At 40.5% G+C, this 72089-nt stretch overlaps 2 protein-coding genes across 3 annotated transcripts; both read right to left on the bottom strand.

The window, feature by feature from the left end:
* Nucleotides 1-31099: 31099 nt before the first annotated feature.
* LOC132482456 (cornifin-like) lies at nt 31100-31441 on the bottom strand. 2 transcript variants are annotated; one of them, XM_060087778.1, is made up of 2 exons: nt 31343-31441; nt 31100-31276 (listed from the first exon to the last, which is right to left on the bottom strand). In XM_060087778.1, the coding sequence occupies exons 1-2, from the start codon at nt 31439-31441 to the stop codon at nt 31100-31102; spliced, it is 276 nt and encodes a 91-aa protein (XP_059943761.1). The 2 variants fall into 2 exon arrangements, with proteins under 2 accessions (XP_059943761.1, XP_059943756.1); XM_060087773.1 differs by having other exon boundaries at nt 31100-31441.
* A 17753-nt stretch (nt 31442-49194) lies between these two features.
* On the bottom strand, nt 49195-49443 carry SPRR4 (small proline rich protein 4). The gene has a single exon (XM_060087788.1). It carries the CDS (start codon nt 49441-49443, stop codon nt 49195-49197), a length of 249 nt encoding a protein of 82 aa, XP_059943771.1.
* Nucleotides 49444-72089: the final 22646 nt, after the last annotated feature.

The raw sequence follows: 72089 nt of genomic DNA, 5'->3' as shown, positions 1-72089 counted from the left end.
AGAGAAGCCAACCAGAATTATGATATGATACTGCTAAAAGCAGGTTTTAAAAGACAGAAAAAAATTTTTCCCATCACACGAAAGAATTGTATTTTATTCAGGAAGTGGAAGATAAGTAGCAATTGCTCAGCTGGTAGCAACTCCTGCCCAGGTGACAGACAGACACAGAAGACAGTGAGAGAATCCTCAGAGGTTGTCAGGAGGAGAGCTGCTGCTCTTCCTTCTGAGGCTCTGTGATGCTTTCTCGGGCACTTCCCAGAGGGAATCAGTATAGCAGCCTCAGATAGGAAACTTCTGGCTGTCCGGAATCACCACACACATACTGCAGGCTGAAAAGTGGAGAAGCTTCTTCTGTATCCATAATAGGCTTTGAAGCGAAGATGAAGGTGGAGCTCTGGAACTAGTTGAGCCAATTGCCCTTATCCTTTCCTGATTCAGATAAAAGCTCAAGCTCTTACATGCTCTTGGGTGGACACTTCTTCTAGCAATGATGGGGAGGTGGCACAGGAAGGCATTTCTGCTGGCACTGCTGAGGCAAGCATGGCTCAGGGCACTTTATAAGTGGGCAAGGTTCTGGACACTTGGGAGGTGGGCAAGGCTCATGACATTTAGATGGGCAAGGCTCAGGGCACTTATGTGGGCACACTGGTAGTGGATGTCAAGGTTGCTTGCACTGCTGCGGTTGAGAAGACATCTTTCTGGAGTCTTAATATCTGAAAGAAAGTATATGACAGTTTTCACAAGAAGGAATTCCTACAGAGAGAAGAGCAAAAGCTTGTGTGATACCAACTGACGGTATCTCTCCAATCTGTGCTTTAATCTTTTTAATACCTTTTAATGAATTTCTGACTTCTCTCTTACTCTTTTGAAAATTGTTTCATCAGCCCAGAGAAAACCTTCTCTTTTCTCATAACTTTTCCAATGAAAATATCTTTTTTGAAGTGATGATTTTTGTTTTTGCTCTTTTTATTTATGAAAACAACATTTTCAAAAAGTTCTAAAATCCTAGGCAAGCTCACAAGCAATTCCTATCTTCATTTTCTCTCATGAGTTCCCAACAGGATGACTTATGTACAGAGCATAGGGCAATCAGGAAGAATGCAAGGGCCTCACACCTTCTAAGACAAATACCTGTGACATCACAGTAGAGGGACATCAAAAAGGTATAGAAAAAAATAATACTTTTTTCTTTATCTCTTCATGTCAAAATTTCCTGTTAATTTCTTTTTCAGTAGAGGAATTCAAACTAGGTATCATAAGTCTAATAAATCCGTATACCAGTTTGCTCAAATGCCATGTGCTCATACATTAAGTAGCATTAAACCCATGATCATGACTTTGGACCCATAAAATTTGCTGTCCCCAACATAAATTCAACATTTTGGGCACAAAGAATAAAGCTGAACTGAAGAAGCAGAGTCACCAGCTTCTCCAAAGTCAATTGGGACTCAAGCATCAGGATGATGGCAGTCATGCAGCAGAGGACCTTTATATTGGGGATTCTTGCCCCACTCAGGGGGAAGTGAAGCTGCCAAAACTGGCATGGCCCAATCATTTCCCAACCAAAATTCAAATCCATTCATAACTGGCTTGGCAGGGACTCTGAAAACAGGAAATGTCCTGTTCCAGTTTCTCCTCACTGGATTATGTTCTCATGACTCACAGTCCATGCCTTAGCTCTCAGTTTTGGTGGTTTATGACAGTGGGAGGATTTGTGGGGTTCTCTTACTTATAGTCAAAGGCTCCCTTTTTTTATTGGGAAGATGACCATTTTCTCTCTTTCACCTTCCTTGAATTCTAAAACAGCCTGCCTAGTTGCAATTGAACTGTTGGCCATTTTGTTGTACATATTGGTTTGAAAAAATCGTGACTACCTGGTGACACCTTTCTCTTTACCTCAAGTCCTTCTCATAATGCATTTCCCCTTGATCCATGGCTTGCTACTCTAAGTCTCCTTTATTCTTCTAAACTGGATCGAGGGCATGTTGCAGCTCAGCTTAGCTGCCTTCCCATCATGTAACTTAGATACCTTCAGAAAAGTGGTGGTCTCTAAGGTCCTTATATCATTTATTTGCTCCTTCAAATGAAGGACATCAAGCAGATTCCTATTACTCTCATAAACCTGTTTCTCTTCCAGCCACAGAGATTAACTAGTAGTGTAGCATCGCCTACAATAATTCGATATTCTGGCAGCTCAGACCCTAGACCTACAACCGAAAGCAAGCTTTTTCTCATAACTCCCTAACTTGACATATCACCTGCTCTTACATAATTTCTCCCGACTGACCTCTTTCTACTTCTTCACCTTTGAAGAAAGCTCAGAGGATTATTCAAATTTTCTGTCTTCCTGCTCCTGTGAAATCATTGGAAAACCCATTTAATAAGCAATGCCATTCAAACAACTATTTTTATATGAAAGTTGGAATCACTTTATTAACAATTCAGTCACTGAAGTTAAGTGCCATTCATACACAACCTCTTAATCATTAATCATAATTTTATTACTATTTTAACACATTTTTTAGATTTTCCATATTGGTCACATGGAACATAAGTCAAGTAAACCTCTTTCCTTCTCTGCTTGCTTCATACAATTTGTCAGTGTGCTGGAAGGAAGGTTTGATGGTTAATTTATGGCTCAACTTGACTGGAACTGGATACCGAGATATCTGGTCAAACGTTATTCTGGATGAATTTCTAAGGATCTTTTCAGATCAGATTAATATTTAAATCAGTGGCATGAGTAAAGGAAGTTGCCCTCGATATGGTGGGTTGTCCTCATCCAACCCTCTGAAGGCCTGAATGGAACAAAATTCTGACCGTCCCCTGGTTAAGAGATAACTCCCCTGCCTGATTGCCTTCCAGCAGGGTTTTGGCTTTGCAGATTTTGTATTTGCCAGACTTTATAATCTCTCTCTCTCTGTCTCTGTCTAATATACATATATATATATATATATATATATATATATATATATATATATATACTTATATATGTATTGTAATATATAATTTGAATATTTCATCTACTATTTCATGTACATGATTGCCTATGTCTAATTAAGTTAAAAATTAAGTTAAAAATTAAGTTAGTATAAAATGAAGGTAAAAAAATAATAATAATAAATGATACATGTGATGTGTAATTATGACAAATATAGTGAGCCTTTAGGGAAGAACTAAAGTTCTGGAAACAATGCCCTATTATGTTCTCCCACCCTGTCGAAAGATTTCTCTTCTGCCTTTTCAGAGATTTGGCTCTCAACAGTTCTTCATAGTTCCTCTGTTCTTTCCTTTTCAGTTCTTATCCTTGGGTGCTGAAGCTTTTTGTGATGGACCATGGCTGGTGGGAGGTTATGCCTTGTTTAGGAATAAAGTTACAACTCTCGCTTTATGTTACTCTAGGATGTGGGAACACACTTTTAATGGGATCAGGATGTCCATCTCACCTGACCCCAACACTTCTCTAGACTGCTGTCATGTGGTTAAAATTCTTTTATCAAGAAATAGATCCCTTTAATTCCATAAGTAAATATCAGGTTTAAATTGTATGAAACCAAAAATAAATATAAGATACAACTTAAGATTCACATCATCACATACAAGTGATCAAGGGTAAGTTTGGGAGGGGGAAAGGATCAGAGCACTAAATGTCTGAAATTTAGATGAAATATGAACTTAGGGCTGATATGGTATGTTTTCTTCTACATTATCCCAACATGTTTTAGGTCTTTAAAAGATAGTAATTTAAAAATTTTATTTCAATGTTTATTCTCTGTCTTCTCCTTCAAACCTCCAGAACCCTCAACCTTCCATGTAACATTCACTCCCAGTGTATGCCTCTTAACTGTTCAATTTGGTACATTGACATGCTGTCAATGCATTTAGTAATAGTCCTTTCATATCTTTTTTAATTCTTCCTGCAGTCTGGAGGAAGAATTGGCCTAGTAACTTGTCTTGACCAAATAATCAGGAAGCTTTTCAGGAATGTGGTTTTATAATGGGAAAGGAGGAAGAAGAGGAGAATGAAGAGGAGAGGAAGAGAAATAGGAGACACTTGAAACTGTGAAACAGTCACCAGCTAGGCATTTGCCAGAAGTCCAGGACATAATCTTTCCCTGCAGCTCAGCCACATCTTCACTGACTACTATACATTTTTTAAAATATTATAGGGCCTCCCTGGTGGCGCGGTGGTTAAGAGTCCGCCTGCCGATGCAGGGGATGCGGGTTCGTGCCCCGGTCTGGGAGGATCCCACATGCCGCGGAGCGGCTGGGCCCGTGAGCCATGGCCGCTGGGCCTGCGCGTCCGGAGCCTGTGCTCTGCAACGGGAGAGGCCACAACAGTGAGAGGCCCGCATACCGCAAAAAGAAAAAAAAAATAAATAATAAAAATAAATAAAATAAAATATTATAATAAATAGTTATAAAAATGAAATTATATTACATATAATAGGGAACATAAAGCTCTTAAAAAATGAGCATCAATATTAAACTGCCGGAAATAATCACTGTTCATATTTTGCTGTATTTAGTGTTATGATTTTTAAATTTTTTTAATAAATCCACATGCATGCATGCATGTGTATCAGGTTACTTATTAGAGATATTTCATCATTTGTAATATAGATGTCTCCAGAAGTAAATTTCTCTCTAAACGCTGCATTACATGTATTACTAAAGTTCTTGTATGTTGTTTTCGTTTTCATTCCTCCCAAAGTATTTTCTAATTTTATTTGTTATTTCTTGTTTGAGCCATCGGTTATTTAGGAAAGTATTGCTGAACTCACAGATATCACAGAAACAAAGAATAGAATGGCGGTCAGCAGGGGCTGAGGGGTGGGGCAAAAGTGGAGATGTTGGGCAAAGGTTACAAGCCTTCAGTCATAAGATGACTAAGCTCTAGGAGACAATGTACAGCATAATGACTATAGGTAACAAAACTGTGTTGTTTGCTTGAAACTTACTAAGAGATTAGACCTTAAGCAGTCTCACCACATGCACACACACACACACACACAAACACACAATTAAAGGGTTACTATTGAGGTGATTAATGTGCTAAGTAACCCGATGGTGGTAATCATTGCGCAAAATATACATATATCAAGTCATCACATTATACACTGTAAATATATACAACTTAATTTGTCAATTATACCTCAATAAAGCTGGAGGGGAAAAGATGAAAGTATAACCATGATACAAAAGAGTAACAATGTTTGAGAATCTCTGTGTTCCTTCTCCTCCTTGCCTTCCTTAGGCTATGATAATATTCTCTGACAGAGCTTCCCTCATCCATTATTCCCTGTGGGCCTTGTATCCATCTCACAGTTGTTATTCCCTTTTAGTCACCTGTACTGACCACATATGAAGGAGGTTGTATGGAAAGTGGGGAAATGAGGGATAGAAAGTCATTTCTATTATTGAAAAATCAAGGTCTTTTTAGTATTGGCACACAGTTTATTTTGTCATCAATTCTCTCAAAAACTTATTAGGCACCTGATATATTTCATTCCTCCAATCATTTGTATGTTCTAGGATCCCCACTTAGGTCCTTTCCTAGAAGTGATTTTCTGGCCTGATTTATTTTGCTGCCTTTATCCCTGAACATAAGAGAGCTCACTGGCACACAGGTGGAAAGACTACAACTTCTGTCTCTTTTCTCTGCTGCTACATACAATTGAAAGTGGACATAAAGTTCAAAACTACTTCTAATCTCATCTCTTCCTCTTTGGGGCTTACAAGTGGTGAGTTTTCTAGTTTAACAAGGTTTTGAATTTCTGGACTACATTTTTTTTCTTTCATTTCTGGCTTGAAAATCAGACAGTAATTTCCTGAACATATGTTTATAGCCTGGTGAACACAACAAATAACCAATATTTGGTCTGCCTCCCAAGTTATATGGACAATGATTATATGAAACGTTTTGCCATTGAATAACATGTATCACAACACTTTTGGTTTCCAATATCAGTTTCCTTGCAAACTATCTCCAGACTCCTAAGACAAGGCCACAGTTTTCAGATTTGTTACAATAGCAACCCACCTTGATGAACTAATTTCTGTGTTAAGTCAAATAACACTAGTTACAGTAGAGACAGCTCCCAAATGCCTGTGTTTATTTCTCACTCATGTTATAGTCTGATGAAAGTTGAGCAGTAATCTGGGAATCTTTTTCCTTTTGCAGTTCTATCATCTTATATTCCTTTATTTCTAGCATTGTGAGTAAATAATGTAGTTAGAGAAACATCCTCTAAATCCTGTGTATGTTTATGTATAGTATGATTTAATATGAAGACTTTGTTACTTTTAAAAATAATGCTATTTTAGTGTGTGTGTGTGTGTGTGTGGTTTGAATTAACTATTCTGTTTGTGGACACTTAGGACCTCAAGAAGAGGTATGCTTAATGATAAAAGAAATTACCTCAAGATGATGCAATAGAAGGATGTTCTCTCACCCTTTCTTACGAGAACACTGGAATGACAACTAACTGCTGAACAACCATTGACAAAAAAGTGCTGGAGCCTACCAAAAAAGATACCCTACATCCAAAGACAAAAAGAAGCCACAACAAGGTGGTAGGAAAGGTGCAATCACAATAAAATAAAATTCCATACCTACGACATGGGTGACCCACAAACTGGAAAACAATTATATCACAGAAGTTCTCCCACTGGAGTGAAAGTTCTGAGCCCCACATTAGGTTTCCCACCCTGGGAGTCCAGCAATGGGAGAAGGAGTCCCCAGTGAATCTGGCTTTGAAGACCAGGAAGATTTGATTGCAGCACTTCCACAGGACTGGGGTAAAACAGAGTCTCCACTCTTGGAGGACATGCACAGAGACCTGTGTGCATCAGGACTCAGGGGTAAAAATCAGTGAACCAATAAGAGACTGGGCCAGACCTACCTGCTAGTATTGGAGCATCTCCTGCAGATGCGGGTGGTGGCTGTGGCTCACTCTAGGGACAAAGACACTGGTGGCAACAGTTCTAGGAAGTCCTCCTTGGTGTGAACCCTCTTGGAGGCCACCATTAGCCCCACCAAACAGCATGTAGACTCTAGTGCTGGGTATCCTCAACCCAAAGAATGAATGGGGAGTGGAACACAGCCCCACCCATCAGCAGACAAGTGGATTAAAGTCTTACTGAGCAGAACTCTGCCCACCAGAGGGACAAGATTCAGCTCTACTCACCACCAGTCCCTCCCATCAGGAAGCTTGTACAAGCCTCTTAAATAGACTCATCCACCAGAGGACAGACAGCAGAAGAAAGAAGAACTACAGTACTGCAGCCTGCAAGATGGAAACCACATCACAAAAAATTAGACAAAATGAAATGTCAGAGGAATATATCCCAGATAAAGAAACAAGATAAAATCCCAGAAAAACAACGACGTTGAGTGCATATAGACAACTTTCTGGAAAAGGAAATTGGAATAATGGTAGTGAAGATGATCCAGGATCTCAGAAAATGAATGGAGGCAAAGATCAAGAAGAGGCAAGAAATGTTTAACAAAGACCTAGAAGAACTAAAAAACAGACAAACAGAGATGAATAATACAATAACTGAGATGAAAAATACACTAGAAGTAATCATAGCAGAATAACTGAGGCAGAAGAATGGATAAGTGACCTGGAAGTCAGAATGATGGGAAATCTCTGCTGTGGAACAAAATAAAGAAAAAAGAATGAAAAGAAATGAAGATAGTCGGAGAGACCTCTGGGACAACATTAAACGCACCAACATTCACATTATAGGGGTCCCAGAAGGAGAAGAGAGAGAGAAAGGACCTGAGAAAATATTTGAAGAGATAATAGCTGAAAACTTTCCTAACATGGGAAAGGAAACAGTCACCCAAGTCCAGGAAGTGCAGAGAGTCCCAGGCAGGATAAACCCAAGGAGGAACATGTCAAGGCACATAAAAATCAAATTGACAAAAATTAAAGACAAAGAAAAAATATTAAAAGCAACAGGGAAAAGCGACAAATAACATACAAGGGAACTCCCATAAGGTTATCAGCTGACTGCTCACCAGAAACTCTGCAGGTCAGAAGGAAGAGGCATGGTATATTTAACGTGTTGAAAGGGAAGAACCTACAACCAAGAATAATCTACCCAGCAAGGCTCTCATTCAGATTTGACAGAGAAGTCAAAAGCTTTACAGTCAATCAAAAGCTAAGAGAAGTCAGCACCACCAGACCAGCATTAAAACAAATGCTAAAGAACTTCTCTAGGCGGAAAAAAGAACAGGAAAGTAAAACAACCTTGTACATATATACACTGCTATGTCAAAACCTCATGAGAACAGCAAACCCAAAACTGCAATAGATACACACATAAAAGATAAAGCAATGCAAAAACAACACTAAAGATGATCATCAGGGAAGGGTTGAGGAAGATGGCGGAAGAGTAAGACACGGAGATCACCTTCCTCCCCACAGATACATCAGAAATACATTTACACGTGGAACTGCTCCTATAGAACACCCACTGAATGCTGGCAGAAGACCTCACACCTCCAAAAAGGCAAGAAAATCCCCCATGTACCTCGGTAGGGCAAAAGAAAAAAGAAAAAACAGAGACAAAACAATAGGGACGGGACCTGCACAAGTGGGAGGGAGCTGTGAAGGAGGAAAAGTTTCCACATACTAGGAAGGCCCATCGCAGGCAGACACTGTGGGTGGCGGAGGGGGGAAGCTTCAGAGCCACAAAGAAGAGCGCAGCAACAGAGGTGTAGAGGGCAAACCGGAGAGATTCCCGCACAGAGGATTGGTGCCGACCTGCACTCACCAGCCCGAGGGGCTTGTCTGCTCACATGCTGGGGTGGGCGGGGGCTGGGAGCTGAGGCTTGGGTTTCGGTTGGAGCACAGGGAGAGGACTGGGGTTGGCAGTGTGAACACAGCCTGAAGGGGTTAGTGCACCACGGCTGGCCAGGAGGGAGTCCGGGGAACAAGTCTGGACTTGCCGAAGATGCAAGAGAATTTTTCTTCCCTCTTTGTTTCCTGGTGCGCAAGGAGAGGGGATTAAGAGCGCTGCTAAAAGGAGCTCCAGAGACAGGCGTGAGCCACGGCTAACAGCGAGGACCCAGAGACAGACATGAGATGATAAAACTGCTGCTGCCACCACCAAGAAGCCTGAGTGCGAGCACAGGTCACTATCCACACCTCCCCTCCTGGGAGCCTGTGCAGCCCACCACTGCCAGGGTCCCAGGATCCAGGGCCAAATTCCCAAGGAGAACGCATGGTGCACCTCAGGCTGGTGGAACGGCACACTGACCTCTGCCTCTGCAGGCTCGCCCTGCATCCGTATCCCTCCCACACCCTAGCCTGAGTGAGCCAGAGCAGGAGAATCAGCTGCTCCTTTAACCCCGACCTGTCTGAGCAAAGAACAGACGCCCTCAAGCGACATACATGCAGAGGCGGGGCCACATCCAAGCTGAAACCCGGGAGCTGTGCAAACAAAGAAAAGGGGAAATTTCTCACAGCAGCCTCAGGAGCAGCAGATTAAATATCCACAGTCAACCTGATGTACCCTGCAACTGTGGAATACCTGAATAGACAACGAATCAACCCAAATTGAGGAAGTGGACTTTGAGAGCAAGATATATTCGTTTTTCCCCTTTTCCTCTTTTTGTGAGTGTGTATGTGTATGCTTCTGTGTGAGATTTGGTCTGTAAAGCTTTGCTTTCACCATTTGTCCTAAGGTTCTTTCCGTCGTTTTTTTTTTTTTAACTTAAAAACTTTTTTTCTTAATAATTATTTTTATTTTAATAACTTTATTTTACCTTTATTTTATTTTATCCTCTTTCTTTCATTCTTTCTATTGTTTGGCCCTTTTATTCTGAGCCATGTGGATGAAAGGCTCTTGGTGCTCCAGCCAGGAGTAACTGCTGTGCCTCTGAGGTGGGAGAGCCAACTTCAGGACACTGGTCCACAAGAAACCTCACAGCTCCATGTAATATCAAATGGCGAAAATCTCCCAGAGATCTCCATATCAACGCCGACGCAGCTTTACTCAAGGACCAGCAAGCTACAGTGCTAGACACCCTATGCCAAACAACTAGCAAGACAGGAACACAACCCCACCCATTAGCAGAGAGGCTGTCTAAAATCATAAGAAGGCCACAGACACCCCAAAACACACCACCAGACGTAGACCTGCTCACCAGAAAGACAAGATCCAGCCTCATCCACCAGAACACAGGCACTAGTCCCCCCACTAGGAACACTACACAACCCACTGAACCAAATTTAGCCACTGAGGACAGACACCAAAAACAACGGGAAAAACGAACCTGCTGCCTGCAAAAAGGAGACCCCAAACACAGTAAGATAAGCAAAATGAGAAGACACAGAAACACACAGCAGATGAAGGAGGAAGGTAAAAACCCACCAGACCTAACAAATGAAGAGGCAGTCTACCTGAAAAACAAATCCGAATAATGATAGTAAAAATGACCAAAAATCTTGGAAATAGAATAGAGAAAATGCAAGAAACATTTAACAAGGACCTTGAAGAACTAAAGAGGAAACAAGCAACAATGAATAACACAATAAATGAAATTAAAAATACTCTAGAAGGGATCAGTAGCAGAATAACTGAGGCAGAAGAACGGATAAGTGAACTGGAAGATAAAATAGTGGAAATAAATACTGCAGAGCAGAATAAAGAAAAAAAGAATGAAAAGAACAGAGGACAGTCTCAGAGACAACTGGGAAAACATTAAAAGCACCAACATTCGAATTATTGGGGTCCCAGAAGAAGAAGAGGAAAAGAAAGGGACTGAGAAAATATTGGAAGAGATAACAGTGGAAAACGTCCATAATATGGGAAAGGAAATAGTTAATCAAGTCCAGGAAGCACAGAGAGTCCCATACAAGATAAATCCAAGGAGAAACACACAAGACACATATCAATCAAACTATCAAAAATTAAATACAATGAAAACATACTAAAAGCAACAAGGGAAATACAACAAATAACACACAAGGGAATCCCCATAAGGTTAATAGCTGATCTATCAGCAGAAACTCTGCAAGCCAGAAAGGACTGACAGGACATATTTCAAGTGATGAAGGAGAAGAAGCTACAACCATCATTATTGTACCCAGCAAGGAACTCATTCAGATTTGATGGGGAAATTAAAACCTTTAGAAACAAGGAAAAGCTGAGAGAGTTCAGCACCACAAAACCAGCTTTACAACAAATGCTAAAGGAACTTCTCTAGGCAAGAAACACAAGAGAAGGGAAAGACCTGCAATAACGAACCCAAAACAACTAATAAAATGGGAATAGTAACATAAATATAAATAATTACCTTCAATTTAAATGGATTAAATGCTTCCACCAAAAGACACAGACTGGCTGAATGGATACAAAGACAAGACCCATGTATATGCTGTCTACAAGAGACCCACTTCAGACCTAGGGACACATACAGCCTGAAAGTGGGGGGATGGAAAAAGCTTTTCTATGCAAATGGAAATCAAAAGAAAGCTGGAATATCAATTCTCATATCAGACAAAATAGACTTTAAAATAAAGATGATTACAAGAGACAAAGAAGGACACTACATAATGATCAAGGGATTGATCCAAGAAGAAGATATAATAATTGTAAATATTTATGCACCCAACATAGGAGCATCTCAATACATAAGGCAAATACTAACAGCCATAAAAGGGGAAATCGAAAGTAACACAATCATATTAGGGGACTTTAAAACTGCACTTTCACCAATGGACACATCATTCAAAATGAAAATAAATAAGGAAGCACAAGCTTTAAATGATACATTAAACAAGATGGACTTAATTGATATTTATAGGACATTCCATCCCAAAACAACAGAACACACATTTTTCTCAAGTGCTCATAGAACATTCTCCAGGATAGATCCTATCTTGGGTCACAATTCAAGCCTCGGTAAACTTAAGAAAATTGAAATTGTATCAATTATCTTTTTTAACCACAACACTATGAGACTAGCATACAATTAGAGGAAAAGATCTGTAAAAAATACAAACACATAGAGGCTGAACAATACAGTACTTATTAACGAAGTGATCACTGAAGAAATCAAAGAGGAAATCAAACTATACCTAGAAACAAGGACAATGGGAATAAGATGACCCAAAACCTATGGGATGCAGGAAAAGCAGTTCCATGAGGGAAGTTTATACAAATACAATCCTACCTTAAAACAGGAAACCTCTCAAATAAACAACCTAACCTTGCACCTAGAGCAATTAGAGAAAGAAGAGCAAAGAAACCCCAAAGTTAGCAGAAGGAAAGAAATCATAAAAATCAGATCAGGAATAAATGAAAAAGAAATGAAGGAAATTATAGCAAAGATCAATAAAACTAAAAGCTGGTTCTTTGAGAAGATAAACAAAATTGATAAACCATTAGCCAGGCTCATCAAGAAAAAAAGGGAGAAAACTCATATCAATAGAATTAGAAATGAAAAAGGAGAAATAATAAATGATACTGCAGAAATACAAAGGATCATGAGATTATTACAAGCAACTCTATGCCAATAAAATGGAGAACCTGGAAGAAATGGACAAATTCTTAGAATTGAACAACGTGCTGGGGCTGAACCAGGAAAAAGTAGAAAATATGAACAGACCAATGACGAGCACTGAATTTGAAACTGTGAGTAAAAATCTTCCAACAAATAAAAGCCCAGGATCAGATGGCTTCACGGCTGAATTCTATCAAACATTTAGGGAAGAGCTAATACCTATCCTTCTCAAACTCCTCCAAAATATAGCAGAGGGAAGAATACTCCAAAACTCATTCTATGAAGCGACCATCACCCTGATACCAAAACCAGACAAAGATGTCACAAAGAAAGAAAACTATAGGCCAATATCACTGATGAACATAAATGCAAATATCCTCAACAAAATACTAGCAAACAGAATCCAGCAGCACATTAAAAGGATCATACACCATGATCAAGTGGGGTTTATTCCAGGAATGCAAGGATTCTTCAATATATGCAAATCAATCAGTGTGATACACCATATAGACAAGTTGAAGGAAAAAAAATATGATCATCTCAATCGTTTCAGAGAAGGATTTTAACAAAATTCAACACCAATTTATGATACAAATAATGCAGGGCTTCCCTGATGGCGCAGTGGTTGAGAGTCCGCCTGCCGATGCAGGGGATATGGGTTCGTGCCCTGGTCCAGGAAGATCCCATGTGCCGCAGAGCGGCTGGGCCCGTGAGCCATGGCCGCTGAGCCTGCACTTCCGTAGCCTGTGCTCTGCAACGGGAGAGGCCACAACAGTGAGAGGCCCGAGTACCGTAAAAAAAAAAAAAAAAAGAAAGAAAGAAAAGAAAAGAAAAAGAAAAAAATGCAGAGTAGGCATAGAGGGAACTTTCCACAACACAAGAAAGGCCATACATGACAAAGCCAACATCAGGCTCAATGGTGAAAAACTGAAACCATTTCCACTAAGATCAGGAGCAAGGCAAGGTTGCTCACACTCACTACTATTATTCAACACAGTTTTGGAAGTTTTATCCACAGCAATCACAGAAGAAAAAGAAATAAAACGAATCCAAATTGGAAAAGAAGTAAAGCTGTCACTGTTTGCAGATGACATGATACTATACATAGAGAATCCTAAAGATGCTACCACAAAACTGCTACAGCTAATCAATGAATTTGGTAAAGTAGCAGGATACAAAATTAATGCACAGAAATCTCTGGCATTCCTATACACTAATGATGAAAAATCTGAAAGTGAAATTAAGAAAACACTCCCATTTACCATTGCAACAAAAAGAATAAAATATCTAGGAATAAACCTACCTGAGGAGACAAAACACCTTTATGCAGAAAATTATAAGACACTGATGAAAGAAATTACAGATGATACAAATAGATGGAGAAATATATCATGTTCTTGGATTGGAAAAATCAACATTGTGAAAATGACTCTATTACCCAAAGCAATCTACAGATTCAATGCAATCCCTCTCAAACTACCACTGGCATTTTTCACAGAACTAGAACAAAATATTTCACAATTTGTATGGAAACACAAAAGACCCTGAAGAGCCAAAGCAATATTGATAACATAAAACGGAGCTAGAAGAATCATGCTCCCTGACTTCAGACTATACTACAAAGCTACAATAATCAAGAGAGTATGGTACTGGCACAGAAACAGAAATATAGATCAATGGAACAGGATAGAAATCCAAGAGATAAACCCATACACATAGGGTCACCTTATCTTTGATAAAGGAGGCAAAAATATACAGTGGAGAAAAGACAGCCTCTTCAATAAGTGGTGCTGGGAAAACTGGACAGGTACATATAAAAGTATGAAATTAGAACACTCCCTAACACCATATACAAAAATAAACTCAAAATGGATTAAAGACCTAAATGTAAGGCCAGACACTATCAAACTCTTAGAGGAAAACTTAGGCAGAACATTCTGTGACATAAATCACAGCAAAATTCTTTTTGACCCACCTCCTATAGAAATGAAAATAAAAACAAAAATAAACAAATGGGACCTAATGAAACTTAAAAGCTTTTGTATAGCAAAGGAAGCCATAAATAAGACCAAAGGACAACTGTCAGAATGGGAGAAAATATTTGCAAATGAAGCAACTGACAAAGAATTAATCTCCAAGATTTACAAGCAGTTCATGCAGCTCAATAACAAAAAAACAAACAACCCAATCCAAAAATGGGCAAAGACCTAAATAGACATTTCTCCAAAGATGATATACAGATTGCCAACAAACACATGAAAGGATGCTCAACATCACTAATCATTAGAGAAATGCAAATCAAAACTACAATGAGGTATCATCTCAGAGTGGTCAGAATGGACATCACCAAAAAATCTAGAAACAATAAATGCTGGAGAGTGGGTGGAGAAAAGGGAAACCTCTTGCAATGTTGGTGGGAATGTAAATTGATACAGTCACTATGGAGAACAGTATGGAGGTTCCTTAAAAAACTGCAAATAGAACTCCCATATAACCCAGCAATACCACAACTGGGCATATACCCTGAGAAAACCATAATTCAAAAAGAGTCATGTACAAAAATGTTCATTGCGGCTCTAGTTACAATAGCCAGGAGATGGAAGCAGCCTAAGTGTCCATCATTGGATGAATGGATAAAGAAGATGTGGCACATATATACAATGGAATATTACTCAACCATAGAAAGAAACGAAATTGAGATATTTGTAATAAGTTGGATGGACCTAGAGTCTCTCATACAGAGTGAAGTATGTCAGAAAGAAAAACAAATACTGTATGCTGACACATATATATGGAATCTAAGGGGGAAAAAAAGGTCATGAAGAACCTAGGGGTAAGACACGAATAAAGACACAGACCTACTCTGGACTTGAGGATATGGGGAGGGGGAAGGGTAAGCTGTGACAAAGTGAGGGAGTGGCATGGACATATATACACTACTCAATGTAAAAGAGATAGCTAGTGGGAAGGAGCCACATAGCACTGGGAGATCAGCTCGGTGGTTTGTGACCACCTAGAGGGGTGGGATAGGGAGGATGGGAGGGAGGGAGACACTAGAGGGAAGAGATATGGGAACATATGTATATGTAAAAGTGATTAACTTTGTTATAAAGCAGAAACTAACACACCATTATAAAGCAATTATACTCCAATAAAGATGTTTTAAAAAAAAAAGAATCTTTCTGACCACAATGCTATGAGATTAGAAATAAACTACAAGAAAAAAAGAATTGTAAACAACACTAACATGTGGAGGCTAAACCATATGTACTAAACAGCCAATGGATCACTGAAGAAATCAAGAAGAAATCAAAAAATACCTGGAGACAAAACAAAATGAAAGCACAATGATCCAAACCTATGAAATGCAGCAGAAGCAGTTCTAAGTACAAAGTTTATAGTAATACAATCCTAACTCAGGAAACAAGAAAAATCTCAAAAATAAAACCTAACCTTACACCTAAAGCAACTAGAGAAAGAAGAAGAAACAAAACCTAAAGTTAGTAGAAGGAAAGAAATAATAAAGATCAGAGCAGAAATGAATGAAATAGAGACAAAGAAAACAATAGCAAAGATAAATGAAACTAAAAGTTTGTTCTTTGAAACGATAAACAAAATTGGTAGACCTTTATCCAGATTCATCAAGAAAAAAATAGAGTGGACTCAAATTAATAAAATTAGAAGTGAGAAAGGAGAAAATACAAATGACACCACAGAAATACAAACTATCATAAGACACTACTACAAGCAACTCTATGATAAAAAAAATGAGCAACCTGGAAGAAATGGACAAATTCTTGGAAACGTACAATCTTCCAAGATGGAACGAGGAAGAAATAGAAAATGTGAACAGAAAAACCACAAGTACTGTAATTGAATCTGTGATTTTAAAAAGACTCCCAACAAACAGGAGTCCAGGACCTGATGGCTTCACAGGCAAATTCTATCAAATATTTAGAGAAGAGCTAACTCTCATCCTTCAGAAACTGTTCCAAAAAAATTGTAGAAGAGGGGGACGGAGGAAGATGGCAGAAGAGTAAGATGCAGAGATCACCTTCTTCCCCACAGATACATCAGAAATTCATCTACACGTGGAACAACTCCTACAGAACACCTACTGAACACTGACAGAAGACCTCAGACCCCTCAAAAGGCAAGAAACTCCCCACATACCAGGGTAGGGCAAAAGAAAAAAGAATAAACAGACACAAAAGGATAGGGACGGGACCTGCACCAGTGGGAGGGAGCTGTGAAGGAGGAAAGGTTTCCACACACTAGAAGCCCCTTTGCAGGCGGAGACTGTGGGTGCTGGAGGGGGAAAGCTTCAGAGTAGCGGAGGAGAGCACAGCAACAGGGGTGTGGAGGGCAAAGCGGAGAGATTCCAGCACAGAGGATCAGTGCCCTCAGGCAAACACCAGCCCGAGAGGCTTGTCTGCTCGGCCGCCGGGGTGGGCGGGGCTGGGACCTGAGGCTTGGGTATCGGGTTTCAGTCAGAGAACAGGGAGAGGACTGGGGCTGGCGGCAGAAAGAGAGCCTGAAGGGGTTAGTGAACCACGGCTAGCCAGGAGGGAGTCCGGGGAAAAAGTCTGGAGCTGCTGAAGAGGCAAGAGACTTTTTCTTCCCTTTTGTTTCCTGGTGCGCAAGGAGAGGGCATTAAGAGCACTGCTTAAAGAAGCTCCAGAGATGGGCGTGAGCCGCGGCTGAAGGCACGGACCCAGGAGACAGGGGTGGGAAGCTGGGGCTGCTGCTGCCGCCGCCACAAGGCCTGTGTGCGAGCGCCGGTCACTGTTCACCCCACCTTCCAGGGAGCCTCTGCACCCCGCCACTGCGAGTGTCCCGGGACCCAGGGACGGCTTCCCTGGGAAAGCGCACAGAGTGTCTCGGGCTGGTGCAACGTCACACCAGCCTCTGCCACCGCAGGCCCGCCCCACACAGCGTGCCCCTCCCTCCCATTGGCCTGAGTGAGCCAGAGCCCCCGAATCAGCGGCTCCTTTAAACCCGTCCTGTCTGAGCGAAGAATGGATACCCTCCAGCTACATACGCACAGAGGCGGGGCCAGGTCCGAGGCTGAGACCCAGGAGCTGTGAGAGCAGAGAAGAGACAGAGAAATCTCTCTGTTCAGCCTCGGAGGCAGTGGATTAAAGCTCCACGGTCCGCTTGATGTGCCCTGCATCTGTGGAGGGAATGAATGGACAGCAAATCATCCCAAATTGAGGAGGTGGACTTTGAGGACAAGATTTAAGATTTTTTCCCCTTTTCCTCTTTTTACAACGAATTATCGCAAATTAAGGAGGGGGACTTTGAGAGCAAGATTTCAGACTTTTCCCCCTTTTCCTCTTTTTACAACGAATCATCACAAATTGAGGTGGTGGACTTTGAGAGCAAGATTTTTGATTTTTTTCCACCTGTTCTCTTTTTGTGAATGTGTATGTGAATGCTTCTGTGTGAGATTTTCTCTGTATAGCTTTGCTTCCACCATAGGTCGCAGGGTTCTATCCGTCTGTTTTTTTTTTTTTTTCAATACTTACTTATTTATTTTTAATAATGCTACTATATATTATAGTTTCTTCTATTTTACTTTATCTTCTATCTTTCTTTTTTCCTACCTTCCATTCCTCCCTCCCTCCCTCTGCCCCTTTCTTTCATTCTTTCTGTCCTCCCTCCCTCCCTCCCTCCTTTCTTTGTTTCTTTCTTTCTTTCTTCCTTCCTTCCTTCCTTCCTTTCTTTCCTTCTTCCTTTCTTTCTCCCTCTCTTTCTTTCTTCCACTAATTATTTCTTTCTACATTTTCTCCCTTTTATTCTGAGCCGGGTAGATGAAAGGCTCTTCGTGCTGCAGCCAGGAGTCAGTGCTGTGCCTCTGAAGTGGAAGAGCCAACTTCAGGACACGGGTCCACAAGAGACCTCCCAGCTCCACATAATATCAAGCACTGAAGATCTCCCACATATCTCCATCTCAACACCAGCACCCAGTATCAGTCAACGACCAGCAACCGACAGTGCTGGTCACCCAATGCCAAGCAACAAGCAAGGGAGGAACACAACCCCACCCATTAGCAGAGAGGCTGCCTAAAAACATAATAAGGCCACAGGCACCCCAAAACACACCACCAGACGTGGACCTGTCCACCAGAAAGACAAATTGAGCCTCAACCACCAGAACACAGGCACTAGTCCCCCCCACCAGGAACCCTACACAACCTACTGAAACAACATTAGCCACTGGGGACAGACACCAAAAACAATGGGAACTACGAATCTGCAGCCTGCAAAAAGGAGACCCCAAACACAGGAAGATAAGCAAAATGAGAAGACAGATAAACACACAGCAGGTGAAGGAGCAAGATAAAAACCTACCAGACCTAACAAATGAAGAGGTAATAGGCAGTCTACCTGAAAGAGAATTCAGAATAATGATAGTAAAGATGATCCAAGATTCTATTTCCATGATCCAAAATCTTGGAAATAGAATAGACAAAATGCAAGAAACAGTTAACAAGGACCTAGAAGAACTAAAGATGAATCAAGCATCGATTAAAAACACAATAAATGAAATGAAAAATACTCTAGATGGGATCAATAGCAGAATAATTGAGAAAGAAGAACGGATAAGTGAGGTGGAAGATAAAATAGTGGAAATAACTGCTGCAGAGCAAAATAAAGAAAAAAAATGAAAAGAACAGAGGACAGTCTCAGAGACATCTGGGACAACATTAAACACACCCAAATTCGAATTATAGGGGTTCCAGAAGAAGAAGAGAAAAAGAAAGGGACTGAGAAAATATTTGAAGAGATTATAGTTGAAAACTTCCCTAATATAGGAAAGGAAATAGTTAATCAAGTCCAGGAGGCACAGAGAGTCCCATAGAGAATAAATCCAAGGAGAAATACGCCAAGACACATATTAATCAAACTGTCAAAAATTAAACAGAAAGAAATCATACTAAAAGCAACTAGGGAAAAACAACAAATAACACACAAGGGAATCCCCATCAGGTTAACAGCTGATCTCTCAGCAGAAACTCTACAACCCAGGAGGGAGTGGCAGGACATAAATAAAGCAATGAAGGAGAAAAACCTACAACCAAGATTACTCTACCCAGCAAGGATCTCATTCAGATTTGATGGAGACATTAAAATCTTTATAGACAAGCAAAAGCTGAGAGAGTTCAGCACCACAAAACCAGCTTTACAACAAATGCTAAAGGAACTTATCTAGGCAAGAAACACAACAGGAGGAAAATACCTATAATAATGAACCCAAAACAATTAAGGAAATGGGAATAGGAACATACATATCAATATTTACCTTAAATGTAAATGGACTAAATGCTCCCACCAAAAGGCACAGATTGGTTGAATGGATACAAAAACAAGACCCATATATATGCTGTCTACAAGAGACCCACTTCAGACCTAGAGACACATACAGCCTGAAAGTGAGGGGATGGGAAAAGATATTAAATGCAAATGGAAATCAAAAGAAAGCTGGAGTAGCAATTCTTATATCAGACAAAATAGACTTTAAAATAAAGACTATTAGAAGAGACAAAGAAGGACACTACATAATGCTCAAGGGATCGATCCAAGAAGAAGATATAACAATTGTAAATATTTATGCACCCAACAGAGGAGCACCTCAATACATAAGGCAAATACTAACAGCCATAAAAGCGGAAATCGACAGTAACACAATCATAGTAGGAGACTTTAAAACCCCACTTTCACCAATGGACAGATCTTCCAAAATGAAAATAAATAAGGAAACACAAGCTTTAAATGATACATTAAACAAGATGGACTTAGTTGATATTTATAGGACATTCCATCCAAAAACAACAGAATACACATTTTTCTCAAGTGCTCATGGAACATTCTCCAGGATAGATCATATCTTGGGTCACAAATCAAGCCTTGGTAAATTTAAGAAAATTGAAATTGTATCAAGTATCTTTTCTGACCACGATGCTATGATACTAGACATCAATTACAGAAAAGATCTGTAAAAAATACAAACACATGGAGGCTATACAATACACTACTCAATAACGAAGTGATCACTGAAGAAATCAAAGGGGAAATAAAAAATACTTAGAAACAAATGACAATGGAGACACGGTGACCACAAACCTAAGGGACGCAGCAAAAGCAGTTCTAAGGGGGAAGTTTAAAGCAATACAATCCCACCTTAAGAAACAGGAAATATCTCGAGTAAACAACCTGACACTGCACCTAAAGCATTTAGAGAAAGAAGAACAAAAAACCCCCAAAGTTAGCAGAAGGAAAGAAATCATAAAGATCAGATCAGAAATAAATGAAAAAGAAATGAAGGAAACGATAGCATAGATCAACCAAACTAAAAGCTGGTTCTTTGAGAAGATAAACAAAATTGATAAACCATTAGCCAGACTCATCAAGAAAAAAAGGGAGAAGACTCAAATCAATAGAATTAGAAATGAAAGATGAGAAGTAACAACTGACACTGCAGAAATACAAAAGATCATGAGAGATTACTACAAGAAACTCTATGCCAATAAGATGGACAACCTGGAAGAAATGGACAAATTCTTAGAAATGCACAACCTGCCAAGACTGAATCAGGAAGAAATAGAAAATATGAATAGACCAGTAACAAACACTGTAATTGAAACTGTGATTAAAAATCTTCCAACAAACAAAAGCCCAGGACCAGATGGCTTCACAGGCGAATTCTATCAAATATTTAGAGAAGAGCTAACAACTATCATTCTCAAACTCTTCCAAAATATAGCAGAGGGAGGATCACTCCCAAACTCATTCTACAAGGCCACCATCACCTTGATACCAAAACCAGGCAAGGATGTCACAAAGAAAGAAAACTACAGGCCAATATCACTGATGAACATAGATGCAAAAATCCTCAACCAAATACTAGCAAACAGAATCCAACAGCACATTAAAAGGATCATACACCACGATCAAGTGGGGTTTATTCCAGGAATGCAAAGATTCTTCACTATACACAAATCAATCAATGTGATACACCATGTTAACAAATTGAAGAAGAAAAACCATATGATCATCTCAATAGATGCAGAGAAAGCTTTCGACAAAATTCAACACCCATTTATGATAAAAACCCTGCAGAAAGTAGGCATACAGGGAACTTTCCTCAACATAATAAAGGCCATATATGACAAACCCACAGCCATCATCGTCCTCAATGGTGGAAAATTGAAACCATTTCCACTAAGATCAGGAACAAGACAAGGCTGCCCACTCTCACCACTCTTATTCAACTTAGTTTTGGAAGCTTTAGCTACAGCAATCAGAGAAGAAAAGGAAATAACAGGAATCCAAATTGGAAAAGAAGAAGTAAAGCTGTCACTGTTTGCAGATGACATGATACTATATATTGAGAATCCTAAAGATGATACCAGAAAACTACTAGAGCTAATCAATGAATTCAGTAAAGTAGCAGGTTACAAAATTAATGCACAGAAATCTCTGGCATTCCTGTACACTAATGATGAAAAATCTGAAAGTGAAATCAAGAAAACACTCCCATTTACCATTGCAACAAAAAGAATAAAATATCTAGGAATAAACCTACTGAAGGAGACAAAAGACCTGTATGCAGAAAATTATAAGACACTGATGAAAGAAATTAAAGAGGATACAAATAGATGGAGAGATATACCATGCTCCTGGATTGGAGGAATCAATATTGTGAAAATGACTCTACTACTCAAAGCAATCTACAGATTCAATGCAATCCCTATCAAACTACCACGGGCATTTTTCACAGAACTAGAACAAAAAATTTCAAAATTTGTTTGGAAAAACAAAAGACCCCGAATAGCCAAAGCAATCCTGAGAACGAAAAACGGAGCTGGAGGAATCAGGCTCCCTGACTTCACACTATACTACAAAGCTACAGTAATCAAGACAGTGTGGTACTGGCACAAAAACAGAAAGATAGATGAATGGAACAGGATAACAAGCCCAAAGATAAACCCACGCACATATGGTTAACTTATCTTTGATAAAGGAGGCAGGAATATACAGTGGAGAAAGGACAGCCTCTTCAATAACTGGTGCTGTGGAAACTGGACAGGGACATATAAATGTATGAGATTAGATCATTCCCTAACACCATACACAAAAATAAACTCAAAATGGATTAAAGACCTAAATGTGAGGCCAGAAACTATCAAATTCTTAGAGGAAAACATAGGCAGAACACTCTATGACATAAATCACAGCAAGATCCTTTTGGACCCACCTCCTAGAGAAATGGAAATAAAAACAAAGATAAACAAATGGGACCCAATGAAACTTCAAATCTTTTGCACAGCAAAGGAAACCATAAAGAAGACCAAAAGACAACCCTCAGAATGGGAGAAAATATTTGCAAATGAAGCAACTGACAAAGGATTAATCTCCAAAATTTATAAGCAGCTCATTCAGCTCAATAGCAAAAAAACAAACAACCCAATCCAAAAATGGGCAGAAGACTTAAATAGGCATTTCTCCAAAGAAGATATACAGACTGCCAATAAACACATGAAAGAATGCTCAACATCATTAATCATCAGAGAAATGCAAACCAAAACTACAATGAGATATCATCTCACACCAGTCAGAATGGCCATAATCAAGAAATCTAGAAACAATAAATGCTGGAGAGGGTGTGGAGAACAGGGAACACTCTTGCACTGCTGGTGGGAATGTGAATTGGTACAGCCACTATGGAGAACAGTATGGAGGTTCCTTAAAAAACTAAAAATAGAACTACCATATGATCCAGCAATCCCACTACTAGGCATATACCCTGAGAAAACCATAATTCAAAAAGAGACATGTACCAAAATGTTCATTGCAGCTCTATTCACAATAGACTGGAGATGGAAACAACCTAAGTGTCCATCATCGGATGAATGGATAAAGAAGATGTGACACATATATACAATGGAATATTACTCAGCCATAAAAAGAAACGAAACTGAGCTATTTGTAATGAGGTGGATAGACCTAGAGTCTGTCATACAGAGTGAAGTAAGTCAGAAAGAGAAAGACAAATACCGTATGCTAACACATATATATGGAATTTAAGGAAAAAAATGTCTTGAAGAACCTAGGGGTAAAACAGAAATAAAGATACAGACCTACTTGAGAATGGACTTGAGGATATGGGGAGGGGGAAGGGTAAGCTGTGGGTAAGGGTAAGTGACAAAGCGAAAGTGAGACATGGACATATATACAGTACCAAACGTAATGTAGATAGATAGTGGGGAGCAGCCACATAGCACAGGGAGATCAACTCGGTGCTTTGTGACCGCCTGGAGGGGTGGGATAGGGAGGGTGGGAGGGAGGGAGACGCAAGAGGGAAGGGATGTGGGAACAGATGTATATGTATGACTCATAAACTTTTTTTTTTTTTTTTTGCGGTATGCGGGCCTCTCACTGCTGTGGCCTCCCCCGTTGCGGAGCGGTATGCGGGCCTCTCACTGCTGTGGCCTCCCCCGTTGCGGAGCACAGGCTCCGGACGCGCAGGCTCAGCGGCCATGGCTCACGGGCCCAGCCGCTCCGCGGAATATGGGATCCTCCCAGACCGGGGCACGAACCCGTATCCCCTGCATAGGCAGGCGGACTCTCAACCACTTGCGCCACCAGGGAGGCCCTGATAAACTTTTTTATAAAGCAGAAACTAATAATAAAAAAGTAGAGGTAGGAAAACTCCCAAATTCATTCTGAGTCTATCATCACCCTGATACCAAAACTAGACAAAGGTTCCACAAAAAAAGAAAATTACAGGCCAATATCACTGATGATCATAGATACAAAAATCCTCAACAAAGTACTAACAATCTGCATCCAACAATACATTAAAAGAATAATACTCCATGATCATGGGATTTATCCCAGGGTTGCAATGATTTTTCAACATCCACAAATCAATCAGTGTGATACATCACATCAACAAATTGAAGAATAAAAACCATAGGATAATCTCAATAGATGCAGAAAAAGCTTTTGACAAAATTCAGCACCCATTTATGATAAAAACTCTCCAGAAAGTGTGCATAGAGAGGACATAACTCAACATAATAAAGGTCATACACGATAAACCTACAGTTAACATCATACTCAATGGTGAAAAACTGAAGGTATTTCCTGTAAGATCAGGAACAAGACAAGGATGTCCACTCTCGCCACTTTCATTCAACATAGTTTTGGAAGTCCTAGCTATGGCATTCAGAGAAGAAAAAGAAATAAAAGAATACAGATCGGAAAAGAAGATGTTAAACTGTCACTGTTTGCAGATGACACGTTACTATACATAGTATCGTACTGGCATAAAGACAGACTTACAGACCAATGGAATAGAATAGAGAGCCCAGAAATGAATTCATAAGTATACCGTCAACCAATCTTTGACAAAGGTGATAAGAATACGTAATGTGGAAAAAAACAGTCTCTTCAGCAAATGGTGTTTGGAAAACTGGCCATTCATATGCAAAAAAAAAAAAAAAGAATAGGACCCTTACCTTCAACTATTTACAAGAATCAACTCAAAATCAATTAAAGACTTAAATGTAAGACCTCAAACTATAAAACTCCTAGAAAGAAAACATAGGGGAAAACTTTTGTGACACTGGTATTGATAATGATTTCATGGATATGAAACCAAAAGCACAGGCAACAAAAGCAAAAGTAGTCACTCGAAACCATACCAAACTAAAAAGCTTCTGCACAGTAAAGGAAATGATCAACAGAGTGCAAAAGAAACCTACAGAATAGAAACCATATGTCTGATAAGGGTTTAATTTCCAAAATATATAAGGAATTCCTACAATTCAACAGCAAAACAAAAACAAAAAAAATAACCCAATTAAAAAATAAGCAAAGGGTTTCCCTGGTGGCGTAGTGGTTGAGAGTCTGCCTGCCGATGCAGGGGACACTGGTTCGTACCCCGGTCTGGGAGGATCCCACATGCCATGGAGCGGCTGGGCCCGTGAGCCATGGCCGCTAGGCCTGTGCGTCTGGAGCCTGTGCTCTGCAACGGGAGAGGCCACAACAGTGAGAGGCCCACATATAGAAAAATAAAAATAAAAAATAAAAATAAGCAAAGAACTTGAACAGACATTTCTGCAAAGAAGACATACAAATAGCCAACTGGTATGTAAAAGATCCTCAACATCATTAATTAACAGGCAAATGCAAATCAAAAAAAAATTATCAGGGAAGTGCCCTTGGTGGTTGTCTACTTTGTAACATATTCTTTGTAACAAATTTATCTTTTCTTTTGCCTAGTTTCACTCCTCCTTAATCCCTTCTTCCTCCTCCCTAGATTACATTCCTGAAGCAGAAATTAGTTGCACATAAGGTTTTGTTGTAGACTCTGTTCTGGGGGGATCCAGGCTGGGACATGTCATGAAACACATGCTCTATTTGGAATGAAGAAATAGAAACACAACTGCCCAATGATGGAAATCAGTGCCTGGGTCAGAGAAATCATGTGATGGTTCCGTGTAGGAAACTTGGAATTGATCTAAGGTTCCTTGTTGGAGGCTCTGGAACTGGCTCTGGATCTAAGCCATTCATTAGAGTAGCCACTAGTCATATATAGCTATTTAAATTTAACTGTAAGCATCTGGGACCCAGAATGTGGAAGAGCAGCATGGTGAGACAGAATCTTGCTCATGGCTGAGCAATTGGAAGTCTGGTGCAGACCCTACATTGGCATATTTATGCATGCTTCTCTACACAAAGATTCTCTTCCTGAATTATTTTTGTGGGATTTTAAACCCTCGGGTCGGCCCGAGGCTGTCTCAGTGAACAAGGCATTAGCTCTGGCACTCCAGGAGCATGCTCTTGTGTTCTAAGATCACTATCTCTGTTACCGTCAGCATCCTGCTACTGTTCCTAGCTAACTTGGCCACCACCACCTAGCAGGATTCCACTCAACAAATTACTGGCCCACAATGATGGTAATACCGCCTTCATGAGATGATATGTCTACAGGATTTCACATTTCAAAACTTAGTAGAACTTGAATAGCATGCGCTTAGTGGATTATACCAATCGCTTGAATGCTTCTCTTACTTCTTACTCTGTAGGGTTTATAAATCAGATATGAATGAAATAACCTCCTACATTATTTACTAGTACAGCTTGGTGCCACTGCCTTGATTCTTGCTAAAATGCCAGGAATTTTACTCTTTTTTCCCCATTCATATTGAACCATCTGTATAATAATAGTACAGTAAAAAGACAAACTATCTTATTATTTTGTTATCAGTCTTGACATCACAGACTCCCTAATAAGATCTCAGGGACCCCCAGGGACCTGCAGGTCATACTTTGAGGATTGTTGGTCTAACATATTATCCATAATGTGCCTAGATTTGCAAAACTAAGACAACTCCTACTTTTGGTCCAGCCACATTGGCCCCTGAGGCAAGGCAACCATACAAAGCCTTGAGATGCGGAGGACCTAAAATCTCACAAATTACTATCTCAATAAAAGTAGCCTCCCAGGGCTGTCATATGCTGGAGAAGGGTCAGGTTGAAGGAGGGTTAAACAGCTCCTGTGGATTTGAGAAATAAGATCAAACTATTAAAAGAAAAAATTTCAACTTACTACCCATTTGTGTGCCCTATTCTCACAGAAATTGGAAAATTCGTTATTTATGTGTAAGGTGTTTTATTTTTTAATGCAAATATCTGATATTTACATAGGGGTATATCTTTAAATAGGGAAGGCTGTCTCCAAAAAGTTTTGGGTCTCAGAACCACAGAGTACCAGAGGTGAGAGACTCCTTATTCTTTGTGTAAATTACTCACTCTGTCCAATCTTCTGACTTGCCTTCTCTGAAAAGGAGTAATCATTGCATTCTTCACCTATCACCCATTTGAAGATAACAATGCCAGTTCCACTTAAGAAAATCCTTTAAATACATCTCCACCCTTCAGTATATACTTTTTTTTGAAATTCTATGTGAAAAAATAGGAAATATACATAAATCACTTCTGCTGCCTTTCAAAGCATGATGATTATCTCAAGAAAAAGCCTTTGTGCCACTGAATTTTTATCTGATCTTCATGAAGCATAAACTTAATTTTTACTTGAAAGAATGACTGATGAGCAAACTGTGGTTAGTCAGACTTGGGTATTAGGCAGACATTTCTTGAACAATGAATTAATTGAGCCTGTCACTTAAAGGAAAACAGCTCACAGTATTTGTGGCAGTCAGACCCCACACAGTTCCCTTCCTGGCATTTATGCTTTAGGTAATCCCCTCCCCTTGAGTGTGGACCTGTGATCTGTTACCTGCTTCTGACCAATGGATTACAGAAAAGGAGATAGGATACCACTCTTGTGATTTTGTCGTGCATGTGACTCTGACTAGCAGACTGGAACTAGACACTCCCTTTGCAAGCTTGATGAATCAAGAGCCCATGTGCCCATGTTGGAGAAGTTCACTTGGCAAGGAATTTCAGACAGCCTCTAGGAACTGCAAGTGGATTCTAGGACCTGAGAGAGGATTCCATTGGACAGCCAGCAAAAAGCTGGAGCCACGAGGAAATCAATCCTGCCAACAATCTGAATGAGCTTGGAAGTTGGTCACAGCCTGGCCAACATCTTTATGGCAACCTATGAGACACTGAGCAGAAGACCCAGCTAAGGCATGCCTCAGACTCCTAACCCCTGGAAGCCATGAGATAACAAATATGCGTTATTTTAAGATTCTAAGTTTGTTGTCACTTGTTAAACAACAATAGAAAATTAAAGAGCATTTATTGCCGATGATAAAATGTGAACTTTTAAGCAAAATTATAATTTTGGAAAACATACCGTCTTGGTCACTTGATTAAACTATGAGCTTCACAACTTCCAACACTTTTTTTTAACACCTTTATTGGAATATAATTGCTTTACAGTGGTGTGTTGGTTTCTGCTGTATAACAAAGTGAATCAGCTATACGTACACATATATCCCCATATCCCCTCCTTCTTGTGTCTCCCTCCCACCCTCCCTATCCCACCCATCTAGGCAGTCACAAAGCACCGAGCTGATCTCCCTGTTCTATGCAGCTGTTTCCCACTAGCTATCTATTTTAAATTTGGTAATGTATATATGTCAATGCTACTCTCTCCTTCGTCCCAGCTTACCCTTCCCCCTCCTTGTGTCCTCAAGTCCATTCTCTACTTCTGCACCTTTATTTCTGTCCTGCCCCAAGGTTCTTCAGAACCATTTTTTTTTAATTCCATATATATGTTTAGCATACGGTATTTGTTTTTCTCTTTCTGACTTACTTCATTCTGTATGACAATCTCTAAGTCCATCCACCTCACTGCAAATAACTCAATTTCATTTCTTCTTTTTTTTAACATCTTTATTGGAGTATAATGGCTTTACAATGGTGTGTTAGCTTCTGCTTTATAACAAAGTGAATCAGCTATACGTACACATATATCCCCATATCCCCTCCTTCTTGTGTCTCCCTTCCACCCTCCCTATCCCACCCCTCTAGGTGGTCACAAAGCACCGAGCTGATCTCCCTGTGCTATGCGACTGCTTCCCACTAGCTATCTATTTTACATTTGGTAGTATATATAAGTCCATGCCACTCTCTCACTTCATCCCAGCTTACCCTTCCCCCTCCCCATGTCCTCAAGTCCATTCTCTAGTAGGTCTGTGTCTTTATTCCCGTCCTGCCCCTAGGTTCTTCATAACTTTCCCTTTATTTTTTTTAATTGAAGTATAATTGACATACAATATATTAGTTTCAGGTGTACAACATAGTGATTCAACTTTAATATATACATTACAAGCTGATCATCAGTGTCTAGTAACCATCTGCCACCATGAAGTTATTGCAATATTATTGACAATATTTGCTCAGCTGTTCATTACATCCCTGTGACATTTATTTTATAACTGGAAGTTTGTACCTCTTAATTCCCTTCACATATTTTGCCTATCCCCTCAAATCCTTCCCTTTGGCGACCCCCAGTTTGTTCTCTGTATCTATGAATCTTTCTGTTTTCTTTTTTTGTTTTTTCAGATTTCACATATAAGTGAAATCATACAGTATTCGTCTTTCTCTGTGTGACTTATCTCAAGATAATACCCTCTATGTCCACCCATGTTGCCGCAAATGGCAAGATTTCATTCCTTATTATGGCAGAGTAATATTCCATTGTATATGTATACACCACATCTTCTCTATCCATTCATCTATCGATGGACACTTAGGTTGCATTTTATCAATATATCTTAATGATCTGCTCTCCCTCAACTTTATGCTGACTTTTTGTCTCATATGGATTAACACCTTTCCCTTCTGAAACCTGCCTAAAATTTTCTTTCTCTTTTTTATTTGCTGCATTTACTTTCATGTTCTACTGTTAGAGGTACCGTGTGTGTGTGTGTGTGTGTGTGTGTGTGTGTGTGTAGAAAGAAAGGGAGAGAGAGAGGGAGAGAGAGAGAAGGTGCACGTGTGCCTCTGTGTCAGCACGTATTTGTGTGAGTGTATTTTCATATGGGAGAGGGTGTGAAGATCACCCTCTCAGGTTCCTCCTAGGGCACACATGTGGATGCTACTCTCCTTCCTGCTACAGAATTGGGGTCTTCATATTGAGGATTCAGTGAAAGAAAAAAAATAAAGACTAAATTGATTGAATCAGTGTGTGTGTGTGTGTGTGTGTGTGTGTACGTTTCGTAATTTGGGGGATCTGTGTGTGTCTCTCTGTGTGTGAGTGTGTGGGTAGGTATGTGTTTGTGGATGTAGATATGTGTGTCTCTGTCTGTGAGTGTGAGTGTTTAAGAGCTTGGCTCTATGTGATGGGGCATCAGGAAGGGAGGATGAGTGAAGAATAGATAATCATGTTGGAACAGGAATAATAATAATAATAATAAATAAGAACAGAATAAAGGTGACTTGGGTGCATGGACTCAGAGTCAGAGATGGCATGAAACAGCCACCATCTACACTCAGATATGAAGAATATACTCAAGGCCAAGAAGACAGCACTGCTCTAGCTCAGGCTGCTCAAAGTAACAGGCTCTGATGGCCTTGCCTGCTTTCCCAGTGCCAACCCAGCAATGCCTATGAGTACAACCATCATACACACACACATACACACACGTTTCTAGTGCTGAGATCAGGCACTTTCTGATTGCAGCCCTCACAACCAGCCCTCACTGTGTACCGTTCCTGCTTCAGGTGAAAGAAAATTGAAGAAAGCTGAGTAGGCCAATGATGCACATAGCCAGCTATGGAGTTAAAAGTGATTTAATGGGGACAGAGCAGGAAAGATTCACTTGATTCCCCTGACCCCAATATCCCTCTTCAGATGAGCCCTGAGCAGCCAGAAGACTAGCTCAGCCAATGAGACTTTCAGCCTTATTCAAAGGCTCAGGAGCCCTCCAGACTGAGTGTGAGGAAAATTTTTTAGAGGGTGTAGAGAGGGAGGGGTTATGACTCAGGGTGACAGCACGTTAACTGTAAATGGGATACAGAAGTAGAATGGGAGAGGAGATTCAGCATCTGGTGGTTGGCTCCTCAAGGGCTTGGCTGTGGACCACATTACTTCTGCTTGGTTTTCTGCTGGGCTGGCCCCGGGATAACTGGTGAAGGACATGGCTCTGGAACTTTGGGGTGGCAGGGCTCTGGAACTTTGGGGTGGCAAGGCTCTGGAACTTTGGGGTGGCAGGGCTCTGGAACTTTGGGGTGGCAGGGCTCTGGAAACTTGGGTTCGCATGGCTCAGGAACCTTGGGGTGACAGGGCTCTGGCATTTTGGTGTGGCATGGCTCCTTGGTTTCGGAGACACATGATTCCTGGAGTGGAGGCTGGCAGGGTTGTTTCACCTGCTGCTGCTGAGGGTCGGGTGTTGGGATGCAGGGCTGCTTCTCCTGGTGGGAACTCATGCTTCAAAGTAGACTAGACCTAGAGACAGAAAAGCTGATTCAATGATTTGACTAAACAGAGAAGAAACCAAGTTAAATACCAAATATATTTCATTTCAGTTCCCTTTAGATGAGAGAGCCTCTCCTACCCCCTAGCTATACGTGAAAGTTAAAATATGCTTTGAAATTTCAGGGTCGTTTCAAGAGGAGGAGCTGAAAGACAATTCGTTCTGCTCCGTTTCAGTGGGATTCATTGACTCATTCCTTGGCTCTGTTTCTTCCCAGACATGTCATATCCCTCACTGACACATACCCAAGACCACATATTAAGTCTTTTGAAAAGTAATAATGTAGAAACAACCACAGCATACACACCCCTAGTACCACACAGGACACCTTGCGACTTATAGGATGACTCTATGTGAATCTGAGCTCCTACGACTTCACTCTGGTCTTTGCGTTCACCGTCCTCTCTGAAATGCTTCCCTTCCTATCTCTGTCTAAATACTCCTCCATCATAGCTCACTCATGTGCCATCACTGGGAGCTCTTCTTGAGCACAGCTCCCCCAAACTGCCACCACACTTCCCTGCACCCCCCACACCTGTCTTATCTACTTTGCAGTTCATCTATGTGTGTGTACATGCATTATCTTCCCTGCTAGGTTGTAAGTTTAAGTAAGTTCTGTGACCATCTGATTCCTCCACAGTGCTTAGCATCATGCCTTAAATATAATAAATGTTGAGTAGAGGTCCATCTTATGAATTAAAATTTTTATAATAAGTTATCATAAACAGAGAGAATAATGGTGTTGATGAGTGTTTCCTGAGTCTGAGTTCTAGTTGTAACACTGTTACTAATTTACTATGGGAACTTGCACAGATCTGTCCCCTTCCCTGACCCCTAGTTCCACAGCTGTCCACTGAGGTGGCTGGCTTCACCAGTTCTAAGGTCCCTTCAAGCCCAAATTGTACTTCATTTAAAATAAAGATGCCCCAATATTCTCTCTCTCTAATTAATACCCTGCTTCAGGGTATTATTAACTATTAATGACTCTTAATTCATCTTTGTCTTTGTCCATTTTCCAACAGTGAAAAAATAAAAATTTCAAATGAATTCCAATCAGAGACTCACCTGGTACACAGAGAAGAACTGGTTGTCTGGTTGCTACTGTCTGATGTGAAGTCAACAGCCAGCAGGCTTTTTATGCAATGAATGAGCTCTGCCTCAAGGAAATACAATCACCCAGGGCCCCTCTGTTTTCATTCCTTACCTGTCAAACATGAGTCACCCTATTCCTCTCAATTACAAGTTGGCTCAGCTTTTGTGATGAAAACCACCCACTTGGCTGTCTGACAATGATGTCACCTGGGCCTGATTCCCACTGCCACCCTCCCCCTTAGACCCAAATATAGGGCTTGTGTTGGGGGATGGGTGAGCCATAGGGTTCCTGGAGGGTTTAATGAGTTAACTCTGCAGGGAGAGCTGAGTCCTTTTGTGGTCTTGCCACCTTCCTGCTCTCTTTTTCCTTGAGATGGTTGTTCCTCAAGTTCTGTGGGATGAATACATTTGAGCACATGAATAAGTGGGAAGGGAAGGGGAGCAGAGGAACTGAGGTGGGCACGAGTTGTCTGCCTTATAAAGGCAGGTGCTAGAGATCATGGAATTGACTGGTTATAGACTCCTTGTCTGGAATATCCTAGGCCCTTATATCAATTCCTGACATCTTTCTCCTAATTCCACTGAACTACACACATTTGGAATTACTTAATTATCGCTCCCCCACCAACCCCACCCTTCTCTGGTTGCTAATCTGGGTAAACCTGCTTTGCTTTCACCAACCACACCCTCACCCCTCTCTTTCTTCAGAGATTTTCAAGAGCTAATTCCTCTTCTGGGATAAACTTTTCCCTCCACTCCACCCAGCCTTCTGGTCATGGCCCTTCCCTCTTTCCTAACCCAACCCTCTCTCCTCACCCCCACCTGAAAACCTGCAAGGCTTTTCTAACCACCTTCACCCGAAGCCCATCCATGGAGACCTCAGGGATGAATTCTCCCCCACCTCTTGCCCACTTCCAACTCCAGACCCAACACCTGAGGATCTTGCTGGCTGCAATGTTTTTCTCCTCTCTCTCGCTTTGTATATTTTGGGAACTTTCTGAGCATCAAAGCTGTGTCTGTTCAAAACAGCGGTGTTCCCATAGTAATATTTGTATCCTCATTTATTCAACAAACATTAATCAAGTCCTTAATATACACCAGTCATCTCATTCTAGGAGTTATCCCAGTATGAAGACCCCTTCCCCTCAGCAGAGAAAGAACTCCCTAGGGCAAGGTACGCAGCTTAGTTCACAGTCACTAGTTTGACGGATCTCAGAGACCCTCGCTCAGTCCACACTCCTCAAGTGATAACTGAGTTTGAGGACACGAGAGGTGAAATAACTCACCCAAGATCAAACAATAGACCCCATGAGAAAAGGATTTCTACACAGAAATCCTATGTTCACCTTTGTCCTAACCCACCGTTGCTTCTAATGCCTACAGAGGAAATTAAGTCCAGGCAGGAAAATGATTAAAGGTGGAAAGGGGCAGCTCAACCTTCCTGGCTTGGAGCTCGGCCCACTCACAGGCCTGGGAAAGCATTGTGTGAGTGGCAATGTGAGGTCAGAAAGAGCCCTGCCTTTTGGGTAAGCCCTTAATATTTTGCTAAGCTGAATCCCCTTAAGTGAGAATAAAGCTGCTTAATGTTTGAAGTGGCTCTGGGGATAAAGAGAAGGTATTTCCAGCACTGCTGAAAATAGGACGGGGCATGAGTTAGCATACATGGAAGTAAAGGACTCATTTAGTTTATCATCACTCAGTGGATAAGGGTCTGAAAGAGGAAGGGAACGGCTGAAATGTTAAAATGCTTGTTTTGAACCAGATTGCTTTCACTCTGGAGGGGGTCCAGGGTGGTATAATGACAGAGCTTGGGTACCCTGAGCAGTAATAGCATTCAGGATGGCAGAAGGTGAGTAGCCTCTGAGCACCTGCCCAGGTACACCTTCCCTCCATAATGGTTGGATCCTGAAGAGTCTCATTGCCATGGACTTTTCTGGGGACATAAGAATGGGGATCCCCTCAGTCCTTACACTGACATTTTCCTCTGATCAACAACATGAAACTGAAGTAACTACTTCAGAGTTGTCTTCAAAACACAATATGTTACTAGGTGTGGCCTTGGAAAATCCTAATCACCCTTAAAACCCAGGTGTGTGGATAGTTCCTCCTTCCCCTGCCCCCAGACACTTACTTAAATGTTTATAGAGCACCTGCTGGTTCCACAGGTGGTCACCTCTTATGACCTTGAGTCCTGGATGAGCCTCCCACTGTGTCCCTATAGCCATTGGTCCACATCCATCCTTACATGGCGCCTGGTATGTAGTAGCTGCTCAGTGCTTGGCGATTGTAGAATGACTAACTGACTAAATGAATTAATGAATGAATGGGTGAATGAATGGCATTATTTGATTTCTGAGAAGTCTCTCTCTTTTGGGAGGAGTTAAGAGGAAGAGTAAGGTTCAGCAAAGGACAGACAGCTTCTGCTGCCTTCTCCACCCAATGTTCATTGTCAGTCAATTTAATGACTCGCCTCCCTCTGGACTACTACTAGCACCATGACCACAGCTGAGTTCCAAGCCTCTTGCCTCAGTTTAGCTCCCCTCTGGGCTTGGACCAGTTCCCTCTCTTCACGCAAACTCCCTCTCTAAAGCTCCTGATAGAGGCAGCTCCAGGCAGAACCTGCTGCTGTATCTGATAGGATTCTCAGCCTCAAGGAACTTGCTTCCTCCTCTCTGTCCTGTGGTGTCACTCAGTTTGTCTCAGGCCCTGTAGGATGTGAACTTAGCTCTGAAGCTGGGGTACTCTGTGCCCTCCCTGGGCCCTGGCCCTTGATGCAAAGGAATTTCTCTCTCACGCACTACCTCGTCCTGGCCAGACTCTCCTGCCTGCCTCAACTTGTGCTTCCTGTACCCAACCCCACACTGTTCTGGATCCCGACTCTGGAATTTTCCCTTGACCCCTGACATCATTCTCCCCATTTGTTCATCTGAATCTCACCCAGTGGGTGGTGATAAGTATACTCTCCCTTTCAGAGAAACTCAGTTTCTTCACCATCAGGGTTGGGTTACCTGGTGAATCTGGCCCTACAAACTCCTCACATAAAGAAAGGGGAAACTGGGTGGCTTCTGATGGTAAGCACATCTCCCAGAATTTCTCAACATTTCACAGAATCCCCTTTTGTTAAAACACAGGAGGCTGCTGCTCTTCCCCAGTCAAAACCTGGCTCCCTTCTGGGCCAGCTGGGGGAATCTTCCCTCCACTAGCTCTGAGGGTGCCTGAAGTTCATCACTCATGTACAGAGCAGGAAAGAGGGAGCCCTGAGCCTATGAACACAGTGGTCATGCCCTTCCTTTTCTGACTTAGGACACTCCCTCCTCCTTTACTTCTCCAAGGTCCAGAGCATGCAGAGACTGTCACACTGAATTCGAGACCCAGTCATTTTACCATAGGAACCCATATTTAATATATGGTAACATCTGGAAACAAGTGAGAGCTTTACTGTCACCCTCCCCCCGGACCACTGTGAGGATCTCAGGAGACCAGAATGTTGGCTGCACATTTCAGGCTAGGATGGCTAAAGGAAAACAAAGTCTCTATAACACACATTGTCCCCCATCTGAAAAAGATGAGGAGAAAAAGAAGAAACACCAGATCCCAGGTGTTTAGAAGCCTCCTGAACACTTTGGCACAGCAGGCAGGAGAAGCGATGTTTGCCAGCGTGGATGCTGAGGTGGAGAGAGCACTGAAGTCTTAGCTCTGGAGAGCCCCTACCCAACACTGTCCTCGGGGGCAAGAGACAAAAGGGGTAGAGAAGAAACTCAGTCCAGGCTTCACAGCTGCTTTTTTTTTTAATTGGAGTGAAATTGATTCAAAATGTTCTGTTAGAGGAGCTTCAAGTTGGCAGAAGAGTAAGACGAGGAGATCACCTTCCTCCCCACAGATACATCAGAAATACATCTACACGTGGAACTGCTCCTACAGAACACCTACTGAACGCTGATACAAGACCTCAGACCTCCCAAAAGGCAAGAAACTCCCCCACGTACCTGGGTAGGGCAAAAGAAAAAAGAATAAGCAGAGACAAAAGGATAGGGATGGGACCTGCACCTGTGGGAGGGAGCTGTGAAGAAGGAAAGGTGTCCACACACTAGGAAACCCCTTCACAGGTGGAGACTGCAGGTGGTGGAGGGGGAAGCATCAGAGCCACAGAGGAGAGTGCAGCAACAGGGGTGCAAAGTGTAAAGATTCCCACACAGAGTATCAGTGCCGACCAGCACTCACCAGCCAGAGAGGATTGTCTGCTCGCCCGCCAGGGTGGGCGGGGGCTGGGAGCTGATGCTCGGGCTTTGGTCAGATTGCACGGAGAGGACTGGGGTTGGTGGCGTGAACAGAGCCTGAAGGGGGCCAGTGCGCCACAGCTAGCCGGGAGGGAGTTCAGGAAGAAGTCTGGAACTGCTGAAGAGGCAGGAGATATTTTCTTCCCTCTTTGTTTCCTGGTGCATGAGGAGAGGGGATTAAGAGCATTGCATAAAGGAGCTCCAGAGATGGGCACGAGCCGCAGCTCTCAGCGTGGACAACAGAGACAGGCAGGAGATGCTAAGGCTCTGCTGCCACAACCAAGAAGCTTGTGTGCGACCACAGGTCACTATCCACACTTCCCCTCCCGGAAGCCTGTGCAGCCCGCCACTGCCAGGGTCCTGTGATCCAGGGACAACGTCCCTGGGAGAATGCAGGGTGCACCTCAGGCTGCTGAAATGTCACACCAGCCTCTGCCGCCATAGTCTCACCCCACATCCGTACCCCTCCCTCCCCTCCGGCCTGAGTGAGCCAGAGCCCCCGAATCAGCTGCTCCTTTAACCCCATCCTGTCTGAGCAAAGAAAAGACGCCCTCAGGCAACCTACACACAGAAGCTGGTCCAAATCCAAAGCTGAACCCTGGGAGCTGTGTGAACATAGAGAGAAAGGGAAATCTTTCCCAGCAGCCTCAGGAGCAGCAGATTAAAGCTCCACAATCAACTTGATGTACCCTGCATCTGTGGAATACCTGAATAGACAATGAAACATCCCAGACTGAGGAGGTGGACTTTGGGAGCTAAGATATATAATTTTTTCCCCTTTTTCTGTTTTTGTAAGTGAGTATGTGTATGCTTCTGTGTGTGATTTTGTCAGTGTAGCTTTGCTTTTACCATTTGTCCTAGGGTTCTATCTCTCCTTTTTTTACTTAGTAAAATTTTTTTCTTAATAATTATTTTTTATTTTAATAACTTTTTGTTTTATTTTATTTCATCTTCTTTCTTTCTTTCTTTCTTTCTTTCTTTCTTTCTACTTTTTATCCCATTTACTCTGAGCTGTGTTGATGAAAGGCTCTTGGTGCGCCAGCCAGGCGTCAGGGCTGTGCCTCTGAGGTGGGAGAACCAACTTCAGGACACTGGTCCATGAGAGACCTTCCAGCTCCATGTAATATCAAATGGCGAAAATCCTTCAGAGATCTCCATCTTACGCCAAGGCCCAGCTTCACTCAAAGACCAGTAAGCTACAGTGCTGGACACCCTATGCCAAACAACTGGCAAGAAAGGAAGAAAACCCCAACCATTAGCAGAGAGGCTGCCTAAAATCATAATAAGGACACAGACACCTCAAAACACACCACCAGATGTGGACTTGCCCACCAAAAAGACAAGATCCAGCCCCATCCACCAGAACACAGGCACTAGTCCCCTCCACCAGGAAGCCTACACAACCCACTGAAGCAACCTGAGCCACTGGGGACAGACAACAAAAACAACGGGAACTACAAACCTGCAGCCTGAGAAAAGGAGACCCCAAACACAGTAAGTAAGTTAAGCAAAATGCGAAGACAGAAAATCACACAGCACATGAAGGAGCAAGGTAAAAACCACCGAGATGTAACAAATGAAGAGGAAATAGGCAGTCTACCTGAAAAATAATTCAGAATAATAATAGTAAAGATGATCCAAAATCTGGGAAATAGAATGGAAAAAATAAAAGAAAGGTTAAACAAGGACCTAGCAGAACTAAAGACCAAACAAAAAGAGATGAACAACACAATATATGAAATTTAAAATTCTCTAGAAGAGATCAAGAGCAGAATAACGGATGCAGAAGAACAGATAAGTGACCTGGAAGATAAAATAGTGGAAATAACTACTGCAGAGCAGAATAAAGAAAAAAGAATGAAAAGGACTGAGAACAGTCTCAGAGACCTCTGAGACAACATTAAACGCACCAACATTCAAATGATAGGGGTCCAAGAAGAAGAAGAGAAAAAGAAAGAGACTGAGAAAATATTGGAAGAGATTATAGTTGAAAACTTCCTTAAGATGGGAAAGGAAATAGTTAATCAAGTCCAGGAAGCACAGAGGGTCCATACAGGATATTTACAAGGAGAAACACACCAAGACACATATTAATCAAACTATCAAAAATTAAATACAAAGCAAAATATTAAAAGCAGCAAGAGAAAAATAACACACAAGGGAATCCCCATAAGGTTTACAGCTGATCTTTCAGCAGAAACTCTTCAAGCCAGAAGATAGTGGCAGGACATATTTAAAGTGATGAAGAAGAAGAACCTATAACCAAGATTACTCTACCCAGAAAGGATCTCATTCAGGTTTGATGGAGAAATTAAAAGCTTTAGAGACAAGCAAAAGCTAAGAGAATTCAGCATTACCAAATCAGCTTTCCAACACTTGCTAAAGGAACTTTTCTAGGCAGGAAACACAAGATAAGGAAAAGATCTATAATAACAAACCCAAAACAATTAAGAAAATGGGAATAGGTACATACTTATTGATAATTACCTTAAATGTAAATGCATTAAATGCTCCAACCAAAAGACATAGACTGGCTGAATGGATACAAAGACAAGACTCGTATATATGCTATCTACAAGAGACCCACTTCAGACCTAGGGACACATACAGCCTGAAAGTGAGGGGATGGAAAAGGTTATTCCATGCAAATGGAAATCAAAAGAAAGCTGGAGTAGCAATTCTCATATTAGACACAATAGACTTTAAAATAAACACTGTTAAAAGAGCCACAGAAGCACTCTACATAATGATCAAGCAATCTATCCAAGAAGAAGATATAACAATTGTAAATACATATGCAACCAACATAGGAGGACCTCAATACATAAGGCAAATAATAACAGCCATAAAAGGGGAAATCGACAGTAACACAATCATAGTAGGGGACTTTAACACCCCACTTTTACCAATGGACAAACCATCCAAAATGAAACTAAATAAGGAAACACAAGCTTTAAATGACACATTAAAGAAGATGGACTTAATTGATATTTATAGGACATTCCACCTAAAAACAACAGAATACACATTCTTCTCAAGTGCTCATGGAAATTTCTCCAGGATAGATCATATCTTGTATCACAAACCAAGCCTTGGTAAATTTAAGAAAATTGAAATTGTATCAAGTATCTTTTCCAACCACAATGCTATGAGACTAGATATCAATTACAGGAAAAAAATCTGTGAAAAATACAAGGACATGGAGGCTAAGCTGTACACTACTTAAGAACCAGGAGATCACTAAAGCAATCAAAAAGGAAATCAAAAAATACCTGGAAACAAATGACAATGAAAACACAATGACTCAAAACTTATGGGACGCAGCAAAAGTGGTTCTAAGAGGGAAGCTGACAGCAATACAATCCTACCTTAAGAAACAGGAAACATCTCAAATAAACAACCTAACCTTACACCAAAAGCAATTAGAGAAAGAAGAACAAAAGAACCCCACGTTCACAGAAGGAAAGAAATAATAAAGATCAGATCAGGAATAAATGAAAAAGAAATGAAGGAAACGATAGCAAAGATCAATAAAACTAAAAGCTGGTTCTTTGAGAAGATAAACAAAATTGATAAACCATTAGCCAGACTCATCAAGAAAAAAAGGGAGAAGACTCAAATCAATAGAATTAGAAATGAAAGAGGAGAAGTAACAACTGACACTGCAGAAATACAAAAGATCATGAGAGATTATTACAAGCAACTATATGCCAATAAAAAGGACAACCTGGAAGAAATGGACATATTCTTAGAAATGCACAGCTTCTGAGATTGAACCAGGAAGAAATAGAAAATATGAACAGAACAATCACAAGCACTGAAATTGAAACTGTGATTAAAAAATCTTCCAACAAACAAAAGCCCAGGACCAGATGGCTTCACAGGCAAATTCTATCAAACATTTAGATAAGAGCTAACACATTTCCTTCTCAAACTCTTCCAAAATATAGCAGAGGGAGGAACACTCCCAAACTCATTCTACGAAGCTACCATCACCCTGATACCAAACCCAGACAAAGATGTCACAAAGAAAGAAAACTACAGGCCAATATCACTGATTAACATAGATGCAAAAATCCTCAACAAAATACTAGCAAACAGAATCAAAAACACATTAAAAGGATCATACACCATGATCAAGTGGGGTTTATTGCAAGAATGCAAGGATTCTTCAATATACGCAAATCAATCAATGTGATACACCATATGGACAAATTGAAGGAGAAAAACCATATGATCATCTCAATCAATGCAGAGAAAGCTTTCGACAAAATTCAACACCTATTGATGATAAAAACCATGCAAAGAGTAGGCATAGCCCTTTCCTCAATATACTCATGGCCATATATGACAAACCCACAGCAAACATTGGCCTCAATGGTGAGAAACTCAAATCATTTCCACTAAGATCAGGACCAAGACAAGGTTGCCCACTCTCAACACTCTTATTCAGCTTAGTTTTGGAAGTGTTAGCCACAGCAATTAGAGAAGAAAAAGAAATAAAAGGAATCCAAATCAGGAAAAAAGAGGTAAAGCTGTCACTGTTTGCAGATGACATGGTACTATACATAGAGTATCCTAAAGATGCTGCCAGATAACTACTAGAGCTAATCAATGAATGTGGTAAAGTAGCAGGATACAAAATTAATGCAGAGAAATCTCTTGCAGTCCTCTACACTAATGATGAAAAGTCTGAAAGTTAAATTAAAAAAACACTCCCATTTTCCATTGCAACAAAAGGAATAAAATATCTAGGAATAAACCTACCTAAGGAGACAAAAGACCTTTATGCAGAAAATTATAAGACACTGATGAAAGAAATTAAAGATGATAAAAATAGATGGAGAGATGTACCATGTTCTTGGATTGGAAGAATCTACCTTGTGAAAATGACTCTACTACCCAAAGCAATCTACAGATTCAATGCAATCCCTATCAAACTACCACTGGCATTTTTCACAGAACTAGGACAAAAAAATTCACAATTTGAATGGAAACACAAAAGACCCTGAATAGCCAAAGCAATCTTGAGAACGAAAAATGGAGCTGGAGGAATCAGGCTCCCTGACTTCACACTATACTACAAAGCTACAGTAATGAAGACAGTATGGTACTGGCACAAAAACAGAAATATGGATCAATGGAGCAGGATAGAAAGCCCAGAGATAAATCCACGCACATATGGTCACCTTATCTTTGATAAAGGAGGCAAGAATATACAGTGGAGAAAAGACAACGTCTTCAGTAAGTGGTCTTGTGAAACTGGACATATACATGTAAAAGTATGAAATTAGAATACTCCCTAACACCATACACAAAAATAAACTCAAAATTGAATAAAGACCTAAATGTAAGGCCAGACACCATCAAACTCTTAGAGGAAAACATAGGCAGAAAACCCTATGACATAAATCACAGCAAGGTCCTTTTTGACCTTCCTAGAGAAATGGAAAAAAAAACAAAAATAAACAAATGGGTCGTAATGAAACTTGAAAGCTTTTGCACAGCAATAGAAACCATAATCAAGACCAAAAACAACCCTCAGAATGGGAGAAAATATTTTCAAATGAAGCAACTGACAAAGGATTAATCTCCAAAATTTACAAGCAGGTCATGCAGCTCAATACGAAAAAAACAAACAACCCAATCCAAAAATGGGCAGAAGACCTAAATAGCCATTTGTCTAAAGAAGATATACAGATTGGCAACAAACATATGAAAGAATGCTCAACATCATTAATCATTAGAGAAATCCTAATCAAAACTACAATGAGATGTCATCTCACACTCGTCAGAATGGCCATCATCAAAAAATCTAGAAACAATAAATGCTGGATAGGGTGTGGAGAAAAGTGAACCCTCTTGCACTGTTGGTGGGAATGTAAATTGATATAGCCACTGTGGAGAACAGTATGAAGGTTCTTTAAAAACTACAAATAGAACTACCATACGACCCAGCAATCCCACTCCTGGGCATATACCCTAAGAAAACCATAATTCATAAAGAGTCATGTACCACAATATTGATTGCAGCTCTATTTACAATAGCCAGGACATGGAAGCAACCTAAGTGTCTATCAACAGATGAATGGATAAAGAAGATATGGCACATATATACAATGGAATATTACTCAGCCATAAAAAGAAACAAAATTGAGTTATTTGTAGTAAGGTGGATGGACCTAGAGTCCATCATACAGAGTGAAGTAAGTCAGAAAGAGAAAAAAAATTCCGGATGCTAACACATATATATGAAACCTAAGAAAAAGAAAAAAAAAAGATTATGAAGAACCTAGGGGCAAGTCGGAAATAAAGACACCAACCTACTAGAGAATGGACTTGAGGATATGGGGAGGGGGAAGGGTAAGCTGTGATAAAGTGAGAGAATGGTATGGACATATATACACTACCAAACATAAAACAGATAGCTAGTGGGAAGCAGCCTTATTGCACAAGGAGGACAACTCGGTGCTTGTGACCACCTAGAGGGGTTTGATAGGGAGGGTGGGAGGGAGGGAGACACAAGAGGGAAGAGATATGGGAACATATGTATATGTATAACTGATTTACTTTGTTATAAAGCAGAAACTAACACACCATAGTAAAGCAATTATACTCCAAAAAAGATGTTAAAAAATAAAATAAAAAATAAAATGTGTTAGTTTCAGGTGTTAGAGCAAAGTGAATCAGTTATACATATACATATATCCATTCTTTTTTATATTCTATTCCTATATACATCTTTACAGAGTATTGAGTGAGTTCCCTGTGCTTTACAGTATGTCCTTATTAGTTATCTATTTTATATATAGTAGTGTGCATATGTCAATCCTAATCTCCCAATTCATCCCTCCCACACTTTCTCCCCAGTAGCTGTAAGTTTGTTTTCTACATTTGTTACTCTATTTCTGTTTTGTAAATAAGTTCATTTGTACCATTTTTTTAGATTTCACATATAAGTGATAACATATGGTATTTGTCTTTCTCTCTGACTTAACTTCACTCAGGTTGACAAGCTCTAGGTTCATCCATGTTGCTGCAAATGGCATTATTTCATTTTTCAATGGCTGAGTAATATTCCATTGTATATATGCACCACATCTTCTTTATCCACTGCTCTGTCTATGGACATTAGGTTGCTTACATGTCTTGGCTATTGTAAATAATATTTCACAGCTTCTTTAGCAGCAGAATCAGACAGAAACTTATCTTCCTAGGTATAGAGTCCCTCACCCTCCCTCTTTTCTCTTCCCAGTCCCTGAAAGGATGGATAAAAATTTAAATCTGGCTTCTCTTGCTTGAGGCAGGTAGAAAAGAAAGGACCTAGGCTTATTGTCTGTCCCAATTGTTTCAAAGCCTTGCTTTGCTCTTGTTAGTTGGATGACCTTGAGCAAGTTACCTTGAGAACTTTAAATTGTACTTCACAATATTGTTGTAACGATTAAATGAAATGATGCTTCAAATGCTATTAGGTTGGGCTTCCCTGGTGGCACAGTGGTTAAGAATCAGCCTGCCAATGCAGGGCATATGGTTCTAGCCCTGGTCTGGGAAAATCCCACATGCCACGGAGCAACTAAGCCCTTGTGCCACAACTACTGAACCTGAGCTCTAGAGCCCATGAGCCACAACTACTGAAGCCCACATGCTTAGAGCCCATGCTCCACAACAAGAGAAGCCACTGCAATGAGAAGCCTGCACACTGCAACGAAGAGCATCCCCTGCTCTCTGCAACTAGAGAAAGCCCATGTGCAGCAACGAAGACCAAACACAGCCAAAATAAATATAATTAATTAATTAATTAATTTTAAAAATATTATTAGTGTGAATGGGCTAAAAAATATTGTACATAATCATTCTTGCTAATTTGTCTCATTCTTTTCTTTCACTTCAAACCTGATGAATCTTTTTCCTATTGTCTGTGTGTTTTCCCTTTTTCTTCTCTAAGTGTGTGTGTGTGTGTGTGTGTGTGTGTGTGTGTGTGTGTGTTCTGAAGAGCAGAGTGCCCTTCTTGAGTGGGGCCGCATGCTTGGGCTTTGTGATTCCTTTATCTCCCCTCATTTTTTCCAGTACACTTTTAGATGTACATGTTAGTCAGATTATATATATCTCGAGTTATTGGACAGTGGCAATGACCGCACAGTCCATGATTTATATGAGTTGGAGTGTGTATGGGGGCGTGTTAAATTTGCTGGTGATCATGCAATGACCTTGGCATGCCCTAGGAAAGAAAACTGAGGCAGGAAATTGTTAAGTAACTCTCCCAAGAGGTCATAAAGGTAAGATGTGCCAGGATACAGTCCCTTAACAACTTTGCCATATTGCTTCTCAATACTAGCAGGATGTTCTATGTGCTGGAGAGCTACTCTTAGAAGAAGGAGAAGGAAGAGAAGGAGTCCTGGCTGGGTTCTGACATTCTAACCCAGCTGAACTGAGCAATTGCCTATTTGTTGTCTTTTTGAGATAGAGTTCCTCTGGGTATGGATGATCAAAGATGCATATAGATATATTGTTTTGTACTGAGGGTATTGAGTTTTGAAATGGAATCTAGGATGGTTCAGACTTATGCCCTAGATAAATGCTCCCCCACTGATCACTCATTGCCCCTTGGGTTGTTGAAAGTGAAGAGTGATAACCACGTGACTAAACATCTTTGGACAGAGAATCCAAAACCCCGTTGGAGGTGATTGCTGTTTGTAGCTGTTTGTTCCCTCTTGTTTGTTCAGCTGTGCCTGCCTCATCACTGATCCACCCCATAAAGCAAGCACCTCTAGAGTGCAGAGTGGTCTCTATAGGTCACAGGTTTGGCAACATAAAGTCCTGTGTTCAAATTCTAGCTCTGCTTCTTACTAGATGTGTGTGTGAGATTGGGAAAGTTTCTTAATAATAATAGCTCCTATTTGATTAGCGCCTAGAAAGTGTTAGACTATGTTCTAGGAACTTGACACTAATCCCCACAGTATCACCGTGAGGAGCAGGTCATGAAACTCATTCTACAGATGTGAAAGCTGAAGTACAGAGTATGTCACCTGCCCAAGTTTATGTGGCAAATAGGTGTCAGAGCCAAGATGCAAGTCCAGCATTGTGACTCTGAGGTCTTAATGAATCTGTTTATCTTACCTATAAGTTAGGAATGACAAGATTTGCTTCCAAAGCATTTTTAAGTGAGATTATGTATGTAAAGCAGCTACTGTAGTGAGCAGAGCATAGTAGATGGATTCTGGATATCAAGGGCATTGCTTCTCTTGAGGGTCTGAAGTACATCTCTTATTAGAAACTCATCTCCAGTGACTCAGAACATTCCAGAATTTTCTTGGTTTGTGAAGTAGTCAGCCATTTATTTAACACATATTTGCTGAATGACAACCACATGTCAAGCATGAAGTCCCAGCTGATACAAAGTCTGACAGAGAAATGGGCAGCCTTCTGTGAGCTTCTGAGACTCAATATCCAGTGAGGAGTGTTCCCCCAACTGACATAAGCATAAGAATCACTTGGGATGCTTGTTAGAAATACAGCAATAACCTCTTCCTCCTAATGTAATAGAAGTAGCTAGGGGAGGCCTGGGTATCTGTATTTCTAAAGTGTCATCAGGAAATTTTTGATTAGATAAGGTGGGAAACACTAGATTCTAAACCCAATGTCTTTTCTACCTTGATTGCAATTGACATTATCTGTATCTTTAAAAAATATCCCAATCTGGACTTCACTTGAGATTTATTTAAACAGTTGATTTTTTTAAATCCTCAGAGACAAGCAGGTCTGAAAATCACTGCTCCAACAGAATATCTCAACTCCTAGAACTTGAATACAGACAAGAAGCCCCAGTCCCATAACTCCTCCAGGTGGAAGGAGGTACAGGTGGGCGCTAATTTACCTGGGCACGTGTTGATGTTGATGCAACTAGATGTCCATAGATGTGAGTGTTTGGCCTGAGGATATTGGGAGCCTTGGGAAGAAATTAAGAACTGTCCAAGGAAGGCTAAGTACTTCCACATACCCTGAACCCACACCTCCCCTCAGGGAATCATCAAAGGACAGGCTCAGGCTGGCTTGGCTGGGCTGCTCCTGGAACCAGTGGCCTGGAGCCACGGGATAGTCCTGTGTCACCTGCCTGGACACCGTCATACTCATGGCACGGAGATGTTTTTATGATGTAGGGGAAGCAAAACTTTACCTCTCCCCATTTTAAGTTTTTAGCTAGGACTCTTTTAAAAAAAAAAAAAAAGATTAACAAGAGAAAATCAGTTTATTAATGCATGCAGCGCACGTCACTCTAAAACAAAGAGTAACTAAAAGCCATGGGCTTATATAACATCTTCAACAAAAAAATAATACATTTGTAGAGAAATGACAGGACCAAAGAAAGCAATTTTAGGCTTCCAAGGGCAGTAAACTGTGGGAAGGTAAATAAATGTGTGGGAACTAATGGAGGACGGTTGGTTTGCAGATTCTTCTGGTGCCATCTCTGTTCTCATGAGATTCTGTCTCTAGTAAAAGAATTTTTCTCCTGCTTGGAGGCCAAAAGGGGGGAATCTTTCTGTGTTTGCTGTTTCTTAATTGCCTTCAGCTAAAAATAATTTTTATGTCAAAGAGGCATATTTAAGGTTACATATTCTGATTTCCTTCAGTGGATTAGAGGTCCATGCTTCCCACATCCAAGAAGCTTTTGGGAGGGCCAAATTATAATCTTTGGAGTTCCAAAGTACTAAAAACTATAGCTTTCTGCCTTCCTCCCTCGCCTGCACATTCAAAATAAATCTTTATTTTTCAAAATCACCAAAAATGCACAGTTGTGTCTTCTTTTCAGATTTTCTGGTTATATAGTCTGAAGTTGTTCATGAAGTCTGACCTTTCATTTATTCATTCTCTCATTTTCTGGGCTTTGCCTGGAACACATGGATCTTACATATTAGGGGATCAGTAGATCTCACGGGAGAAGAGAGGGTGGGGTAGGGAACAGGACTCACAAAAAAAAATGCAAAAGCCCGCCCCCCCCCCCAATTCATGGATCCATCTAATTTTAGGGCAGGAAAAAGGCATACAGCCTAACTTTTCATTTTACAGACAAAGGACTGAGGTGAAGGGACCTGCTCAATATGATAGATCTATTTAGTGGCAAAGCTGAAACTAGAGCCCACATCTCTTCTTTCCTGGTTCAGAGTGCTCGCCAGGCTGGGAAAGAGACAATTTACAATTAGCATGGATTCCTGAGCCAGTAAAGAGACTTCCATGTGGACACTCTCTAAGCAGAGGAGTGTCCTTAGGCTAATGTTTTGGAGCAATATTCCCCAGACATAAATAATGATAATAAGACCAATCATTTATTGAGCATATACTATATCTAGCCAATTTATAGGCAGAATGGAAAACTATTCTCATGCTAGAACCTGCTAAATATTAGGTGGGTGAGTGAGTGAGTGAATTAATGTGAGTTAATTAATAAATGAAAGGACAATAAATAAATAAATGCATGAAAAATTCATTTGCACATGTTCATAGAAGGGCTTTGTAGTACTCATGTCATTTATGTATGTCTTGTCTGCTTTTTCAGAATGACAACTTCCAACAGGCAAAAACCACATTCATCAAGTAGGCTGGGGGTCTCTAATTGTAGGAGCAAAATTTTCCACCATTTGTCTTTCCTTAAATACAATTAGCTGGCAAGAGTCTCCAAAACTCTTGCCAATTAGTCCCTGGGCTTTCTCTCCCCCTCCTTTACCCGAGATGTGTCAGGATCTGACATCCTTCGTCATTATTTACTAGAGAGCAACTATGCCCCTCAGGATGCACTGATGAGCATGTGTGTACTCACATACTCACTTCCCCCAAATATCCCCTCTGAACCAATGAATGTATTGCAGACTGGGGCCAGGGCACAGACAATGACATAAAGCACATATTTATTAGAGGAAGAAATAGGAGGGAAGCTCAGGATGGGGAGTTGGGGTAGGGAATGAGTCAGAACCTGTGCTTTAGCCTCTGGTGTCCCCATGAGTCAAGGTGGAAGACCAGAAGAAGCCCAGATTATTTTCTTGCTTTGGGACATGGATGGGGCCATAGCTGTGGCCAAACTGGAGGCTGGAGAGGCTGAGGTCTCACTCATGTTCACCTAGGATACCAAAAGAGTGGGGTAGAGAAGAAGACTGGGAGCAAGGGGGTGTGTGGGATAAGGGGCTCAGTGGGAAGAAATCCTGACAATGCTTCATTGGACCCTGGGTAGGAGGACGTGGGAGAGGAGAGCAAATCCTGGAGCTGGGCTTGGAGGGAGCAGAAGCAGGAGGAAAATAAAGCTGCATCTGGTAGCCTGGATGGCAGGCAGGTGTAATTTGGTCCATCCTTACTTCTGTTTACTCTTGGGGGCTTGCTGGGCTGAGGGACACTTCTGCTGGGCTGGTATGGGTGTGCCCTTTGGTGGGCATTGCTTCTTGGCCTGAGGAGCATATGAATCCTTGGTTTGGGGTACACATGTCTCCTGACATTTGACAGGGGGTGGCTGACAGAGCTGCTTCACCTGCTGCTGCTGGGCCGTCTGAGGTAGGCACTGCTGCTGTTGCTGCTGCTGCTGCTGCTGCTGCCGGGAAGACATTGCTTCAGGAACTGGTGAGCCTGGAAGAAACCCAGGCAAGGCCACAATGAGACCAGCTCCCTTCATCTCTTCTCCCTTCTGACTCCTGAAGAGTGTTTTCTCCACCAGCCAAGGGTATGGTAAGTGATTAATAGCTTCAAGTTGACTAATGGATTGACTCACACACACCCATTGCAATCTTCCTCTCTTTCTTCTTTTGTCTCTGCTGCCCTGATTTCCTACCTTCCTTCATCTTCCTGTAGACTCCTGACCCAATTGAGTACATAATTTATTTCTTAGACTTAACAGGAAATAAGTTGTGGTGCCAAGCTGAGGATTAAAACATGGCCCAGATATTTTACTAGATCAAGACATGAGATCTTCGCCGATGGGTTGGCAATGCCAACTGTCTACCTTGGGAAGTTCAGCCAATGATCGTGGGTAAGGATGGAAAGGCATGAGGAAGAGGGCAGGAGCAAATTCTGTCTTAGAGGGAAGAATCATGATGTGTAAGTGATGGGGCTGGAGTAAACCTGTTCTGGAAACTTAGAGGCCTGAATTCTAATCCTGGCTCTATCCCTGACTTACTATAGGATGCAAAGGCAAGTCATTTAATGTAGTTGGGGGATAGTGGTTCTAGCCCTCCATGGAAAATGGGGGAATTGAAGACCAAAGAGATCACTGGAGGTAAGGGATTATAGGAGGATGTTTCACCAAGAGGAAAGAGCATTGGCCAAGAAGACACAGGTGTGGGTTCTAGATCCAACCCTGCCACTCACTGGCCAGGCTCATTTCTGGGAAATCTGCCTCTTCTGGACCTCCATGCCTTTGTTTGGAGGATACTGATCTGGAAGGTCTCTGAGGCCTTCCCAGCTCTGACATGCATCCCTGGTTTTCTTTGTAGGCATATTCCTGATCTTCTAAGCTCATGCCTATAAATGGGAAGTGTAGTTTCCAGGTGGCAATCATGATAGAGAGGCATGAGAGCTGCATAGCATAAAATACAATATTCAATATACCAGTTTCTGTAAATCTAAAAGCAAAGTTTGAGAGAGCTTGCTAGTAGGATTGAAAACACAGAAAGGGCATGAGAAAGTTTTGGAGGAGGCTACAAAATGCTGCAGGTCTGAATATCTCCCCTTAATGAGAAAAATCCTCTTGCCAGGGAATCAAACCCAGAATCAGGAAATTAGTCAGACCCAACATTGGTGTGGAATGGAGATTGAATTTCCTAAGTAACAATTAGTGTGACATTTCCTTAATTGTCATGAGGCTTACGTTACTTCTCTGGTTACCCAAGAATAGGAGAGGAGCTTGGCCTAGTGACTCAAGACAGTTCAAGGAGGAGGAAAGGGCCCAGCAGATCCCAGGAGGACAAATCCATTACCACTTACCAGAGGTGTAAGCCAGACCCTAGGAGAGGCAGCTGAACACAGGCCCATAGCAGCTACTCCTGGGAACATTTCAAGGGGCCCCAACCTGTCCCAGGCACTTGACGTGGCCCTCATTATCACTTTCCAGGGAATTCATCACCCATTTCTCCTACCTGCACTTCCTCTATGACTTGCTTTCCTGGCCTGTTTTGATGAAAGCCACCCACCAGATATTCCAGCCCACCAGATATTCCAGCAATCCGGGTCCCTGACTACCTGAGCTGACTTCATCCACCTAGGTGTCTGCTCAAACTCAAGGACTCAAAGTCTTTTAAAAATATAACATATCTGAAGCTCTGTTTGTAGACTGAGAGTTATAAGAAACATGGAGGAAGGAAGAGGAAAAGGGGGAAGGAATATGGGCTGGGAGCACTTCCAACAAAAATAGGATATTAATGGTGGTGAAAGAGGGTGGGATAGAATTTGTTCTCTGTGGTAGAGTTTCCAGATAAAATATAGGGCAACTAGCTAAATTTTAATTTCAGATAAACAGAATTTTCAGTATAAGTATGTCCCAAATACTGCAGGAGACATACTAAAAAATTTCTTATTGTTTATCTGAAATTCAAATGTAACTGGGCAGGCTGTATTCTGATTTGCTAAATCTGCCAGCTTTACTCAAGGACTTATTCAGGTGGGAGGAAGGAGCCCTGGTCCTCCCTCCACTTGACTTCCTAGCCCCTGGGGGAGGGAAACACGGTATTCTGCGAGGCTGGTTCATTTTTGGACCACTGTTCCAAGCCTCAGGATCCAGCTGATTAGAGGCCATTGACACACTGATTTCTATCATTATCAGAGCAAAGCGTAAGACTGCCTGAGAAGTGATAGAAATACCTAAAAGAACCTTCAGACCGTTTTCCATACCTCTTGTCTTATTTAAGCATCATGGCAATTCTGTCAGGTCGTGCAAATCTGATTTTATCATCTAAAAATTTAGATCCAAAGAAGTTCACTGACTTGCTCAACAACATGTAGCTAGCAGTGGTGGAGCTGGTGAGGGGCCTGGCCCAGGGCTCTTTTCCACTGCATCACAGTAAATTGGACAGCGTCCCCACCATGGACAAGTGACTGTCACTGGGTGGGGACCATGACTAATGATCTTTTCTGAGCCTCCTGTCATCTATAGACTGAACAATGATCATTTTTCAGGGTTAGCCTCACTTAAAAGGTAATCCTTTCCTTAATTTCTTGTGCAGGCCGGGCCTCCTCCTCCACCTCTTCCCAAGCCTAGCAACTTTAAGAATGTAACATTCTGTGTTCCAGATTCCTGGTCCTGCATTCCATCTTCAAGACAAACACCTTCTCCACCTATGCCCCTCTCCTGTGTTCCCACTACACTATGCTCATCCTGATGCAAATTCTCCGAAAGGGAAGCATGGGACAGGATGGATTTGGCGTGGGCACAGATCAAGGTGTTCTCCCGCGCCTGACACATAGAAGGCATCAGTGTATGTGTGCTGCTCACGATGGGGTGGATTGTGCCACCTGTCTGTCACCCACACAGCTTCTCTGGAATACACGTTACTTTTTATTTTTCCCAGTCTGCTCATTGGCCTCTTACTTTGTCCATCAACAACTCCTGCTTAGTTTGGAGAACTCTATCTAGTGATCAACCTTGTCTTATAACACAGTTATCATCTCAGAGGGTACTCCAGGTGTGGCCTTTATAGAGAACATGGCTGGAGTTGAGGTGGCAGTGTCCTCTAGGTCATAAATCTCCAAGAGTCATTCAAGCTCATATGCATCTAACACGTTAAACTTTTCAAAACTCTGGCACTCAACTTCCCTCTTGGCCACAATAGCCTCATTTTATAGAGGGAGAAACTGAGACTTGGAATGAGGACATGCTTGACCCAAGGTCACACAGGGTTAATGTCAAAGCCAGAGTTGGATCACAGATCTTCTGACTTCATAGCAATTTTCAGTCAGCTGAAATGCCTGCGTCACTGGGCTGCTTTCTACCAGGGGCTACATTAATGACAAAATTAAGAAGCTGGTTCTGGTGGTCTCCATCTCTTGTACCATTCCCCTATACTTTTCCTCCCTGGCACACACCAGGCTCTCTTTCCCACCAAGCCTGTCCACCCTTCTTCCTCTGAGACCCTAACTCATCCCTCTCCCTTACACTGCCAGGCACAGGTGCATTTTTATTAGTCATTAAACCTTATAAAGCACCTCTGTATACAGTTTTACAATTCTCTATGAAGAAAGCTAACTGTATTATTAATGTTATAGATGAGAAAAGTGTGGCTCTGATGGTATCTGGATCTGGAATCCAGAAAGGATGGCCCACCCAAGTCTCTGAAATCTGTAATGGCTTGTTGCCAGGCACCCCAAATGGCTGGGAGATTGTTCTTTCAAAGGAGGGGAGATTTCCTGGCACCCCTCAGATCACCCCCATGTCAACAACTTCTCCAGGTGAGGTGGGCCCTGAAAACCTATGTGGAATGACGACTCTGTAGTGCCTGCTCCCACCCGCACCTCCCCAGCCTGGCCACGGGACTGTCGTCTGGTCGATCATGACTCCTGCATCTGTTCTCTCATTTCAAAGGACCACACTGTATTGAAATCAGGAAGCCAGGCTCTGCATCTTGCCTCTCTATGGAGCAGACACCTGAGAGCAGGTGTGAGCCTGTGACTCCATCAGGGAGAGGAGGGCACAGGCAAGACTCATTTCTGAAGGTGAGTCAAAGCTTGAGAAACCCCAGCCCCGCCCTGCAGACAAACAATGGGGTGATCGGGCAGCAGAGACATGACACTGGGAGGGGATCATGTCAGAGACAATGCTAATCATCTAACTCTCCATCTAGACACATTTTCATGAGGGCGCTTTTGTCTCTAGGCTTTGGGGGAAAAGAAGGGTTGTTGATGGCTCCATCTGGAGACACATTGAACATATTTATCACGTTATTTCCAAGAATGAAACAAAGTAAATCAAAAAGAGGAGCTCTGGGTTACTCATGAGAGGCTTTTAAGAGGGGAGGACTGTCCTTGTATAGAGGACAGAGGAGGTTTGGGGCTGCCAGCATTCCCGTATTTTAGCTGCTAATCCAGTAAAATAAAAACTTAAAACCGAGCAAATTGCACCCTATTTTAAAAATCATAATCAAGTGATATTTGTTTTATCTTAATTTCTGCTTGATACTTAACAAGCAGTCATGGCTTAGAACATTTCAGTTTCGAGTTTACCACCGCTAATTAATTAACAATCTGTCAACAAACACTTTAGAAGATGCTACTTAAAGAGAACTTGTGGCCTTTTTTTCTAATGTGGGAAATCCATTTGCAACATGAATCATTTCCCCCTTTAATTTATCGGTTTTCAAATAAGATGCTCAGATCCTAATGTGAGATGTTCTGTATCATAGTATTAAAAGCAGTCCCATGAAGAGAGAAGAGTGAGAGGATGAGTCTCGAGAAAAGTGTGATTAGTTTATCTCCTCCCTCCACCCCTTGTCCCCCTATGATATGTTTCTAGAAGACCATCCACTGTCCTAGGAGTTATGTAAAGGGGGAAATAAAGTCCTGGACCTGGTGAGAGGCTAGTTCTAATGGAACACCAATGGACTCACCTGTGGAAGTTGAAGACTGGTTGTGGAAGGGGAGGGGGTGCATTGGCAAAGCATCCATCTCTGGGAAGAGTGCCAATGTCTGCCTCTTGGGAGTCAAGTGGTACAAAAGTACTAGTCACCTTCTCCTTGGATGTGACACAGTGTCCTTAGAGACATAGGGAAGGAACCAAGGGAGTAAAGAGATAGCTCTACTGATACTTGCCCCTCACTGCCTGTGAGATGTTGGGCACATCCCTTATCTTGTCTGAGTCTCAACTTTTTTGTTCTCCAATATGAGGCGATTGGCTAAAATTTCCTCTAAGGTCCCATTAAGGGCTAAGATCCTGTAAACATGCGATTAGGTCTGGGAAAGCAATCGCATTTCATCCCTTCGAAATCAATAGTTAATTGAGAGCACTGAGGCTGAGTTTTGGCTCGACTTGAAAGAGTGTGGATATTGATTAGAGATATCTGCTATGAGAGGCAGAAGTGGCCACATGTGCAGGCAGTCACATCCCTGGCTTAGCCTAAAGCAGGGAGTGGTATGCTAGGATTTATGACTAAGAATAATTGGAGCACTTGAAGAAGGAGAGAAGATATGAACTGTTTAAAAATCCTGCACAAGCTGACACCACCTAGAATTCCCATCTGAGCTCCCACCTTTCTTAACACAGCTGTTAAGGGGATTGCTGTTTCCAAAACTCGCCTCATGCTTTCTTGCCTCAAACCGTTTGATCTGTGATGGCACTACACTCTCAAACGTCCCAGTGAAATTCAAGGTAATCTCTAAGAACAATTTAAAATGTTGCTGAAATTGAGCAGGACCTTGCTGGGCCCTCCCTGGTACAAAAGCCGTTCCATGTTCCCAGTTTCTTGTTTGCAGAAAAAGGCTTTAGTCTTCTAGGGGCCTCTCCTGAGTCACAAAAGCCTGACTCAAGAATTAATGATTGAAAAGATGTAGACATGTAGTGAAGAAATAGCAGTTGGGCCAGAAGAACTGGTTACAATTTACACAGTAAATCAGTCATATAGCAGTCACAGAATCTTTAGTTTCTCCCTGAAGTACATAGATAACAGTATCTGAGACACATTCCTGTGTTGTTTTGCAGGTACCATAACCACCGCTAGAGGGAAAAAGCTAACTGCATGATGACCAGATTGTAGCCATGACATAAGCTGCTCCATCTTGAGCAGCACTGAATCTATGATTTGCACAATTCCAGGAACTGGCCTCAAGAAAATGGGAACAAATTGACCCTGGAATTGAAGATTAACTGTGCTTAAAACAATCAAGATGACACTGTTTCAAGATGATTGTCAGAGCTGACTGTGCTGTTCTGCATGTAGCTCTCACCTGCACATCCTTGAAGCTTTCCTTTATTTTTATTTATTTTTTTAATTTATTTTTTATACAGCAGGTTCTTATTAGTTATCTAGTATATACATACTAGTGTATATATATCAATCCCAATCTCCCAGTTCATTCCACCACCCCCAAAACACACTTTCCCCCCTTGGTGTCCATACGTTTGTTCTCTACATCTGTGTCTCTATTTCTGCCTTGCAAACCAGTTCATCTGCACCATTTTTCTAGATTCCACACATATGCGTTAATACACGATATTTGTTTTTCTCTTTCTGACTTACTTCACTCTGTATGACAGTCTCTAGGTCCATCCACATCCCTACAAATGACCCAATTTTGTTCCTTTTTATGGCTGAGTAATAGTCCATTGTGTATATGTATCACATCTTCTTTATCCATTTGTCTGTCAATGGGCATTTAGGTTGCTTCCATGACCTGGCTAATGTAAATTGTGCTGCAGTGAATATTGGGGTGCATGTGTCTTTTTGAATTACAGTTTTCTCTCAGTATATGCCCAGTAGTGGGATTGCTGGGTCATATGGTAATTCTATTTTTAGTTTTTAAGGAACCTGCATGCTGTTCTCTATGGTGGCTGTATTAATTTATATTCCCAACAACAGTGCAAAAGGGTTCCCTTTTCTCCACACCCTATCCAGCATTTATTGTTTGTAGATTTTTTGATGATGGCCATTCTGACGGGTGGGAGATGATATCTAATTATAGTTTCATTTTGCATTTCTCTAATGATTAATGATGTTGAGCATTCTTTCATGTGTTTGTTGGCAATCGGTATATCTTCTTTGGAGAAATGTCTATTTAGGTCTTCTGCCCATTTTTGGATTGCATTGTTTGTTTGTTTATTTTTTATATTGAGCTGAATGAGTTACTTGTGTGTTTTGGAGATTAATCCTTTGTCAGTTTCTTCATCTGAAAATATTTTCTCGCATTCTGAGGGCTGTCTTTTCATCTTGTTTATGGTTTCCATTGCTGTTCAAAAGCTTTTAAGCTTCATTAGGTCCCATTTCTTTATTCTTGTTTTTATTTCCATGTCTCTAAGAGATGGGTCAAAAAGGATCTTGTTGTGATTTATGTCATAGAGTGTTCTGCCTATGTTCTCCTCTAAGAGTTTGATGGTGTCTGACCTTATATTTAGGTCTTTAATCCATTTTGAGTTTATTTTTCTGTACATTGTTAGGGAGTGTTCTAATTTCATTTTTTTACATGTAGCTGTCCAGTTTTCCTAGCAACACTTATTGAAGAGGCTGTCCTTTCTCCACTGTATATTCTTGCCTCCTTTATCAAAGATAAGGTGACCATATGTGCATGGGTTTATCTCTGGGATTTCTATTCTGCTTTCATTGAACTATATTTCTGTTTTTGTGCCAGTACCACACTGTCTTGATTACTGTAGCTTTGTAGTATAGTCTGAAGTCAGGGAGCCTGATTCCTCCAGCTCCATTTTTCTTTCTCAAGATTGCTTTGGCTATTCGGGGTCTTTTGTGTTTCTATACAAATTGTGAATATGTTTGTTCTGCTTCTGTGAAAAATGCCAGTGGAGGTTTGAAAGGGATTGCATTGAATCTGTAGATTGCTTTGGGTAGTAGAGTCATTTTCACAATATTGATTCTTCCAATCCAATAACATGGTATATCTCTCCATCTATTTGTATCATCTTTAATTTCTTTCATCAGTGTCTTATAATTTTCTGCATACAGGTCTTTTGTCTCCTTAGGTAGGTTTATTCCTAGGTAAATGGAAAATGGGAGTGTTTTCCTAATTTCACTTGCTGATTCTTCATCATTAGTGTAGAGGAATGCAAGAGATTTCTGTGCATTAGTTTTGTATCCTGCTACTTTACCAAATTCATTGATTAGCTCTCTAGTTTTATGATAGCATCTTTAGGATTCTCCATGTACAGTATCATGTCATCTCCAAAGAGTGACAGTTCTAGTTCTTTTCTGATTTGGATTACTTTTATTTCTTTTTCTTCTCTGATTGCTGTGGCCAAAAGTTTCAAAACTATGTTGAATAATAGTAGTGAGTGAGGGGAACCTTGTCTTGTTCCTGATCTTAGTGGAAATGCTTTCAGTTTCTCATCATTGAGGAGGATGTTGGCTGTGGATTTGTCATATATGGCCTTTCTTATGTTGAGGAAAGTTCCCTCTATGCCTACTTTCTGCAGGGTGTTTATCATAAATGGTGTTGAATTTTGTCGAAAGCTTTCTCTGCATCGATTCAGGTGATCATATGTTTGTTCTCTTTCTATTTCTTAATATGGTGTATCATCTTGATTGATTTGCATATATTGATGAATCCTTGCATTCCTGGGATAAACCCCACTTGATCATGGTGTATGATCCTTTTAATGTGCTCTTGGATTCTGTTTGCTAGTATTTTGTTGAGGATTTTTGCATCTATGTTCATCAGTGATATTGGCCTGTAGTTTTCTTTTTTTGAGATATCTTTGTCTGGTTTTGGTATCAGAGTGATGGTGGCCTCGTAGAATGAGTTTGGGAGTGTTCCTCCCTCTGTTATATTTTGGGAAAGTTTGAGAAAGATAGGTGTTAGCTCTTTTCTAAATGTTTGATAGAATTCGCCTGTGAAGCCATCTGGTCCTGGGGTTTTGTTTGCTATAAGATTTTTAATCACAGTTTCAATTTCAGTGCTTGTGATTGCTCTGTTCATATTTTCTATTTCTTCCTGGTTCAGTCTCGGAAGTTGTGCATTTCTAAGAATTTTTCCATTTCATCCAGCTTGTCCAATTTATTGGCATATATTTGCTTGTAGTAATCTCTCATGATCATTTGTATTTCTGCAGTGTCAGTTGTTTTTCTCCTTTTTCATTTCTAATCCTATTGATTTGAGTCTTCTCCCATTTTTTCTTGATGAGTCTGGCTAATGTTTTATTAATTTAGTTTATCTTCTCAAAGAACCAGCTTTTAGTTTTATTGATCTTTGCTATCATTTCCTTCATTTCTTTTTCATTTATTTCTGATCTGATCTTTATGATTTCATTCCTACTGCTAACTTTGGGGGTTTTTATTCTTCTTTCTCTAGTTCCTTTTGGTATAAGGTTAGGTTGTTTATTTGAGTTCTTTCTTGTTTCTTAAGGTAGACTTGTATAGCTATAAACTTCCCTCTTAGACCTGCTTTAGCTGAATCCCATAGGTTTTGTGTCACTGTGTTTTCATTGTCATTTGTTTCTAGGTACTTTTTGATTTCCTCTTTGATTTCTTCAGTGATCTCTTGGTTAATAAGTAGTGTGTTGTTTAACCTTCATGTGTTTGTATTTCTTACAGATTTTTTCCTGTAATTGATATCTAGTCTGATAGCATTATGGTTGGAAAAGATACTTGATAAGTTTCAATTTTCTTAAATTTACCAAGGCTTAATTTCTGACCCAAGATATGATCTATCCTGGAGAATGTCCCATGAGCACTTGAGAAGAATATGTATTCTGTTTTTTTTAGATGAAATGCCCTATAAATATCAATTAAGTCCATCTTGTTTAATATATCATTTAAAGCTTGTGTTTCCTTATTTATTTCATTTTGGATGATCTGTCCATTGGTGAAAGTGGGGTGTTAAAGTCCCCTACTATGATTGTGTTACTGTCGTTTTCCCCTTTCATGGCTGTTAGCATTTGCCTTATGTATTTTTGTGCTCCTATGTTGGAAGCATATATATTTACAATTGTTATATCTTCTTCTTGTATTGATCCCTTGATCATTATGTACTGTCCTTCTTTGTCCCTTGTAATAGTCTTTGTTTGAAAGTCTATATTTTTCTGATATGAGAATTGTGACTCCAGCTTTCTTTTGAGTTTCATTTGCATGTAATATCTTTTTCCATCCCCTCACTTTCAGTCTGTATGTGTCCTTAGGTCTGAAGTGGGTCTCTTGTAGACAGCATATATACGGGTCTTCTCTTTGTATCCATTAGGCCAGTCTATGTCTTTTGGTTGGAGCATTTAATCCAATTACATTTAAGGTAATTATTGATATGTATGTTCCTATTACCATTTTCTCAATTGTTTTGGGTTTATTATTGTAGGTCTTTTACTTCTCTTTTGTTTCCTGCCTAGAGAAGTTCCTTTAGCATTTGTTGTAAAGCTGGTTTGGTGGTGCTGTATTCTCTTAGCTTTTGTTTGTCTGTAAAGCTTTTAAATTCTCCATCAAATCTGAATGAGATCCTTGCTGGATAGAGTAATCTTGATTGTAGGCTTTTCTCTTTCATCACTTTAAATATGTCCTGCCAATCCCTTCTGGCTTGCAGAGTTTCTGCTGAAAGATCAGCTGTTAATCTTATAGGGATTCCCTTGTGTGTTAATTGTTTTTCCCCTGTTGCTTTTAATATTTTTTCTTTGTATTTAATTTTTGATAGTTTGATTATGTGTGTCTTGGCATGTTTCTCCTTGGATTTATCCTGTATGGGACTCTCTGTGCTTCCTGGACTTGATTAACTATTTCCTTTCCCATATTAAGTAAGTTTTCAAATATGTCTTCAAATATTTTCTGAGTCCCTTTCTTTTTCTCTTCTTCTTCTGGGACTGTTGGTATGTTTAATGTTGTTCCAGAGGTCTCTGAAGTCTCTGAGACTGTCCTCAGTTCTTTTCATTCTTTTTTCTTTATTCTGCTCTACAGTAGTTATTTCCACTATTTTATCTTCCAGGTCACTTATCCGTTTTTCTGCCTCTGTTATTTGCTCTTGATCCCTTCTAGACAATTTTTAATTTCATTTATTGTGTTGTTCATTTCTCTTTGTTTGCTCTTTAGTTCTTCTAAGTCCTTGTTAAACGTTTCCTCTATTTTCTCCATTCTATTTCCAAGATTTTTGATCATCTTTACTATCATTATTCTGAATTCATTTTCTGGTAGACTTCCTATTTCCTCTCCATTTGTTCAGTCTGTCTGGTTTTTGCCTTGCTCCTTCATCTGCTGTGTGTGTTTCTGTCTTCTCATTTTGCTTAAGTTACTGTGTTTGGGGTCTCCTTTTCACAGGCTGCAGGTTTGTAGTTCCCGTTGTTTTTGGTGTCTGTTCCCAGTGGCTAAGATTGGTTCAGTGGGCTGTGTAGGCTTCCTGGTGGAAGGGACTAGTTCCTTTGTTCTGGTGGATGAGGCTGGATCTTGTCTTTCTGGTGGGCAGGACCATGTCTGGTGGTGTGTTTTGGGGTGTCTGTGGCCTTATTATGATTTAAGCTGCCTCTGTGCTAATGGATGGGTTTGTGTTCCTGTCTTGCTAGTTGTTTGGCATACGGTATCCTGCACTGTACCTTGCTGGTCATTGAATGGATCTGGGTCTTGATGTTGAGAAGGAGATCTCTGGAAAATTTTTGCCATTTGATATTACATGGAGCTGGGAGGTCTCTTGTGGACTAGTGTCCTGATCTTGGCTCTCCCACCTCACTGGCACAGCCCTGATGCCTAGCTGGCACCAAGTGCCTGTCCTCCACACAGCTCAGAATGAAAGGAAGAAAAGAAAGAAAGAAAGGAAGAAAAGAAAGAAAGAAAGGAAGAAAGGAAGAAAGAAAGAAAGGAAGGAAGGAAGGAAGGAAGAAAGAAGATAAAATAGAGGAAAATAAAATAAAGGAAAAGAAGAAAATAAAAAATTATTAAAATAAAAAAAAAATTATTAAGAAAAAAACTAAAAAAAACAGAGACCAAGAGAACCCAAGGGCAAATGGTAAAAGCAAAGCTATACAGAAAAAAATCACACACAGAAGCATACACATATACATTCACAAAAAGAGAAAAAGGGGAAAAAACATATATATCTTTGCTCCCAAAGTCCACCTCATCAATTTGGTATGATTCGTTGTCTATTCAGGTATATTACAGATGCAGGGTACATCAAGTTGATTGTGGAAATTTAATCTGCTGCTCCTGAGGCTGCTGGGAGAAATTCCCCTTTCTCTTCTTTGTTCACACAGCTCCTGGTGTTCAGCTTTGGATTTGGACACACCTCTGTGTGTAGGCCACCTGAGGGCGTCTGTTCTTCTTTCAGACAGGGCAGAGTTAAAGGAGCAGCTGATTCGGGGGCTGTGGCTCATTCAGGCCGGGGGGGAGGGAGGGGTACAGATGCAGGGCGACATTGTGGCAGCAGAGGCCAGCGTGACCTTGCACCAGCCTGAAGCATGCCATGCGTTCTCTCGGAAAAGTTTTCCCTGGAACACGGGACCCTGGCAGTGGTGGGTTCCACAGGCTCCCAGGAATAGAGGTGTGGATAGTGACCTGTGTTTGCACACAGGCTTCTTGGTGGTGGCAGCAGCTGCCTTAGCATCTCATGCCCATCTCTGGGGTCCGTGCTGATAGCCACGGCTCACTACCTTCTCTGGAGCTCCTTTAAGTGGCACTCTTAATCACCTCTCCTCACACACCAGGAAAGAAAGAGGCAAGAAAATGTCTCTTGTCTCTTTGGCAAGTCAAGACTTTCCCAGACTCCCTCCCTGCTAGCTGTGGTGCACTAGGCCCCTTCAGGCTGTGTTCATGCTGCCAACCCCAGTCCTCTCGCTGGGATCTGACATCCAAAGCCAGAGCCTCAGCTCCCAGCCCCCACCCGTCCCAGCAGTCAGCAGACAAGCCTGTTGGGCTCGTGTGTGCTGGTCAGCACCGTTCCTCTGTGTGGGAATATCTTTGCTTTGCCTGCCGCACCTCTGTTGCTGCCTTCTCCTCCATGGCTCTGAAGCTTCCCTTCCACCACTTGCAGTCTCCACCTGGTAAGGGGCTTCTACTGTGTGGAAACTTTTCCTCCTTCACAGCTCCCTCCCAGTGGTGCAGGTCCCGTCCTTATTCTTTTGTCTCTGTTTTTTTCTTTTTTCTTTTGCCTTACCCAAGTATGTGGGGGAGTTTCTTGGCTTTTGGGAGGTCTGATGTCTTTTGCCAATGTTCAGTAGGTGTTCTGTAGGAGCTGTTCCACATGTAGATGTATTCCTGATGTGTTTGTGGGGAGGAAGGTGGTCTCGGCATCTTACTCTTCCACCGTCTTGAATCTCCTACAAGTTGTACTCACTCTGGTCCGTGATCCCAAGGACTGTCACAGATTCCACTGGTGGGGCCCCTCCAGAGCCAGCAGCCTCAGTGAGGCCACCCTCCCCTCGGGCTCCAGGGCCATTGTATGATCTTTTAATATGTTCTTGAATTATGTTTGCTAGTATTTTGTTGAGAATTTTTGCATCTATATTTATCAGTGATATTGGCCTGTAATTTTCTTTTTTTGTTGTATCTTTTTCTGGTTTTTGTATCAGGGTGATGGTGGCCTTGTAGAATGAATTTGGGAGTGTTCATTCCTCTGCAATTTTTTAGAAGAGTTTCAGAAGGAAGGGTATTAGCTCTTTTCTAAATGTTTGATAGAATTCACCTGTGAAACAATCTAGTCCAGGACTTTTGTTTGTTGGAAGATTTTTAATCAGTTTCATTTTCATTACTTGTGATTGGTCTGTTCATATTTTCTATTTTTTCCTGGTTCAGTCTTGGAAGGTTATACCTTTCTAACAATTTGTCCATTTCTTCCATGTCCATTTTATTGGCATAGAGTTGCTTGTAGTAGTCTCAGGATGCTTTGTATTTCTGTGGTGTCTGTTGTAATTTATGATTTTTCATTTCTAATTTTATTGATTTGAGTCCTCTTGCTCTTTTTCTTGATGAGTCTAGCTAAAGGTTTATTAATTTTGTTTATCTTTTCAAAGAACCAGGTATTAGTTTTATTTGTCTTTCCTATTGTTTTTCTTTGTTTCTATTTCATTTATTTCTGTTCTGATATTTATGATTTCTGTCCTTCTGCTAACTTTGGGTTTTGTTTGTTCTTTTTTCTCTAGCTCCTTTAGGCATAAGGTTAGATTGTTTATTTGAGATTTTTCTTGTTTGTTGAGGTAGAATTGTATTGCTATAACCTTCCTTCTTAGAACTGCTTTTGCTGCATCCTATAGGTTTTGGATCATAGTATTTTCATTGTCATTTGTCTCTGGGTATTTTTTTATTTCCTCTTTGATTTCTGCAGTGATGTCTTGGTCATTTAGTAGTGTATTGTTTAACCTCCATGTATTTGTGTTTTTTAAGGTGTTTTTTCCAGTAATTTGTTTATAATCTCATAGTGGTCTAGTCAGAAAATATTTTTTCTATGATTTCAATTTTCTTAAATTTCCTAAGGCTTCATCTGTGACCCAAGATATGATCTGTCCTGGAGAATGTTCTGTGTGCACTTGAGAAGAAAGTGTAATCATTTTTTAGATGAATTGTCCTATAAATATCAAATAAATCTATCTGGTCTATTGTGTCATTTAAAGCTTGTGTTTCCTTATTAATTTTCTCTCTGGATGATCTGCCCATTGGTGTAAGTGAGGTTTAAAATTCCCCCACTATTTTTGTCTTACTGTTGATTTCCTCTTCTATAGCCATTAACATTTGCCTTATGAATTGAGGTGCTCCAAAGTTGGGTGCATATATATTTATGATTGTTATATCTTCTTCTTGGATTGATCCCTTGATCATTATGTAGTGTCCTTCCTGTGTCTTGTAACATTCTTTATTTTAAAGTCTATTTTATCAGATATGAGTATTGCTACTCCAGCTTTCTTTTGATTTCCATTTGCATGGAATATCTTTTTCCATTCCCTCACTTTCAGTCTGTATGTGTCCCTAGGTCTGAAGTAGGGCTCTTGTAGGCAGCGTATATATGGGTATTGTTTTTGTATCTTGTTTTTGTATCTTTGCTTTGTATCTTGGGTTCGAGCATTTAATCCATTCACATTTAAGGTAATTATCAATATGTATGTTCCTATTACCATTTTCTTAACTCTTTGGGGTTTATTTTTGTAGGTCCTTTTCTTCTCTTGTGTTTCCCACTTAGAGAAGTTCCTTTAGCATTTGTTGTAGAGCTGGTTTGGTGCTGCTGTACTCTCTTAGCTTGTTCTTGTCTGTAAATGTTTTGATTTCTCCATCAAATCTGAATGAGATCCTTGCTGCATAGAGTATTCTTGGTCATAGTTTCTTCCCTTTCATCACTTTATATATATCATGCCACTCCCTTCTGTCTTGCAGAGTTTCTGCTGAGAAATCAGCTGTTATCCTTATGGAAATTCCATTGTATGTCATTTGTCATTGTTCCTTTGTTGTTTTCAATAATTTTTCTGTCTTTAATTTTTGTCAATTTGATTACTATGTGTCTCAGCATGTTTCTCCTTGGGTTTATCCTGCCTGGGACTCTCTGTTCTTCCTGGACTTGGGTGGCTATTTCCTTTCCCATGTTAGGGAAGTTTTTGACTATAATCTCTTCAAATACTTTCTGGGGTCCTTTCTCTCTCTCTCCTCCTTCTGAGACCCCTATAATGGAAATGGTGGTGGATTTAATATTGTCTCAGAGATCTCTTAGGCTGTCTTCATTTCTTTTTATTCTTTTTTCTTTATTGTGTTCTGCAGCAGTGATTTCCACCGTTTTGTCTTCCAGGTCACCTATCCCTTTTTCTGCCTCAGTTATTCTGCTATTGATTCCTTCTAGTTTAGTTTTCATTTCAGTTATTGTATTGTTCATCTCTGTTTGTTTGTTCTTTAATTCTTCTAGATCTTTGTTAAACATTTCTTGCATCTTCTGGTTCTTTGCCTCCATTCTTTTTCCGCGGTCCTGGATCATCTTCACTATCATTATTCTGAATTCTTTTTCTGGAAGGTTTCATATCTCTACTTCATTTAGTTGTTTTTCTGGGGGTTTATCTTGTTCCTTCATCTGGGACATAGTCTTATGCCTTTTCTTTTTTTATATCTTTCTGTGTTTGTGGGTTTTCTTCTGCAGGCTGAGGGATTGTAGTTATTCTTGTTTCTGCTGATATATAGTTTTTAGCACGTTACTCCACCATCTTCCCGGGTTGCCGGCTACCTGAAAAAACATCTTTCTTTTTCTACCAACCCCTGTCACTCAAACATTGACTTTTGAGTGATGAGTGGCCAGTTGGGTTTGGTTTCCACTCAGGTTGGTAACAATACTTTCTCCATGACCTTTGTCCTTATACTCTCACCAAAGAAGTGTTTTCCTCTTTTGTTCAACCCCCAAAGCTTTTTATTTATAACTATTTTGAGCACTTTTTATCTAATATTTTTACTTGATATACATATAAATTATAAAATATATGTTATTATTTTAGCATCAAATATAAGTTCCTTTTTGGTAGGAGCAGTTTCACCCTCATCATATATCCATGTGTTTATTATCTACCCTCCATACTAGCCACACACATATTATGTCCACTCCATAAATATAAACAAATGAATGCATAAATGAATGGGTTATTGCTTTTTAAATGAATGAGTTGAAGTGAATGACAAACACAAGGTTAGACAATTTGGCTTTACCATCAGAACCAATGAAGTGCCAAGGTGCTTTCTGGACTAATCCATCTTTCCAAGTTCAGGCTGATGCTTGTCCTCTCTAAGTAGCTCTCCCTGTTTATCTGAACCACATTCATTGTCTTTATATTCCCTCAAACTTGAAGACGGATGCTGAAATTATCCATAAACTGTAAGAGGCCCAGGTGCCTGGATGTGTGTGTGTGTGTGTGTGTGTGTGTGTGTGTGTGTGTGGTGGGGGTGAGGGAGTGCTTCTTTACACCCAAACAAACTGAGCTTCCTAAAGGCAGGAAAGATGTTCAGGACAGAGCTTACAGCTAGTAAAAATTTGTTCTTGGATAGACTAGCTAGTTGGTGGGTGGGTGGCCTAATTAGTAAAGGATGCTGTTGAATGAGTGACCCAGTGAGTCACTCAGTGAGCGAATGAAAAATGGAGGGAGTGAGTAAGTAAATGTATAAACAAGAAATGAGCTGACAAACTAGCTGACTGACTGGCTAGTTCACTGAACAACTGACTAGCTGACTGGTTGAGTGGTTGACCAACTGATTTACTGACTGACTGACTGGTTGGCCAGCTAGCTGATGGCTAATTTTCAAAAGCAGATCTTGGTGTAGTATAGCAAAAGAGGTTTTCTGGGGAACATGGGGCTAATGGTACAAACTAAAGAGGATGCTCTATATAGGAGCCCCTAAGGAGTGTATCCTATGAACTGGACAACCATTTCTTAGGTTTCTTTCTTTCTCTTAGGAATTCTCTGTGATTTCCATTCCTGGTCAACTGAGCTCAGTGGTTGTAACTTCAAGGGAAGGACAGTCAGAGGCAGCCATGGTGGGACAGTGGCTCTCTGACTATAAGACGACACTTGGGACAAGAGGACATTTGCCCACTGGGGAGCTGATTGTTCCCTGGGGTTTGGGACCTGGTGGTGGGGATGTGGGGCTCAGATTGTCTCTCGGGTCAGAGAAAGGGGCTTCTGTGTTGGCGGCTGAGATAGGGAATCAAATCAAACAGCCAAATTAGCAAATACCACAAGCTTGGCCAGTTGTCTGGTTGACGCCCAACTCTCTGACCACAGAGACCTTCCTTGGAAAAGTGACGGCAGAGGCAGCAAGCAAGGGCTGCCAGACCCAGCCTCAGCCAGTGCCTGGTGATGACTGAAACCCCCAGGTTGAACGAAGGCTCACAGTGCTGTGCTGTGATTGGCTCTGCATATACTCATCTGACTGACATACAAATATGCCACCCTGCCACAGCCATCCCTCCTGAGCTGGATGAGAAGGGAAGGGGCAAGACAATACCTTGTATCCATAGTAACCAAGCCACTCCAGACCCAAACCCTTCAGTGATCCCCAACAGGCCTCGGGATAAAGTCCAAGGTCGCTGACATTGGTGAAAATTCCCTTCATCCTCTGGCCCCTCCCTGAAAGGTTTCTAATGTCCTCTCTCCCCAGCCATCCCACCTTCCTCTCTCTCTCTGCACAAAAACTCTACTATTCCAGCCATAAGTCATGATAACTATTTTTAATTAAATTTTTAAAATTTAATTTAATTGTTAAAATTTAATTTTTAAGCTTAATTTTTAGTTTTTATTGGAGTATAGTTGATTTACACTGTTGTGTTAGGTTCAGGTGTACAGCTAAGTGATTCATTTATACGTATACATATATCCATTCTTTTACAGATTCTTTTCCCATATAGGTTACTACAGAACATGATGACTATTTACAGGTTTTTTTGGGGGGGGGGATTTTTTTTTTATTCAAACAGAAAGTCACAAAAACTATAATCATCCTCGTCAGTTCACTCAGTCCCATGTAATTAATATTTTTTCATCTTGATCTTTTCTTAACACTTTTATGAATTCATCAGTTTTCCATTAGAGTTCTGAAAATGCTTATTCATTCAGTTCAGCAGTATAGTCAGTTACCAGAAACGTGTACTTGTCAGAGTCTTTTCCAAGAATTCCTTGAAGATGAAAGGCTTTTATATGAACATTTTTGCAAAAGCATCAGAGTACACCCAGAACTGTGTGTAAATGACAAAAGACTTAAAAATGACCACAGTTAAAGCTTTGATGAAAGTTCATAATAATGCACTTGACAAGGAAATTTAGTTATTTCTGAGATATACATTTTAAAGTAATAACTAGAATTATGACATAACATTATACCAGATATATAAGATTTTTAGAAATTTCATGTAATGTCTAAACATTTATATTAACATATTTCCATACAAATATCCCAAAGAAAGTTTAGTATTAGTTTTTTGTTGTTTGTTTGTACTGCATATTCTTATCAGTCATCAGTTTTATACACATCAGTGTATACATGTCAATCCCAATCGCCCAATTCAGCACACCACCATCCCCACCCCACTGCGGTTTTCCCCCATTGGTGTCCATACGTTTGTTCTCTACATCTGTGTCTCAATTTCTGCCCTGCAAACCAGTTCATCTGTACCATTTTTTTAGGTTCCACATACATGCATTAATACATGATATTTGTTTTTCTCTTTCCAACATACTTCACTCTGTATGACAGTCTCTAGGTCCATCCATGTCTCAACAAATAACTCAATTTCATTCCTTTTTATGGCTGAGTAATATTCCATTGTATATATGTACCACAACTTCTTTATCCATTTGTCTGTCGGTGGGAATTTAGGTTGCTTCCATGACCTGGCTATTATAAATAATGATGCAATGAATATTGGGGTGCATGTGTCTTTTTGAATTATGGTTTTCTCTGGCTATATGCCCAGGAGTGGGATTGATGGATCATATCGTAATTCTATTTTTAGTTTTTTAAGGAACCTCCATACGGTTCTCCATAGTGGCTGTATCAATTTACATTCCCACCAACAGTACAAGAAGGTTTACTTTTCTCCACACCCTCTACAGCATTTGTTGTTTGCAGATTTTCTGATGATGCCCATTCTAACTGATGTGAGGTGATACCTCATTATAGTTTTGATTTGCTTTTCTCTAATAATTAGTGATGTTGAGCAGCTTTTCATGTGCTTCATGGCCATCTGTGTGTCTTCTCTGGAGAAATGTCTATTTAGGTCTTCTCCCCATTTTTTGGATTGGGTTGTCTGTTTCTTTAATATTGAGCTGCATGAGCTGTTTATATATTTTGGAGATGAATCCTTTGTCTGTTGATTCATTTACAAATATATTCTCCTATTCTGAGGATTGTCTTTTTGTCTTGTTTATGGTTTCCTTTGCTCTGCAAGAGCTTTGAAGTTTCATTAGGTCCCATTTGTTTATTTTTGTTTTTATTTCCATTACTCTAGGAGGTGGATCAAAAAAGATCTTGCTATGATTTATGTCAAGGAGTGTTCTTCCTCTATTTTCCTTTAAGAGTTTTATAGTGCTCAGTCTTACATTTAGGTCTTGAATCCATTTTGACTTTATTTTTGTGTATGGTGTTATGGAGTGTTCTAATTTCATTCTTTTACATGTAGCTGCCCAGTTTTCCCAGCACCACTTATTGAAGACACTGTCTTTTCTCCACTGTATATCTTTGCCACCTTTGTCATAGATCAGTTGACCATAGGTGCCTGGGTTTATCTCTGGGCTTTCTATCTTGTTCCATTGATCTATGTTTTGGTTTTTGTGAGAGTACCATATTGTGTTGATTACTGTAGCTTAGAAGTATAGTCTGAAGTCAGGGAGTCTGATTCCTCCAGCTTCATTTTTTCCTCTCAAGACTGCTTTGGCTATTCAGGGTCTCTTGTGTCTCCATACAAATTTTAAGATGATTTGTTCTAGTTCCATTAAAAATGCCATTGGTAATTTCAGAGGGATTGCATTGAATCTGTAGGTTGCTTTTGGTAGTAGAGTCATTTTCACAATATTGATTCTTCCAATCCAAGAACATGGTATATTTCTCCATCTGTTGGTATCATCATTAATTTCTTTCATCAGTGTCTTATAGTTTTCTGCATACAGGTCTTTTGTCTCCCTATGTAGGTTTGTTCCTAGGTATTTTATTCTTTTTGTTTCAATGGTAAATGGGAGTTTTTCCATAATTTCTCTTTCAGATTTTTCATCATTAGTCTATAGGAATGCAAGAGATTTCTGTGTATTAATCTTGTATCCTGCAACTTTACCAAATTCATTGATTAGCTCTAGTAGTTTTCTGGTGGCATTTTTAGGATTCTTTATGTATAGTATCATGTCATCTGCAAACAGTGACAGTTTTACTTCTTCTTTTCCAATTTGTATTCTTTTATTTCTTTTTCTTCTCTGATTGCTGTGTCTAGGACTTCCAAAATTATGTTGAATAATAGTGGTGAGAGTGTACCTCCTTGTCTTGTTCCTGATCCCGGAGGAAATACTTTCAGTTTTTCACCATTGAAAATGATGTTTGCTGTGGATTTGTCATACATGGCCTTTATTATGTTGAAGTAAGTTCCCTCTATGCCCATTTCTGGAGAGTTTTTATCATAAATCGGTGTTGAATTTTGTCGAAAGCTTTTTCTGCATCTATTGAGATGATCATATAGTTTGTATTCTTCACTTTGTTAATATGGTGTATCACATTGATTGATTTGCATATATTGAAGAATCCTTGCAATCCTGGGATAAATCCCACTTAATCGTGGTGTATGATCCTTTTAATGTGTTGTTGGATTCTGTTTGCTAGTATTTTGTTGAAGATTTTTGCATCTATATTCATCAATGACATTGGTCTGTAATTTTCTTTTTTTTTTTGTAGTATCTTTCTCTGGTTTTGGTGTCAGGATGATGGTGACCTCATAGAATGAGTTTGGGAGTGTTCCTTCCTCTGCAGTTTTTTGGAAGTGTTTGAGAAGGATGGGTGTTAGCTCTTCTCTAAGTGTTTGATAGAATTCACCTGTGACGCCATCTGGTCCTGGACTTTTGTTTGCTGTAAGATTTTTAATCACAGTTTCAAATTCATTACTTGTGATTGGTCTGTTCATATTTTCTGTTTCTTCCTGGTTCAGTCTTGGAAGGTTATACCTTTCTAAGAATTTGTCCATTTCTTCCAGGTTGTCCGTTTTATTGGCATAGTGTTTCTTGTAGTAGTCTCTTAGGATGCTTTGTATGTCTGTGGTGTCTGTTGGAACTTATCCTTTTTCATTTCTAATTTTATTGATTTGAGTCGTCTCCCTCTTTTTCTTGATGAGTCTGGCTAATGGTTTATCAATTTTGTTTATCTTTTCAAACTACCAACTTTTAGTTTTATTGATCTTTGCTATTGTTTTCTTTGTTTCTATTTCATTTATATATGCTCTGATCTTTATGATTTCTTTCCTTCTGCTAACTTTGGGTATTGTTTGTTCTTCTTTCTCTAGTTCCTTTCGGTATAAGGTTACATTGTTTATTTGAGATTTTTCTTGTTTCTTGAGGAAGGCTTGTATAGCTATAAACTTCCTTGCTTTTGCTGCATCCCATAGGATTTGTTTCATCGTGTTGTCATTGTCATTTGTCTGTAGGTATTTTTTGATTTCCTCTTTGATTTCTTCAGTGATCTCATGGTTATTTAGTAACGTATTGTTTAGCCTCCATGTGCCTGTGTTTTTTACGATTTTTTCCCTGTAATTCATTTCTAATTTAATAGCATTGTGGTCAGAAAGGATGCTTGATATGATGTCAACATTCTTAAACTTACTGAGGCTTGATTTGTGACCCAGGATGTGATCTATCCTGCAGAATGTTCCATGTGCACTTGAGAAGAAAGTGTAATCTGCTGTGTTTGGATGGAATGTCCTATAAATATCAATTATATCTATCTGGTCTGTTGTGTCATTTAAAGCTTTTATTTCCTTATTTATTGTCATTTTGGATGATCTGTCCATTGGTGTAACTGAGGTGTTTAAGTCACCCACTATTATTGTTTTACTGTCAATTTCCTCTTTTAGAGCTGTTAGCAGTTGCCTTATGTGTTGAGGTGCTCCTATGTAGGGTGCATATATATTAATTTATATATTTTTTTCAACTTACTCATCAGA

The sequence above is a fragment of the Mesoplodon densirostris genome, chromosome 2 (assembly GCF_025265405.1).
Source record: "Mesoplodon densirostris isolate mMesDen1 chromosome 2, mMesDen1 primary haplotype, whole genome shotgun sequence".
In the NCBI taxonomy this organism is placed as follows: Eukaryota; Metazoa; Chordata; class Mammalia; order Artiodactyla; family Ziphiidae; genus Mesoplodon; species Mesoplodon densirostris.
The sequence above is the reverse complement of the archived record's forward strand: the minus strand, read 5'-3'. Positions and strand labels throughout refer to the sequence as shown.

Coding starts and splice junctions, on each gene's coding strand:
- LOC132482456 (XM_060087773.1), bottom strand. CDS start 31,441: ATGAGTTCCCACCAGGAGAAGCAGCCCTGCATCCCAACACCCGACCCT.
- SPRR4 (XM_060087788.1), bottom strand. CDS start 49,443: ATGTCTTCCCGGCAGCAGCAGCAGCAGCAGCAGCAACAGCAGCAGTGC.